Source organism: Strix uralensis, chromosome Z, assembly GCF_047716275.1.
Source record: "Strix uralensis isolate ZFMK-TIS-50842 chromosome Z, bStrUra1, whole genome shotgun sequence".
Taxonomy (NCBI): Eukaryota; Metazoa; Chordata; class Aves; order Strigiformes; family Strigidae; genus Strix; species Strix uralensis.
The window spans coordinates 60,666,568-60,738,656 of record NC_134012.1 but is presented as its reverse complement, the minus strand read 5'-3'; positions in this window follow the sequence as shown (position 1 = coordinate 60,738,656).

Sequence of the window (72,089 nt, the reverse complement as noted above, 5' to 3'; positions counted from 1 at the left end):
ATTGGACCATAAAACTTTTCATATAAATCAATATAAGCATCTCTTAAATAGAACTTTCTGTAGCTTTTAAATGAAAGCAAAAATTATCAGGAATGTATTCTTATATTACTACATCATTAAAAAAACACAAAATAATAAGATTAAGGAAGAGTTGTTATAGATGGAGAGAAGATTATGATATTTGCTTATGTGGATATATATACATTGAAAATATGTTCATAGTGTCATTGACTGCAACTTTAAATATCTGTATTATTATATAACTCAAGCACAGGAGGAAAAATTGCTGTAACCTGCTGACAGCACGGTGAACAAACAAAAATCCTATGATTCCCTCTCTCTCTTTTCTTCTCCAGATTGTTCTGCCATTTTAACCTGAAAAATTTTGAGTACCTGGAAAATGCCTCTCCAAAAGCTGTATTGCGACAAGATGTGATGAGACCTTATCTAGTACATGATGAGTTTTTAATCAAGCATTGTCTGCAAAAATTCATGTTTTGAATTTATTTTCTACCAGTGATCCAAAATAACTTGAATCTGATGTCCTTCAAAGCTACTACACTTGCCATTTCATTCAAATAATTTACTTCTGAAAAAGTTTAGAATTTCAAAATGTCCTTTTTGTGTTCACTTTTACAGTAATATTGTCCAAACTGTTTCCAGTGCCTCACATATAAATAAAACATCTAAAGCTGTATTCTAGAGTATTATCAGATCATTGCAGTGAGTTCAGTTGGCCAAATTTAAAGCATTAGGAACCCCTCAGCTAGACACTACTGCTTCTTTATCTGAATTTTAATAACTGTGTTATTATTGAAGGAATGCAACCCAGTAAGACCAAAAAAGTGAGTATGAAGCAACACAATGTGCACACTATGGGTTTTTTTCTGCTAGTTTATTCTTGTCTAGTATTGAGCACTGGTTACCCGTTAGCAGTTGGAGCATATTAAATGTATAACTGAATACATCTTGCTGGTTTTTTCATCCTAAATGAGCATACTTCATGATTTCCAAGAACACTTTGCAACATGAATCAAAACATACTAAAGAGAGGCCATAAGGACATTCTTCCCTCCTCCACCTGCTTCCCCTCTCCTTCTCTTCCTCTTATGAGCTGCTGTAAGAAGCAGGATAAAAATATTTCTATGCTGAGAGCAGGTATCATTTCCAGATCTATTAATCTACCGTATTTATTGACACTGCATCCTTTCTACTGTACACTGCCTACCATGGAAACCAGCTCTGCTTCACTTTCCCTTAATGTTATTGCTGACACAGTGCTGTGCCAGAAAGACAGACATGACTGCTATTAAACTAGTGTCTGATGAGATAGCTTTGTGGCACGTAAAGCCAGAGCGGCAGTAAAACCTAGGCAATGGTTTTACTTTTTTATCAGCTAGAGGAATATATATAACTCAGAGTTGAAGCAATTCTGTCCCAAGCTGTTTCCAAAAGTAAACTGTGTTAACAGCTGAAGACTCTGTGACTGAAATGCAGAATATTTCTGTTATTTAATATGATGGATTGGGCTGCAAGTTTTAACCTTTCCTAGGTGATAACTACAAATGCAGCAATTCAGATAAAAGACAGGAGGTCAGTGACTTCCTAAATGGCTACTGAGTTTTGACTGTATATGTTAGCCCACCTGCCTTGCCCTAAAAAGAAAATGACTTGGGGTACTACAGTTTGGGAATTTCAGTAATAATCAGCATCAGAGGAAATTATAAATACTCAAAGCCATTAACAAAATGTCTTACATTTACTTTTTGGGTTCTCTATGGTTCTGTATAGTGTAATCAGACCTTTAAAGAGAACATTTTTTCCCACTGCAAAAGTCTTTTTTTATAGTGTAATAACATTTGTAGGGGTCCATTTGGGAAAACTTAGTTATCTTGGGAGATGATTCACAATTTATTTCACCTTGCCTGGTGGCTTTCCTCTTAATAAGTTTTCAGCCATCAGGTTTTAAAAGTTAATAAAAATAGAGGAAAACTTTATCCTTTTTATGACAAATAAAGTTTATGGCCACCTGGCAGTCAAGCATAGAATAAGGAAGTGGTGGAGACAAAGGCAAGGATAGACACAGTTCTATCCATGATTCCAAAATTTACTGCCATCTGCCTTTCTTACTTTTAGGAAAAGCTCAGAAAATTGTAATGCTTCTTCAAGGTCATAATATTTTCAAATTGTTAATAGTCTAGTTTAAACATTGATTGCTGATGAGATCTTCTTGAACTGCCATTTTGGGAGCTGTAGTTTGACACATAGGAAATTCTTTGAGAAACAAAATGAGGGGGGAGATTTTAAAAAGTTTGATAACTTGTTAATTAAACAATTCAAGGTTTTTAAGAACACTATAAGTAACTCAAGAGTTGAATTCTTAAACTAGAAGTTTTTAAACCCTGTACCTTCTTGGATTTGCACTCATTTTCCTTAGTTTTTCTTGACCAGCTCTCATATGCATAACTGTTAACTACAGGCATTTACATAGGTAATACTACACTATCTCACTTTTTGCTTATGAAATATGCCAGATTTCAGTTTTTCAGTGGTTCTTCCTTGCTCCAAAAGTTCTGCTATAAGGTTATTCAAGTGGTCTCTTGACTTTTAGTATAAAAGTTGAGCAGGCAGGGCGAGCAGACAGGGCACAGTCCATCTCAGGGGTCTAGATCTTTCTGAGCTAGTTGTCATCTTATCGTTCTCCACAAGTAGACTGAACCATGGTCTCCACTTGCATCAAAACCACCACCAGAAAGAACATGGTGACCCAGACAGAGCTGCCAAGCAGACATGCAGCGGTCCAGGTCCCAGACTGCAGGGAGTGCCTGAGCCTGTCAATCCTGCCGGAGGGCAGCAGTGACAGCACTCGTGTGTGCTGTGATCAGCTGGATGAGCTGCTCAGCCTGCTGGCAGAACTCATAGAAGACGTCACAAGATTAAGAAGTATTAGGGAGTGTGAAAGGGAGGATGATTCGTGGAGTAGCACCTTGGCACCCGTGAAGCAACAGGAGCAAAGGGAGGCTCCAAACAAGGCAGGCAATCCCTCATCCTCTTGCTACCAGACAGGAATGAACCTAAGAGATGGGGGAGGCTGGAAACAGGTCCCTGCTCAAGGAGACAGGAAAATCCTCTCCCGAACTCCCTCACCCTCCATGGTGTCCCTTCACAAGAGATTCAGGGCCCTGGAATTTTTGAATGAAGAAGAGAAGGAGGAAGAAAATGAGACAAACAAGGAGGAAGACCAAGGTCCACCAAGGCTGGGTCATTCTGGACCAAGTACTAAAACCAGTTCTAAAAAGAAGAGTCACTGTAGTGGGTGACTCCATTCTGAGGGGTGTCAAAGGCCCAATACGCAGACCAGACCCGCTTCATAGGGAAGTCTGCTGCCTCCCTGGGGCCCGCGTCAAGGACCTCATGGCAAAACTCCCCACTCTAGTGAGACCCAAGGACTACTGCCCTCTGTTGGTTTTTCAGATAGGTAGCGACGACATTACCAGGAGAAAGCCTAAAGCAATGAAGAGATATTTCAGGTCCTTGAGGAAACTGATTAAGGGGTCAGGGGCACAAATTGTGTTCTCCTCCATCCCTTCAGTTGCGGGGATGGATGAAGAAGAATACAGGAGAACTCAGCAGATGAACTTATGGCTCCAAGACTGGTGCTACCGTCAGGACTTTCGATTTTTCAATCATGGGTTGGTATACAGGACACCAGATCTTTTGGCATTAGATGGGATGCACTTGTCTCAGAGGGGGAAAAGGATATTAAGGCAGGAGTTAGCTGGGCTCATTGACAGAGTTTTAAACTAGATTTGAAGCGGGAAGGGGGCAAAACATCAGCCCATCTGAAGTGCATGTATATCAATGCACACAGCATGGGTAACAAAGAGGAGGAGCTTGAAGCCATGATGAAACAGGAAAATTATGATGTAGTGGTGTAAGGAACTGTGTTGGACAGCATCTCTCTCAACATTGCTGTTGCACCACCACCACTTCCTGGCCTCAGCACCCTGTTGCCATGGAGGAGTACGTTCTGAAGGAGACGAAGGGTCCCCGACAAAACTATGACATCCGCCCAAAGCTAAATCAGGGTGAGGAAGACGTGCGGATAGGATAGAGTTAACTTTCAGCCAGGATAGAGTTAACTTTCCTTGGGCTAAGAGAGAGCACGGCTAGAGGGCTGGTCCCGATCAATCACTGGAGTATTTCATATCATGTGACGTCATGTTTGGTGTGTATAGGTGAATACGGGCTCTCTCTGGCACATGCGGTTTTCATTTTTTCCGGGTCAGCATGATGGGACTTTCCTGGTATGGTCGAGTTGCTGCTGTGGGGGGCGGTCACTGCGCTCAGTAAGCCATTTTTACCCATTTTTTTTTTGTTTTTGACTCACTATTGTTACTGTTGTTCTCTTGTTATATTTAGTAAATTCTTTATTCAACCTGTGAATTTTCTTGATTTTGTCCCTCCCCTATTTCACCGGGGACGGGGGAGGTGAACAGCTGGCTATGTGGAGTCTGGCTGCCGGCTGAGTTCAAACCTCAACAGTTTTTGGCATCTAACGTGGGGCACTGAGGTTTTTTGAGATAACAGCAAAACAAGTAAAATGTTGATTGCTTGGTTCCTTAAGATCTTCTCACCTCATTTGCAATAGTGTTTCCCATGCTGTTGTTCACCTTCCATGAGAATTGGGTTAAGATTTTGTTTCTACTGTACTATGTTATGCTCATCTATGATAGCGTGCAGTCATTGGCCCTGGGGCTTTTTACAATTGTGTTTGAGAAATTCAGGGAGTTCAAATATCTTTGGAATGTTGACATTAACATGGTTTCCATGCTGCTAGGAGCTAGTGTGTTCCTGCATGTGGTTCAGGTTTTGTTCAGGGTTAAGCAACTATTTAAGAGTATCACCTGGAAACCTACCCCAAGGTTGGAGAATTATGAGTGTCTGGGGGTGTGGAGTAGCATGGGCAAGTACCTAGAACAGTGGGCACCTCCACTGTGTTGGAACTTCAGTCCTTCACAGATGCAGAATCCTGAACAGCTATTAAAATATTAAAAAGTGTGTTGTCACCCGGGTAATTCCAGATAGGCACAGCTCACTGCAACATGCTGGGGCATAGCCCATGCTTACCAAGTGCTATTAAACTCTGTTCAGCACCCTCAAGAGGAAGAGAAGGGCTCTGGATCTGGTAACAAAATAACAGAAACTACAGCCACTACAAGCCCGAGGACAGGTGCTGCAGCTGAAACAGAGAATCAACGCATGACAGCGTCAGTTGCTCCTGTTCATGAGAAGAAATACATACGAATATCTCCTCACAGTCTACAGGGTGACGATGAACCAGGCCCATCACAACAGCAGGAGGAGGAGACAGAGCCAGTGATAGTCCACCAATCCTTATCCCTGAGTGACTTGAAAAGATTTCAGATGCCATCCAGGTGAACAACTCGTTACCTGGTTGCTCCGGTGCTGGGATAGTGGGGTCAGTGGCATGGAAATAGAGAGCAGGGAAGCCAGGCAGCTGGGATCCCTGTCTAGGGAAGGGGGCGTTGACAAAGCCACTGGAAAGAAGACACAAAATCTCAATCTCTGGAGGCAACTTCTGTATCCCTTCAAGGAAGATATTGCATGTCAAGCAAGTAAATGGACCACTACAGAAAGAGGCATTCAATACTTGAGGGAGTTAGCCGTGCGGGAGACAGTTTACGATGACCCAGATAATACACGGCTACCCACAGATCCAGATGAGGTCCAATGAACCCGGCCCATGTGGAGGAAGTTTGTACGGAGCACACCATCATCATATGTCAATGCATTAGCAGTAATGGACTGGAGAGACAAAGAGGGACCAACAGTGAATGAAGTAGCTCACTGACTACGACAATATGAAGAAAGTCTTTCTTCCTCCCTTGTTGTGGATGTGAACAAATTATCTCAAGATTTCTAGCAATTTAAAGAGGACATATCCTACTCCCCACCTGCACAGACTAGAATCTCAGCTATTAGGAGCAATCGTTTCTCTACTCGAGAGAACCGGTACACACCATGGGGGAAGTTGTGGCACTGCCTGTATGACTGTGGAGAAGACATGAAGAAATGGGATGGAAAACCTACCTACCTCCTAGAAGAGCAGGTACGTGGGTTGGAAGGAAGAACAAGTACAAAACAGGGTCCTTTCAGGAGAAATGCTGTTCTGGTTTGAAGAAATCAAGTGCCCAAACAGAGCAGAAAGGTTGACTTTGCTCACAATCCTATGAGAAGAACTTCTGACTTGTATTCACAAGAAGTGAGTGATCAAGATGAGCCTGAAACCCATGCACACCACATTAACCCATTTGTCGTTAGCGGATATTATGACCAACATTAGAGGGGCCCTACCTCCAGCCAGGCAGAGGACAGTGACAACCGAGTTTACTGGACCGTGTGGAGTTGATGGCCTGGCACATCCGACCCCCAGCAGTATAAGGCTTTAGTGGACACTGGTGCTCAATGCACCCTAATGTTGATGAATTTTTAAGGAGCAGAAACCATCGTACAGAAACCAACTGTATTGGAGGCCATGGTGAGCCTAAGTGGAAAAGAGTGGGAAAAACACCCCATTGTGACTGGCCCAGATGCTCCATGTATTCTTGGCATAGATTATCTTGGGAGAGGGTATTTTAAGGACCCAAAAGGGCATTGGTGGGCTTTTTGTTTAGCTGCCTTGGAAACAGAAAGAATTAACAGCTGTCTGTGTTACCTAGTCCTTCAGAGGGTTCTTCTGTTGTGAGATTGCTGAGGGTTGAAGAACAACGGGTGTCAATTGCCACTACATCTGTGCACCGACGGCAATATCGCACCAATCGAGACTCTGTAATCCCTATCCATAAACTGATTTGTCAACTAGAGAGCCAAGGACTAATCAGCAAGACACACTCCCCCTTTAACAGCCCCATATGGCCAGTGCAGAACTCTAATGGAGAGTGGAGATTGACAGTAGACTATCGTGGCCTGAATGAAGTCATGCCACTGCTAAGTGCTGCCGTGCCAGACATGTTAGGACTTCATTGTGAACTAGAGTTGAACACAGCCAAGTAGTACACCAAGATTGATATTGCCAACGCATTTTTCTCCATCCTTCTCTCTGGCAGCAGAATGCAGACCACAGTTTGTTTTTACCTGGAGGGGTGTCCAATACACCTGGAATCAACTGCCCCAGGGGTGGAAACACAGCCCCACCATTTGCCATGGACTGATCCAGGCTGCACTGGAACAGGGTGAAGCCCCAGAACATTTACAGTACATTGATGACATCATTATATGGGGTAATAGAGCTGAAGAAGTTTTTGAGAAAGGGAAGAAAATAATCCAAATCCTTCTGAGAGCTCGTTTTGCCACAAAGTGTGATAAAGTCAAGGGACCTGCACAAGAGATTCAGTTTTAGGAGTAAAATGGCAAGATGGACGTCGTCAGATTCTGATGGAAGTTCCACCAACTAACAGAAAGGAAACACACACTTTCTTAGGTGTTGTGGGTTTCTGGAGACTGCACATTCCAGTCAGATTGTAAGCCCTCTCTATCAATCAGGTGACCAGGAAAAAGAATGATTTTATATGGCGCCCTGAGTAACGACAAGCTTTTGAACAAATTAAACAAGAAATTGTTCATGCAGTAGCCCTCGGGTCAGTTCGGACAGGGCAAGATGTTAAAAATGTGCTCTACACTGCAGCCGGGAAGAATGGCCCTACCTGGAGTCTCTGGCAGAGAGCACCAGGGGAGACTCGGGGTTGACCCCTGGGGTTTTGGAGTCGGGGATACAGAGGATCCGAGGACAGCTATACTCCAACCGGAAAGGAGATACTGGCAGCATATGAAGGGTTTGAGCTGCTTCAGAGGTGATCGGGACTGAAGCACAGCTCCTCCTGGCTCCCCGACTGCCAGTGCTGGGCTGGGTGTTCAAAGGGAGTGTCCCCTCTACACACCATGCAACTGATGTCACATGGAGTAAACGGGTTGCATTAATCACACAACAAGTTCAAATTGGGAGCCCCAGCCGTCCAGGAATACTGGAAGTGATTACAAATTGGCCAGAAGGCAAAGATTTTGGAATGGTGGCAGAGGAAGAGGTAGTGCTTGCTGAAGAGGCCCCACCATATAATAAAGTACTGAATAATGAGAAGCGATATGCCCTGTTTACCGACGGGTCCTGTCACATTGTGGAGAAACATCTAAGGTGGAAAGCAGCGCTGAAGGAGAAAGTGAATCGAGTGAGTTCACAGAGGTGAAAGCCATCCAGCTGGCCTTGGATATCGCTGAGCGAGAAAAGTGGCCAGTGCTCTACCTCTATACTGACTCATGGATGGTGGCAAATGCGCTGTGGGGGTGGTTACAGCAGTGGAAATGGAGCAACTGGCAGCGCAGAGGCAAACCCATCTGGGCTGCTGAATTATGGCAAGATATTGCTGCTTGGGTAGAGAATCTAGTTGTGAAAGTACGCCATGTAGACGCTCGTGTACCCAAGAGCCGGGCCACTGAAGAACATCAGAACAACCAACAGGCGGATCAGGCTGCTAAGATTAAGGTGTCTCAAGTAGATCTGGACTGGCAACATAAAGGTGAACAGTTTATGGCTTGTGGGCCCATGACTCCTCAGGCCATCAGGGAAGAGATGCAACATACAGATGGGCTTATAACCAAGGGGTAGACTTAACCATGGATGCTATTGCACAGGTAATCCATGAATGTGAGACATGTGTTACAATCAAGCAAGCCAAACAGTTAAAATCTATTTGGTATGAAGGACGATGGTCAAAATATAAATATGGGGAGGCCTGGCAGATTGATTATATCATGCTCCCACAAACTCGGCATGGCAAACACTATGTGCTTACAATGGTGGAAGCAGCCACTGGTTGGTTGGAAATTTGTGCTGTGTCCCATGTCACTGCTCGGAACACCATTTTAGGTCTTGAGGAGAAAGTCTTATGGCAGCATGGCATGCCAGAAGGAATTGAGTCAGATAATGGGACACATTTCCAAAACAACCTCATAGATGCCTGAGCCAAAGAACATGGCATTGAGTGGATATATCACATTCCCTACCATGCACCAGCCTCTGAGAAAATTGAGCGATACAATGGCTTACTAAAACTACACTGAGAGCAACGGGTGGTGGAACTTTCAAACACTGGGACATGCATTTAGCAAAAGCCACCTGGTTAGTCAATACCAGGGGATCTGCCAAGCAAGCTGGCCCTGCTCAATCAAACCTCCTATATACTGTGATTGGGGATAAAGCCCCCATATTGCTCATTAAAAATATGCTGGGGAAGACCGTCTGGGTTACTCCTGCATTGGGTAAAGGTAAACCCATGACTGGGATTACTTTTGCCCAAGGACCTGGGTGTGCTTGTTGGGTAATGCAGAAGGATGGAGAGGTCCGATGTGTGCCTCAGGGAGATTTGATTTTAGGTGAGAATAGCCAATGTACTGAACTGTTAAATAACCCTGTTATTGCAATCGGTGCCTCGCGACATTCCCCTGCCACATCCAAAGCCTCCTGCTCCACCGACTGAGCCAACTGCACCTCATTCCTCCAGCCTTAAAGGCTGTCATGACAGATGGAACCCAAAGTTATGGACTAAATGAACTCAGCAGACATTTTGGAAGGATGGCCCATAGACTGAGGGAATGATATCTGTGAGACACGAGGAAGGGGTGGTGATTCCTTAGAATGTATTTGGAACCTGAGCATGATGTAAATGGTATGGAATAAGGGTGGAGACTGTTCTGGTTTCAGCCAAGATAGAGTTAACTTTCCTTGGGCTGAGAGGGAGCACAGCTAGAGAACCAAGTCCTGATCAATCATTGGAGTATCCCATATCATGTGACATCATTTTCGGTGTATATAGGCGGACGTGGGCTCTCTCTGGTGCGTGTGGTTTTCAGTTTTTCTGGGTTTGTGTGACGGGACTTTCCTGGTGTGGTCAAGTCACTGCTGTGGGGGACAGTCGTCATGCTCAGTAAGGCACTGCTGCATTTACCTTTTTTTTTTTTTTTTTTTGACTCACTATTGTTACTGTTGTTGTCTTGTTATATTTAGTAAATTCTTTCTTTTTATTCAAGCTATGAATTTTCTTCTTTTTGTCCGTCCCCTATTTCACTAGGGAGCGGGGGAGGGGGTAGGTGAACGGCTGGCCACATGACGACTGGCAGCCGGCTGAGTTCAAACCGCAACACCATCCCTGGAGGCAAAAGATGTGTAGATATGGCACTTATTGTTTAAGGGCTAGACTTGGCAGTGTGTGCAGGTTTTGCTGGAGTTAGAGTTACTTTTCTTCATACTAGCTAGTATGGGGCTATGGTTAGGATTTCTGCTGGACACAGTGTTGATAATACAGGGATGTTTTTGTTGTTGTTGAATAGTGCTTACACAGATTCAAGGCCTTTTCTGCTCCCCGTACTTCCCTGACAGTGACTAGGCTGGGGATGCAGAAGAAGTTGGGAGGTGACACAGCCAGGGCAGCTGACCTCAGTTAACCAAAGGGATATTCCATACCACATGACATCATGCTCAGCATATAAAACTGGGGGATGTTGGCAGGGAGGCCACTGCTTTGGTACTAGCTGGGCATATATCTGTTGGTGGTGAGCAATTTTTTAAATTTATGACACTTATCTTTTTTGGGTTTCATTTCACTCTGTTATTTTCCTTTCCATTACATTTTAATTTTTTAATTATTATTATCATTATTATTGTTGTTGTTGTTATTATTATTATTATTATTATTATTGTTGTTGTTGTTGTTGTTATATTTGAATTATTAAACTGTTCTTATATCAATCTACAAATTTTCTCACTTTTACACTTCTCTTTCCCTCATCCTGTTGGTGGGGGGAGTGAGCGAGAACCTGTGTGGTGCTTAGTTGCCAGCTGGGGTTAATCCATGACACACTGTAAGGTTTGAAGTTGGACTCTATGATTTTAAAGGTCTTTTCCAACTTAAACTTAAAACTTCTGGAGTGTCTTTGTGTTAGAATCAGGGGGAAGGCCAACAGGCAGATATTGCTGTGGGAGTCTACTATGAGACACCCAACCAGGCCAGAGAGGTGGATGAAATATTGTATAGACACTTAGGATAAATCTCACAATCACTTGCCCTTGTTCTTGTGGGAGACTTTAACTTCCCAGACATCTGCTGGAAATACAACACAGCAGAGCGGGACCAGTCCCAGAGATTCCTGGAATGTATGGAGGATATCTTCCCGACACAGCTGGTAAGGAACAGACCAGAGAAGGTACCCTACTGGATCTACTCTTTGTGAACAGAGAAGGACTGGTGGATGATGTGGAAATTGGAGGCTGACTAGGGCACAGCGATCATGAAATAATAGAGTTCTGTATTCTTAGAGGGGCCAGGAGAAGGAGAAGCAGAACTGCCATCCTGGACTTCCAAAGGGCTGACTTTGCCTTGTTTAGTCATCTGCTTGACAGGAATCCTTGGGAGACAGTCCTGAAGGGTATAGGGGTCCAGGAAGGCTGGACAATCTTCAAGAAGGAAGTCTTAATGGCACAGGAGCAGGCGGTCCCCAGGTGCTGTAAGGTAAGCCGGCAACAGAGAAGACCACCATGGTTGAACAAGGAAATATGGCTGCAACTCAGGGAGAAAAAGAGAGTTTATGACCTTTGGAAGAAGGAGCTAGTGACTCACAATGATTACAAAGACACTGTGAGGCTATGCAGGGTGGAAATCAGGAGGTCTAAAACCCAGCTGGAAATTACCCTGGCTTCAGCAATCAAGGATAACAAGAAATGTTTCTATTAGTAAGTCAGCAGCAAAAGAAAGACCAGGGAGAGCCTCCATCCCCTGCTAGATGCAGGAGAAAACATGGTAACAAGTGATGAGGAAAAGGCTGAGGTGCTTAATGACTTCTTTGCCTCAGTCTACTTGGGGAATCCAGCCTCCTCAACCAGACGACAGAGACTGGGAGAATCAACCCCCCACATTCCAGGAGGAGATAGTCAGTGACCTACTGCATGACATAAACACACACAAGTCCATGGGACCAGATGGGATACACCCGAGGGTGCTGAAGGAGCTGGCTGGGGTGTTCGCCAAACCACTTTCCATCATTTACCAGCAGTCCTGGCTGACCGGGGAGGTCCCAACAGATTGGTAATCAGTAAATGTGTCGCCCATACATAAGCAGGGTCAGAAAGATGATCCGGGAATTTACAGGCCTGACTTCAGTGCCCGGGAAACTGATGGAGCAGCTCATCCTGAGTACCATCATACAACACATGCAGGACAACCAGACGATCAGGCCCAGTCAGCATGGGTTTATGAAAGGCAGGTCCTGCTTGACAAACCAAATCTTCTTCTATGACAGGGTGACCTGCTTATTGAATGAGGGAAAGGCTGTGGATGTTGTGTACCTTGACTTTAAGAAGGCCTTTGACACCTGTGAGAGACTGAAATGTCATATGACTGTCTCAAAGCTTGCTTATGTCTGTGCAAACCTCCAAGAGAAGCTGCTGCGGCCTGTGAATTGGTCTGGGGGATGTCGCCCAGAGAAACGGGAGTGTATTGAAGGATGCACCCCCCCACTTCTTTGTGGTTGCATTGTTGGACTCTTTAGACAAGCCTCAAAGGGGCAGAGGTGTGCTGAGTTTGCCCCATCCTGTAGCTGTTTGTGGCTCTATTGTGTAGGCCAGACCCCATGCATGCATTGATAATGAACTGACAGGAGGCAAACGTTCCTGCCCTGAAGCCAGATGCAACAAAACCTGTGGGACCAGAGAAAAAAAAAAATAAAGGGGAGCAGATATGCTAATCAGCAGATATGATGAACTTAAAAAGGCAGCAGAAAATTTTGCTCAGTGTGCATCCACCATCGAAGTCAGATCCATGTGCACCCACCACCGAAGAACTGAAGACTGAGGACCAATGGGACGCCGCTGGATCCATGGTGGTGACTATTCTTGCAGCCCTATCCCGCATCCTTGCTTTATTTCTGTCTTTTCCTTCCATTCTGTCCTATTGCTACCCCTCTTCACTTCTTTAATAATAAAAACCTGGTTTGGGTATACGGCATTTGACCTCGTTTGTGTCTTAGTCTCGCTCTTGGGATCATATAGAAACCTCCCCCGACATTGGATCAGGACAACACCGCTTCCCACAGCATTCTCCTGGCAAAACTGGCTGCTTGTGGCTTGGATGGGCACACGCTTTGCTGGGTAAAAATCTGGCTGGATGGCCGGGCCCAAAGAGTTGTGGTGAACGGAGTTAAATCCAGTTGGCAGCCGGTCATGAGTGGTGTCCCCCAGGGCTCGGTTTTGGGGCCACTCCTGTTTAATATCTTTATTGATGATCTGGACAAGGGGATCGAGTGCACCCTCAGTAAATTTGCAGATGACACCAAGTTGGGTGGGAGTGTTGATCGGTTTGAGGGTAGGGAGGCTCTGCAGAGAGATCTGGACAGGCTGGAGCGATGGGCTAAGGCCAACTGGATGAGTTTCAATAAGACCAAATGCCGGGTTATTCACTTCAGCCACAACAACCCCCAGCAGCACTACAGGCTTGGGGAGGAGTGGCTGGAGAGCTGCCAGTCAGAGAGGGACCTGGGGGTGTTGATTGACAGCCGGCTGAACATGAGCCAGCAGTGTGCCCAGGTGGCCAAGAAGGCCAATGGCATCCTGGCCTATATCAGAAATAGTGTGGCCAGCAGGGACAGGGAAGTGATCTTACCCCTGTACTTGGCACTGGTGAGGCCGCACCTCCATTACTGTGTTCAGTTTTGGGCCCCTCACTACAAAAATACATTGAATTACTCGAGCGTGTCCAAAGAAGGGCAATGAAGCTGGTGAGGAATCTGGAGCACATGTCTTATGAATAGTGGCTGAGGGAAGTGGGGTTGTTTAGACTGGAGAAGAGGAGGCTGAGGGGAGACCTCATCGCCCTCTACAACTACCTGAAATGAGGTTGCAGAGATGTGGGAATGAGTCTCTTTCAGCAAGTAACAAGCAACAGGACAAGAGGGAATGGCCTCAAGTTGTGCCAGGGAAGGTTTAGACTAGATATTAGGCAGTATTTCTTTACAGAACAGGTTGTTCGGTGTTGGAATGGGCTGCCCGGGGCAGTGGTGGAGTCCCCATCCCTGGAGGTGTTTAAGAGTCAGGCTGGCATAGTGCTTAGGGATATGGTGTAGTTGAGAACGGTCAGTGTTAGAATAGATGATCTTCAAGGTGTTTTCCAACCTAGATGATTCTGTGATTCTGTGATTTTGTAAATGATTCTATGATTCCATGGTTCTCTGATTCTGAGAAAACTGGGACGTAAACTTTTCAGCTGTTGATTTGACTGTTTTCATGCTTCAGGAGAAAGTACTGCTGTTCTTTTAGCATGTTCTTGCACAAATTTTCAGAAGATATGAAGATCTTAGTTTTTAACACTAAACGTTGGTCTTTGCTTAGAATGACAAGTATATTGTAATGTTATTCCCCTTCCCCATCCCCGATATATTTATGACAATCCCATAGCATTTTAAGCCTTCGTCTTTTATTAGTTGGAATGATGGAAGTGTCAGCATAAGTGAATAGGGAGAAGAAGAGATAGAGAGAAGAGGATAACACCATCAGTTCCATATGCAGGAGAATGAAGGAGTGGCTGCTAAGTGACCGCTTCAGAGCTGTGAAGATTAGCTGGAGACATAAAGGCAAATGGGCATCTCTAATTAGCTGATTGGAACAGGAATCCTCTTTGGACCCATAATATCAAGGTGGCTGTGAGAATATCAGAGAATAGGCAGTCAGGTATTGCATCCTGTTTACTGTAAGGACACATGCTTAGCTTGTGTGAAATCACACTCCATCAAGTAGATCAGTGGTTTTTTATCTGATTTAACTGAAGTCCTGTTAAAAGCCCATTGAGTACATTACTGAAACTACAGCATTTATCTGTTTGAGGAAGAATACAGAGAGTCTTCACGAGCACTGGAAAACCACAGACAGAAATTTCATAAACTTTCTATGCCAAAATCAGAACACTAAAGAATGTAACTTTTCATATTTTTTACTGTTATGTGAGATGCTCTATTTTAACTTATAGCTTTATTAATATATATGCTCATTTTTATTGACACATGCATTTTTGTTACTGAAGATGGGATTCCCATTTTGAAATAACCATGTAATAAGATAGTTAATATAGTATTCATTTATATTTTCTTTGTTTAATCCCTTGCATTTTCTTATATAATGCAGCCAACATAATGAAGTGCTTTTTTTTTTTTTTTTTTTCTTTTTTTTTCTGGGCTACTGTAATTCACATTAATTGATTGTGGGCTTTCTTCCTTCATAGTCATACTGTATCTGTTTATTTTCAAAAAGTGTTCATTCAAACAATTTGCAACATTACCACATGGATATTTATGACAAACGTGACATTTAACAACCTCTTCCAGAAACAGCTAAATTGTAATCATCAGACCTTTTGCCAAATTATTTACGTTACTCTATGGTTACAGATTCAGTATATTTCTTTTGGCCAGATTAATTAGAGATTGATTTTTTCACATCTAAGTTATTACATGTAAAATTCTGGAAGGAGGAGCTTAAAAAAAAACCAAAACCACAAACAAAAACCAAAAAAACCCAGTTACCTTGCATTGTGAAATTAATTTTGAATAATATTCTTTTTGTGTTCACATTTATCATAGCTACCCTGAATCCGTGGGAGCTTCACAGGGATGCACCCAAATCAGGCCATCCTAAAATGCTTAGGGGCTTTGGACACTTCCTACACAGACTGATTTAAACATGTGCAGCCTGCAAAATGAACCTTGGACTTCATAAGCATCCAAAGCCACTGCATTCTGAGCAAGTGAAGCTAGTCTCATATGCTGCACTACAAGTATAGGACTTGGATTTTACTTTCTTGATCCCTGAGGCAACACTCACAAGTTGTATAATGTCACTAAATAAGAATAATAATTTAGTGTGTATAAAACCAAAGTGTATGAGATAGAGCTTTATGGATACAAAAGAGCTGGTTTCTGATGGAGTGAAAATAGAAGATATTGTAACTTGTTCAATTTGAATTTTCACATTTTAGAATTACTGCACTGTCATGTGATAATCCTTTTGATAGATTTTCTGCACAAGTTTCAAGGGCTTTTTCTTTCATACAGAAGTCCAGATCTGGCCTTGAGTGTCTCATGCAAGGTCATGTGCAATTCCTCTTACTCTTGAGGAATTATGACTCTTCAAAATATTTGTATTAATGCCATGGAGAGAAAGCAAACAGATTCACACAAAAGAGAAATCCCATTGCATATAAAAAATATCTTACAGACTGCTGTAACTCATTGTCTGGTGTGTAACCTGAATGTATTCCAGTAGACAGAGAATAAGGAGGTTTCAATACCCAAGTAGAAAATTATTCATGATTGTAAAATATGATGTTTTACAAAGTCATAGCTGACTTCTAGACTTCATAATTGTGTTTCATACTTTTACATTGATTCTGCAATCATCTTCCCAGTTTAAAGACACTGAAAATTGTAATTGTACTGATATAAAAATTAATACATTGTGTTGGATATTTAGGAATATTTACTAAGAATATTGTGTAGAGAATATTTGATAGGGAAAGTGTTAGGGTCTGTATTATTTAGAATCCGTAGCTCCACAATCAGGAAAAAATGCAAATGATTTGACTCTTTGACCTTCACGAATTAGACTTTCATTGGAAATTACCACCATAATGTTTAGCAAATTCAAGACAAAGAATAATAGAATTTAAGAATACAGCATTAATGAATTTTAAAATCTCAAGAGGATAAGCACTTAAAGAAAAATACACAAGGGTTTTAAGGGTTTATTTTCTTATTTTTCACTCTGGAAAAGCTGAGTTGAAAGAACGTAAAATGCCTTGGGTGATTTTGATAGAAATTCTATAACACATGGCAAATGTACTGAGGAGAAGTGGTAAATATTTAAGAAATACTTGAACAGGCTACAATTGAAATCTATTCCTGTTTAAATTTAAACAGCAAAAAGGTCAGAAAAGGCCAACATGATTAAGTGAGGTGCTATAAAGAGCAGTTCAAGCAAGAAGTAAAGAGTTTTAAAAATATATACACATGGCATAGTAAAGAATGGGATCTACAAAAAAATGTGCAGAAGTAAGTTAAACCGATAACTGCAGGAACAAAATGAAATACTGAAAGATGAATTACACATAATGATGAAATGAACAAAGGGTCCTTCAAATACAGTGGCAATAGAGAGTTGAGGAAAAAGAAAATTGGCCCACTAAGAAAATTACAGGATAATTTTAAGATAGGAAATGTAAGATTAATCATTAATCTTATTTTTAGCTTGGTTTTCTGAGGAATATATTTCACATGACTATTCTGTCTGTCGGTGCTCTTCAGTAACTTTTGGAGAATTAACTGTTTCAGCCATATTTGACATTGGAAGGGAGGTCTTTTGAAACACCTGCATTTATTTAGCAACTGTTGCTGCTGAAAATAAAAGGTTATGATGTGCACTAACAGACAGGTGCCTAGTTTAACCATCTGCTTGGTGAGCCTACGTGTACTACCTGGTTACTCTGCAGTCAGATTCAGCCTTTCATGTGCTGTTTCTTGACAGCCAAGAGACAGATGAAAGAGCTGATAGCATTTTGGAGAACAGCTGGGGTACAGGCAGGAGCTGGGAGTACTGCAGCAGAAGAGGAAGCAGGTCATGGTGAGTGAGTTTATGGAACATATGTATGGGATGCAGGAGCAGATGGTGGGAGATGGTGGCATCAGAGAGTTCAGCCTGATTCCTCATCAGAGGTTAGAGTTAGGAGATAGAGGACTATCCTGTGTTGAGGGAAAGGAAGAATTAACTCAAAGTCTCCTTCCTTTACTGCCTATATATTCTGAAAACTGAGTATAACATCTGAGATGCTGGATCACGTTGTTTTCAATTCGTGATCACTGTGCATGGATGAGAGCAAGAGTTGACTCTGTGCTCTCTACTCAGGCAAAAGGTAAAGTTAATCATAGACTCACAGAGAGGTTTTCTGGACAGTAAAACCAGAGTATTTTTTAATTGTCTTTGGTGTCACATATTCTTCAGAAAAAATATAAAGCAAAAAATATCCATCACAAGGTGTGATTGTAACTCCAGACCATGTGCTTCTGACCAGGACAGATCAACAGCGAGCTGTACAGATTTATCTAAGCTGCAGGGAGTTGTACTCAGATGCATTTTGGTGTTTGTCCAATTCACTCTTATTTTTCCGCACTGCTTAAAATCTACTTAATTCTTGACACTTTTATTTCTAGCTGAATAACTCAGGAAGAAAACTGAGAACAGGACTTGAAAGGCCATAATAGAAAAAACAAACAAACAAACAAACAAAAAACAAACACAACAAAACTGTTCTAGAACTGCTTTAATGCATTGTTTCTGTTTCTTCTCTGATATGAAAGCTTGATTAATTGAAACTTTGCATTTCATTTCCATGCTTCACATAAGGTAACAGAGGATCAAATCTCTCAGACATTTGCATTAATTTCATTAATAGGATATAAGTGCGAACAGGATTAAATCTTCATCTAGCATCCAGTATTTCTCTGCTGCCATTTTGTCATACTAATTCCTTGTACTTTATTGGAAACTGGTTATTTCAGGTCATCAAATCTATCTTCTCTTATTCAAGGTAACAACATCCTATAATCACTTCCAAAACCACATTGGATTCATTACATTTATTAAAAGTCTTTGCCAGGAACCATGCTTCTGATGACTGGACACCTTCTAATATCCAGCTTAAACTTACTGAGAGATAGCTTATATCTGTTTGGTCTTGCACCAACATTGTCTTTTATGTATTTCTTCCTTCTTTCATGTAGCTTCACCCATTAGGTCCAACAGTCAATCCCTTGTGTGGTTTTTTTTGTATTATATAAGTGCCTTTGCAGTGCCTTACACATATCAGGAGGCTTCATCTTCATATGTTTCTGTTTCAATTCATAGTTTAACAAGAAGAATAATTTTGTACAATCATAGAATCATAGACTAACCCAGTTTGGAAAGGATCTCAAAAGATCATCTGATCCAACATGTTGTGGGAAAGAGAGGTTAGAAGAGATTATCTAGCACCATGTCCAATTGCATCTTGAGAATTTCCAGCAATGGGACTCTACCACATCCCTAGGGAGAGAGTTCCAGTGATTGATTGTTCATATTGTAAAAAATGTCTTTATTGTGTCAAGATGAAATCTTTTCTTTCATCATTGCTTAGGAATGCTCCTTTTTTTTTCTACTGGAAATATCTTTTTTGTACTGTCATGGAAACATCATATCTTAATTATCTTGTGATTAGAATTTTTTAGTTCCAATCCTATCCAGTTGAGGAGCTGTCACTTTTTAGATAAAATTCTTGTTAGTACTTTCTAGACAAATTGCTTTAAATTTGTGGCACTATATGCCATCCCAGAGCTATAATCTCTTGATTGTCAAAGTTATTCACCTTTTCTCTCATACCATCTGTATTAACAGATACCTCTCAATTTTGTTCCATGACAAACTGAATTACCTTGTGGCTTTACTTTGTCCAGATCCATTAATTAAAATATTGCACAGGATCACCTTTTAGACTGGTCCTCACAAAACTCCTCTACTGATGTCCACTGAGGTCTTCCAAAGGTCTCTAAACAGCAATTCAAGTAACCATTTACTCATAACAACTTACATTTTATCTTCAATATTATCTTCACTTTACAGATGTCAGAAAGAAACTGAAAACATTTAAGTGACAGCTTTGAGGCCAGACATAATCTGAAGTAGAACTGACATCAAATTCTGGCTGATTTGTACCAAATTTAGACAGACACAGTTCATATAATATTTTATCTTTAGGGAAATAAGTGTATCTTAGAGGATAGATTTATTTTGTATATATTTAACATTTTTAATTGAAGAAGGTTTTCAGAGGACATTTCCTTCAGCAGTAAGACATGCTTAAGCTTTCCAATCTCTACACTTAAGAGAGTTTCACCCTGATTTTTGTTTAAGTCAAATCAGGAATTTTTACACTCAAAAATTCAGTATTGTTCACAGAACAATGGTGTTTAATATGATGGTGTTCACATTTCTTTCTGAGGAACTTTGTCTAAAAAATGGTTTGTTTTTTCTGAATTTAAGTTTCAATAACACAACATAATGTATACTTAATGAAAATCCCAAATTATCAAAATTACTATTTGTAAGATTAAGCTCTGTAAACTGTGATAAATATATTCACAGGACTGCATGTTATTCTTTTCAAGGTATTCCAACTGTAAGTAAAATGGTTTATTTGCAAAACAACAGCTAAATTCATGTTTAGTTTAATAATCCAATCTAAAAAAATCATTCACAGGTCTGCAAGGTAAATTTTTCCACAGCCTTAAAAAACTAACTGTTATTAATTGGTATTAATTGTTGAATTTGTTGAATTGCATTTCAACATTTATGATACAATGGCAGACTGTGCATGAACAAGTTGAGTACATATCAGATCAGTTTTATTTTATTTATTTATTTTACTGAGCTCTGTTCTGTACAACTCTCTAGGGAAAAATCCATATAAAACGTTGAGCTATGCAAAACATGATTTGGTATGTCTGCCTTGTTTAATTTTCCAGCAAAATGTATGAAAAGTTGCAACTCTAATATTTTCTTGGGTTGCTAAAAGAGAAACTCAACAAATCCTGCTTCTTACATAACCAGTTCACAGTTGGTTTGTTAGTTTGGTTGTATCTCTTTAGGAATGTGTAGAACTTTGTTTGCATAGTTTGTGTCTCCTATGTTTTAAATTTCTTTTAATAGTTCTCTGTTTTGGAGGAGTTTAAGATAAAGCTTTTTAACCGCCATCAGCTTCTTTCAGTCAACTCTTCTCTTACATGTGGCAAATTCTATCCCTGTTGCCTTAAACAACAACTTCAAAAATTTGCATTCAGTTTGGTCCCAGTCTTCAGTTTCCTATAAGCAGACAAATTAGAGCTCCATGTCCTCTTTTTCTTTATTTTTTGAGGTGTACCATTTAGACCTTCATAAGAGAAGGAAAAATTTAGGCAGTACCTAGTCAGAAGATAATTTGAGATTTGTACTAATAAGCTTGTAATTTCACTCAATCCACCACCCAGAACAAAGTCCTGTGCAAATAAGAATCATGCTTACACTTGCTTGTCCAGGAATGATAAATATGTAGTTTAAATCACAGAAGAAATCCGAGTGCCCAGTTGTCATGGTTTGAGCCCAGAGAGAAAATGAGCACCACTTCATTGCTCAGGAATGGGAATGAGAAAATAAAGTAAAAGTCTTAGAAATTGAGATGAGGACAGAGAGGGATGACTCACCCATTATGGTCATGGACAAAAGACAGACTCTTTAGTGGAAGAAAAGGAACATCACTTTATTTCAAACACTAACAACAACAACACTTAACAGATAGAGTGGGACAGTGAGAAGCTTACCACATCTTAAAAACACGTTCCCCACCCCTCCCTTCTTCCCAGTCTCAGTTTTGTGCCCAATCTCTCTACCACCTCCCCCAGGCAGTTCAGGGGGCAGGGAAATGGGGGTTGCAGTAAATCCTGTCACTTCTTTCTCCTTGGGGTGAGGGAGGGGATGGGGAGACACTCCTCAGATTCTTCCCCTGCTCCAGTGTGATGTTCCTCTCACAGAAGACAGTTCAGCATGAGTCCTTCCCACAGGCTGAGACTCTTCCCAAGATCCTCTGGCATGGGTAACCCCCACGTGTTGCAGTCCTCCTGCACTGAACTACAACAACAGGGGCTTCTTCTTCCCACAGAGTCCTGGCCTTTGGGTGCAGCTGCCTGCACCAGTGTGGTGTCTTCCACAGGTGGGTGTCAGGGGGTGCAGCCTGTCATCTCATCATGGGATACAGGGGTGCTCTTTGCACCGGTGCACCTCCCCCCCTCTTTCTCTTCTTCCCTTCCAGTGACCTCAGTGTTCACACAGATAGTCTCCTCACAACTCCTCCTCACAACTCCCAACTCCTCCTTGCAGATTCCCCTTCTTAAATATGTTATCACAGAGGCACAAGCACCGTCACTAATTGGCTTGGCCTTGGCCAGAGGCGGGTCCAACTTGGAGCTGGGGGAGTTTCAAGAAGATTCTCACAGGGGGCCACTGCTCTAGCCCCCTTCCTTGTTACCAAAAACCCTGCCAGACAAACTCAGCATACCAGTTGTCTTTAACTTCATGTTGACCAGTTGTGGTAGATTCTCACTTGTGCATATAGTCTATGAAAGTCTTTTTCACTGGCAATGCTTAGCTCCTATAACACTTTACGTTGAACATGGAACTTGCCATAGCTTTAACACAGCATATTAAATGACACTTATGAAAGTGACTTTGTTCATCTAGGCTGGAGAAGTGTTTTAACACTTTCCCTTAAACACATTGTTAATATACAATTTTTATATTAGACTCATTCTAATAGTCTAATGAAATATTTTAATGAAATGACCTCTATGTTCTGGACTGTAAGAACCAAAAAATCCTCTTAGGAAAAAGAACCCAGCATAGTAAAAATCAACTGTTTCCTTTACATTTCCATAGTCCTTGTTAATTTTCAAATTTATTATACAGTTTTCCATTTCTTTCAACATAGGAGATAGTTGTATGAATTTTCTCAGTTTTTCATAATTTTCTCGTTCTGCTTAGATGTACCAGATCTAATTCATCCAGACTAATGCATTTTAAATTCAATTGGATTTGACTCAAAAGAGCATATGAATGGCCCAAATAAGTCACACCAAAGGTTATCTAATCTTTATGCATTTCAGATATATAAAGTTATATCTCATTTCAGGAAAGCTGTTAAGGAGTCAATGCCCAAGGAAGAGCAGTGAAAGAGTGTAGGATATTTCACCCAAGTACTCTCCTAGTCTCATGTAAATGAAGTATGTTTTAATGTGACTATTTAAATGCCAGTAATATTAGATTTGATTTACCTGTATATAAATAAGAGCTTCAGGATGACTGATTATTGTAATTTTTCTAATGTAAGATGTTTTGAGCCATAATCATTCAACTTTCTGTGATGCGTGGCTCCTGTTTGCCTGTTTTAACATCTTCTCAATAATAGCTCTTAAAATCTGAAAACATCCTTGGAGTATAATATTCAAGCTTCTATTTGAAAAAAACCAACAATTTTTATATTTTTATAGTTGACAAAATTGAAAATTTCTTTTGACAAAATTAAAAAGCAATGTGATATAAGAATACATAGATTTGTCAGATCTTTAATGATGAAGTTAACTAACCAATTTGTTGATTTTATATATGATATGCCTTAGTTTAGCTTTAGATGCATTTGTTCCAGAAGCCTGGAATGCGTTTTCCCAGTCAGTAGGCTGCATACCATCTCAAAAGCAGAAATACGACACTTCCTTTTCAATACTTTGTATTCAGACTTATTGAGATAGATTTTACTATATTAAATTTCATTTCAATCTATGGTGGCAATCACCCAAGGTCTGAACCACAAATAATAGTTTATACTATGTGATATTTGTTTTTATCTTGAATGATTTTAAAGAGCTGAAGGAACACTATGGGATCTGGACTACCTATTAAAATACAAAACAAAAAAAACCCCACCAAACCTGTCACCCCTGCCAAGAAACCAAATTAAAAAAATCCCTTAGCAATGCCTGTTCTGTGCTAAAGTGTGCCACAGTGTGTTAAACATGCAAGCAAATTCAGAAGTCCTTATATACCTCCAAAAGTGATTCATGGTTATTTCCTGAACCAGAGTTCTGCAGAGTCATTAAAAAAAACCTCAAACTGTTTGTGTAGCTTAGTTGTCTTTTGCTTATAAATTCCAGAACTTTGTTGATGCCTCTCAAAGCCTAAAGCTGTCCAGGTGAAACAGGAGTGTGGACACAGTAAAAATGTAGCTGTGAGACAAATTTGCCATGTATTATGGGTGCTAAGGTATAAGGCAGACAGAAAAAAAGCTTGGTTTTGATGTTGTACTGTGCTCTTAAGAAAAAACAAACAAATTCTTTAATTGGAGTAAAAATTACAAAACCAAAGAAGCATTATCTTCCCAAGAAATTCATGATACTAATATTGAAAATTGTGCATATAAACAGAATTTAATTTTAAACACAAAGAATTTTAAAAGTTACTGAACCAGTGTTTTTCAAACCCGATATTTTATTAAATAACTATGGGACTTTATTATGAAAAGTATTTCATAGTACTATAATTTATACTCTCTAGTTAGAAAAAATATTTTTATATCAGGTAAATGTTAAATTTTGAGATTTAGATCTCAGGCTTTCACTCTATTTCTTAGCCAATAATGATTTGCCAAATCACTAGTTACTCTGCATAGTTTTTTATTGTAAAGGAGTATTTAATCTATTCCTCCCACCCTCCCCATTTTTTCCTCCAATGTATCACATCTACAGCATCTGCCATTATGTCCTATGGTAAGAGAGCAAGCACCATGGTGGTTTATCTTAGAAGAGAAGCTTTAAACAGTAAAGCTCAATCATAGACACAAACTTGTATTTAGAATGTTTAGAGACATTAATGGACTACAAAATGCAAACATTGTTATAATTATTTTGAATTTCAAGTATTTCTAGATATCTGGATTGAGTAGTTAACTGAAAAGTGAAAAAAATCTTAAAGGAGATCCAATTTTCTTTTTTTTTTCTGTTGAATTTCTCTATTAAAAACCTGCCCATCTCCAGAGGTGGTACTGGTAGTTCTGGAGATGTGACAAGACTGAAGTGTATGCTATAGTCACTACATTACTTATTGGCATATAGCATGTTTTTTCACAATTAATTAGAAACTCTATGATACAGAGAAATAAGGAAATACCTACATGTCAGGTGTTATGACAAGCCCTTGCATTATGGTTTCATAAGATCTCATAGCTGAGAGACAGTTCAGTTGATTCTAAAAGCTAGACCATTCTATATGTCAACATGTGGTATCAACAACCATACCGTATTTCATTTCAAGGACAGAGCCCCAGATTTCATCTCTCTTAAGCTCTATGTATAACATTGTCTTGGGGAGGATAGACAATCATTTTCCTATCTTGAAGCTAAGTCCTCAGTCCAGTCATATTCTGGCCAGCTTATATTTCATTTAGTTTCTTTTAAGGTGTCTTTGAACACATGAAAACAGACATTGCAAGTTAAAACTAAAGATGAACTGAATGACTGTCGTGTCAGCAGTGTCCAGGTTTCTTGTTCTGCAAGTTCTGAGATATCACAGTAATCTGTGTTTTAAAAGGCAATTGGAAAGATAGGTATTTCTCTTCCCCATATTTTGATGAGAATCCAATGGACATTCTAAGTTCTGTATTTACAAAGTTACATATTATTTAAATCAAGTATTGGAAATGAATAATCATTTTAGGAGGCAAATTAAAAGTATTCTTTTTTCAAAAAGGCAAGAGCAATTCAAGGCAGCTTTATCAGAATGTTCTGTTCCATGTTTTTCCAAACAAACATGACTCCAAACCACATGTTTCTACAAAACAGCTTTATTTTCCCAGAGGTGGCAGAGGGGAAGTGTATTCCTGAACTAGCTTGGTTTAAGACCACAAATCAACTAAATCTCTACTACATGCAAAAATAGAATTGGGAAGAATCAATTGAGGCCTTGTGCCCAGTCCTCCATGACTCCAGCCAGCCTTATGAAGGCCTTTCAGTCTAGCAGAGCTAAGAAAATATCTACTGCAAGTAGTACTCATGTACGTGCATGTACACACACGAACCACCTCACCCACTATATTGACATAGTGCAAAAGACCAAAACACAGAGAATGAGAGAATGGGAGATTAAGAATACTGTTTTGCTCCTTCACTTGCAAAAAAAGTTGGGTACTGATGATTGCCTTGACATGTGAGATAGATAGACATGTATATGTGTATATATATATATATACACATCACACTGAGGACAGCCATAAAAATATGCTTTTAGGCTAAAAAAAGCTGATTTCATTGTGTCTTGGATTATACATTTCATTCAATTGGATAGCCCAAAATAGAGCAATAGCTAGAGAAAATGAAAAACAAAAAACAGTCCATGTGGGGAATCTGATGCACAGTTGCTTTATGTCTGTAGCATGAAGGTCAGTCAGCACCATAGAAAAAAACCTTAAGGTATCATTAATTTAGCAGTACAGAAAAGAAAGTTTATTTATTTATTAAATTAACACACATTTAAATTGAATCTCTGAAGATTTGTTGACCTTTCTTGAAGACTAGAAATTACAAACCTAGACATTTTTGTAAGGCAGGGGAGCACTACTTTATAAAAAATAATTTAACAATAAATAATATTAACTGAGAGATCCAAATGGCATAGGTTTCTGATGTGCAGTTTTCACACACACAGTTTAAACCATAGTAACAGTTGCCATGTTTTTCTCAGAATGAAGTTAAATGCATTATTTTTCTGATTTTCATTATTTTCACAATGAAGTCTCTATATATTTGTTTTTTTCTTAGCTAAAAAGGTAAATATTACACTCCTTTAATCCTAATTTGTTGGGATTGGGTTAAACTGGAAAACTGGGGAGGAAGGGTGAAGGTGTAAACTGGAAGTCGACCAAATGTATACAGGCTACAACATCTTTACAGGCTGGGTATAGACCTGAAGAATGTTTCTGTCTGCAAAATTATATTTAAAAGAGAATTCCACCAATTTTAAAAAATTTTTCTTAATGCATATTGCTTTAGTGATGATAAAAACACTTTAATGGTATATCTGATTTTGTCTTGAGCTGAATATGATATGTAGAACATAAAACTTTTAACAGCTGCTTGTCTTAAAGATCTTTACAAACAATATATTCCTATCTTCACTTTTAATTCTAGGCAACACTGTCTATAAACACTTTGATGAATAGACCAGTTTTCTTCATCTTTTAGTTTCTGATATTATTCTTCCAATTCTATCTAATGTACATGAGAAAAAAGAAATGAGGGAGAGTGGACAGATGCCCGTGGACTGATGACAATAACAGCAAGCATAGTATCCTTCAGAATGAAGAAAACCCTACCCCACATAAGCTATTCAAGGGTCTCTGTTTGACTCTAGATGATGCTTTGAATTAAGCAAGATGATGCTCTGAACTAAGCAAGAACTTCTCAAGAAAAAGTCAACATTAGACAATGGGAAACTGCATTTAAGACATGTTCACCACAGTGGAACAAGAAGAGACACTTAAGGACAGTGAAGTGGAAAATAAAAGGCTGATAAGTGTGGTGGACCAGACTATATGATAAGAAAATGATAGGCTGTGTAAGAAAAAAGCTTAAACAAAAGCTCTGAAAAGAATAAAACCAAAATGTGGAATTCACTTTCCTACTGAAACTTTCCTCAGTTAAAAAAATAAGAAAAAGAAAAAAGATCGTGAGGGTATTTTTAGGGTTTTAATTTCTAAGCTATATTCTGCTGAATTTCAACCTAAATTCTACTCTAGCAGTAGGATTTGTTTATCACATATATTATATAACTGAGGGGGGGACGGGGGACGGACGGGGACGGGGCGGACGGACCTAAACCCAGACCCTTAGTGGCTAGAGAAGTGGTGGCATTGAAAATGAGCTGTTTCATTGGAAGTTGAACCTGATACAATGGTTGGTGAAATATACCACTATGCTGGGACTATAAGTTATTTTTTAATTCAGAGGAGTGATAGCTACTCCACAGAAAGGACCTAATAATCCTTAACCTTTAGCTCTCTTCCTGTGTCTCTCTTCTTCCATTACTGGGAAAATAGATGACAATGATAACTGCATTGTTTTCTCATGTGCTATGTTGTGCCCAGATGCTTGATTATTTTTACTTTTGGCCTAATGCCCACTAAAAATTAAGATAAAATTGAGTTCAAACTTGTGTTTCAGAGGTCAAATACCAGACCTTTCCCTACTAACTACTCAGTCCATTTTTTTTCTGTCACAGGAGTAATACCACCTCACTACTTGGTTACAGAATTTTTAGATAATCTTCATAGGAAGTGCAACTGTACAAAAAGGTCATGGTCTTTCAGCCTGCAGAGTGACACAGCAGTTTTGGGGACTATTACTAAGGAGTATCATACACTGACATTTCTAGTTTTTATATTAGCTAACAAATATTAGGACAGCACTAAGTATTAAAATGAAGAAAAATACAAAATTGGTAGCATTTTCTGGAAAAAAACCTGTTGTACAGATAACCATGTTATTAGGCTTACATGGATCAGTGTAAAACTTTGGTTTACATGACCAAACCTAGGAAGAGAGTCCATAAGAGAAAATTCATAAATCATCTTTTTTCAGCACTAGTATAAGAACTCAGAAGAAAACTTATTATATGTATTTATAACATTTCCATCAGTAAAGTACTTGGTCATATTTTCCACATTTTACATTTAAGCAGCATAATTTCCGAAGAGTGAAGATTAAATACCACATAACATCTTAACTTCAAAAGAACAAAGGTGAGAAGGAAAGTCTTAATGCTAGGATATTGAAGCTGGAAATTATTGAGGAAAATGGTGTACAAAGATGTTATAAAATTATTACAGTGCTTAGACTTGGATTTTGAATTATTTTGATTTGAAACAAATTAATCCTAAAATGCTGAAGTAGTTTATCTCAGCTCACTTCAGACACTTAACTTTACACATTAAAAAGAGAAAGACTCAGAAAGGTGACATGATTTGTGTTGTAGGTAGTTAAAAGCTTTTTTTTCTGTATAGTTTGTACTATTGCAACATGTGGATCAGGAGTACTGTGATTTCCTTGATGAACTCTGATTATAAAACTGAAAGGTATGCTGTGGAAGGAAACAGAGAATAATTAGGAAAAAGTCTTCATAAATACTTTTATAAAGATTCAATCTTCTTCTGATAATGTAAAACTGAATTACAAAAAGAAGGTACACTTAAAGAATTATCTGCTATGAATCATTGAAATCTCTAATACTGAAGTAGCTGTATATTTACATTTATTCCTGGAAAGTCCCATTTGAAGGTAAAACCAGAATGCATGTGATACAGCCAGAAACAGATAAAAACTTTAGGAAAAATGACAGTGAAAGAATCACTGAAAGAGTTTAGAGAAAACTCTCACATCCTAGAGTTATATTTCATTAAGTGAAGGACTGAACAATCAGTGTCAGAAATGGAAGCAGCTAGTGGAATCATCACTAATTCCTGAATCTTCCTGAAATTTGCCCTTCAGCAACACCTCTGTCTTACCCAGAACGGACCTGAAAGATCAGCTTTCAAACAGATCTCTGTCTTTCCCAGACAATCAGAAAGCAAGTACAAACTTTTATGTAGAAGCAGTGAAAAACAAAAAAAAAAGCTGTTTATTAACAGCACACAGGTGACACAGTAGTTTATACACATTCATACAGATGTACAACTAGGAGAATAGTAGGAATGTTTCCTGTGAAAAGGCACAGGTAGATTATAGGTGAAGAAGCCACTCCCGACAGGCAGCCTTCCAACTAAAAAGAGCACAACAACTTACAAGCATATTTAGCAGCCTCTGCAAGGTCTGGCAGCTTGTAAAAATTCTGCCCCATGCTGACAGAGAAAAACAAACTTGAACTTTTTGTCCATTGAAGCATCCAGATTCGTACCATGATAAAAGATACTACCGTGATAAAAGACAGGTTTTAAACTGTTGACATTAGTTAGGCCCCACAGTCAAGTCATCTTCCAGAAAAGAATCCAGAAGGTTGCGTAAGAGCTATTATCTGTCAAGAAATTAATTTCTTTACAGAACACGAGAATTCACTTTTGATTCCCAGAAAATTTGTCCTTTTTATGTAACTATAACACCCTTACTAATAATGGGACTTTGCATTCCAAAATGCTGTTTTGACTTTTGTAAGGGACTTGATTTAACTGATAGGTTAAGTAAGGATTATTATAAACCATGGCATAAATTAAATCTCTGTGGTGTAAATTAAAATCTCCCTGTGCAGGGAAAATTTAGATCCACAATTATATGCATCCTAGAACTAGTAGAGTTGTTAAGGATGGGTAACTGTTCATCAAAAGTTTTAATGTATGTATGGTTTCACAAAGGCAAATTCAAATAGATCCTTCAGCACGAATTATTCTTGTTCTTCCTAAGTAGATTCCAATTTACTAACATAGATCTAATCTCACTGGACTTCAAAAATAAATAAAATAATATCTTTTTTCATTGTAATACCAGAAGGTCCAATTAATTAATACCCACATGAGAGAACATTAAAAAAAAAAAAAAAAAGAAAAAATGAATTCATGCATACGGCTTCCAGTGGATGAAATTAGATTAATATTTTGCATTATTTAAAAAGGTGACATTTTTGTACATTGCTCTATAAAATGATCTAATATAATTTTCTGACTTGCTGACAAAAATTGTTACTGAAACTAGTTTCATGAAATGGCATGCATTTAGCTACTTTCCACTTTTCAGCTAAAAACAATCACACTGATGAAATATTCACTTTAGTAGTTCTCTGAGCAGTTTCAAATTCTTTTTCTTAGCTAATAATGAGGCAAAATTCATGCAAGATTAGTAACTGCCAAAACCTAGAACTGAGAAGCTTATAATGACAATGCATCTTAACAGAAAAAAAACCCCAACACTCTTTCTCAAGAATATTTTCATGCAAAGCTGGCAGTATCATAAATGCTTTTGTTGTATTTTAAAACATTTAATTGACAAAAGCAAAAGTAATCCCAAGTCAAGCAACTTTCCTGAAGGAGATACTGTTAAGAAAGAAATCTGGAGAGACAAGTGGCATGTGATACACAGTGTGATTGGCATCTCGCTATAGCTCAGTGGTTGCAGCAGGGGAAGCTGGATCAGACTACAAGTGGGGTTTGCTTCCTATAGGTCTACTAAGGAAACAGAATAAAAATATATACATATTTATCCCTCTCTGCCACATCATGGTGCGTGGGGGGAAAAGGGGAGAAATATTTCTCTCTGACTTGTGGATTCTGGATTCTTCTGTATACACTTGCCCTACATCACAGGAGGATCTTACTATGATAGAAACCCTGTTTTCCCTTCTTACGTATGTGATATTTGTTGTGCTGTCTTCTGGGACACGATGGCTCTAACCAATAACCAAGGTGGAACTCAGAAAGGATTATTCTCTTCCTATGAGACTTATCAGGCAGGGACCCAAAAGTCATTTTCAGTTCCAGAGAGCATTATGGAGGCACATGAGCTAAAAGGAGTGGAAACAGATTTAGGAGATAATGAAGAAATTGTGTTATCCAGTGAGGTACAAAAGATTCAGCTTATGGAGTCAGAACTTTTGTAGAATTTTTTGAATAAGACAAAGACATCACTAAAGTCTTTCAACTTAAGATCCTTCCTTGTACTTTTGTCGGTCCTTTGGGGGAAAAGCCAAAGAGCTTAAATGAAGGCAGCCATAGAAGCAAGCTTCAGAGTACATCTACAAGAAATGGCATCTCAGCTCACTGGTGCTGTTGCCAAATGAACACCAAATGGCTAGGTTTGTAACCTGTCACTTCCCTCCTCCATAGAGTTTACCTCCCCCATAAAGTTTCATCCATGGCTTAGCTCTGATACAGAGCATCTGCATAACCTTGGCTAAGACCGCTAAATATGTTGCTAAATTGTACAGAAGAGCTTGTCCCAATCCACTGTTGGGGGAGGTTTCAATATGATCCCAAGAGCGAGATTAAGACACAAACGAGGTCAAATGCCGTATACCCAAACCAGGTTTTTATTATTAAAGAAGTGAAGAGGGGTAGCGATAGGACAGAATGGAAGGAAAAGACAGAAACAAAGCAAGGATACAGGATAGGGCTGCAAGAATAGTCACCACCATGGATCCAGCAGCATCCCGTTGGTCCTCAGTCTTCAGTTCTTCGGTGGTGGGTGCACATGGATCTGGCTTTGATGGTGGATGCACACTGAGCAAAATTTTCTGCTGCCTTTTTAAGTTCATCGTATCTGCTGATTAGCATATCTTCTGCTCAACTTTAGCTTTTTTTCTCTGGTCCCACAGGTTTTGTTGCATCTGGCTTCAGGGCAGGAACGTTTGCCTCTTGTCAGTTCATTATCAATGCATGCATGGGGTCTGGCCTACACAATAGAGCCACAAATGGCTACAGGATGGGGCAAACTCAGCACACCTCTGCCCCTTTGAGGCTTGTCTAAAGAGTCCAACAATGCAACCACAAAGAAGTGGGGGGGTGCATCCTTCAATACACTCCCGCTTCTCTGGGCAACATCCCCCAGACCAATTCACAGGCCGCAGCAGCTTCTCTTGGGGGTTTGCACAGACTCAAGCAAGCTTTGAGACGGTCATATGACATTTCAGTCTGTTACATCACCTCGTGGCTCACAGATTGCTTTAGGGCCCATGGAGGCTTTAGGAAAAAGGAGCTGTTTAGAAAAGGCCAGAAAAGAGCATTTTATAATTCATCCAATGAAATAGTAATCAATTGTATAAAATATGAATTCATCCAATGAAGTATTAATCAATTATATAAAATAGGAAACAATATATAGCAAGAAGAAGAAACATTAACATGACAAAATCATATAGCAAAAGAAAACAGGGAAAAAATCTGTCCATACAATTCCCACAATTGAAGGTTTTGGCTGGTACACCGCATGGATATATTTAACATTGTCCAGTGATGAGGTGGCTATAAATTGCATGTTCCTCACAACGCGTTGAATTAATTGAATAAAGCAGAGAATAATACATGGCAAAACCAGTAATAAGGCCAAACCATGCAACAAATAGAAAAATATTAATACTAACAAGGGTTAACCATATTCTAACAAAACACATAACAAAGGTAACAATAATAGTATCAATTAACGATATTCTAACATAACATGTTTAACCAAAATGTGTCCCAGGCTGGGTCTAAGGACATGCTCCCAGCCCTTGGGGATTGGGGGGAGAAGATGGTTGTCCATGAAAACAAGTACAACCATGAAAGGGGTTACATGGACAGTTACAAGACCAACACGTTCATATCACAAGGGAAAGCATAACAAGAGCTACCAGAGTAACCGCCACAGAATTAAGTTAATAGGGTATACATTTCTGGTTGTTGTTGTCAGTTGTGGAGCTGAAGATGGTGGTCTGGCTCACTGGAGCTGGGGTCTGCCTATGCAGCAGAAAAATCTATTTCCATGCCCCCAGCCCAGAGTGCACGTGTAGTTTAGACCTGGGTACTTTCATTTTGCCTTCATGGGTAGCTCACTGCTATGCTTATTCCCAATAAGGTAGTGGGCTGTTATACCACCCTGTGACTGGAGTGGTGGCCATTGTAAGTGAGAAAGAACACATACATTTATACAACCTGTATGATAGATGGTGCCTTTTTACGTATGGCACGAATCTGTTTATTGCCATCGGGTGAAACGGTAGAGGCAAATTGCATATAAAAAGACATATAAAACAAGATACGCTTAACCCTCAAAGCACCTGGAAGCCATGAGAAGTGATCAAATTCCCAACCTTTCCAGGTCTGAACAGGGACATGACTTAGTTTCCTAATCCCAGAAGTTATTTTTTTGACCACCTGACCATTGTCATCAATTTTTAAACAACAGTTTGAATCATTTAATTTACCACAAACACCCCCTTCTTCAGCTAACAGGTAATCGAGAACCATATGATGTTGGAATATTTCAGTTCACATTTGTGTGGCCTGGTCTGCTAATAGATCCAGGGCACGAGCAGTCTCATTGGTGATAATTTCTAAAACAACTTCTATTTGAATAATGTGATTCAAATTATAAATAGCTTCTTGAGCACTGCTAATCACTTCTTTGGGGTTCCAGGTGGCCCACTGAAACACCTGCACTACATGGTTTTTAGCTGTACTATTGGCATGTAGACATTTTCCAAACAGCATGTCAAAGAACCGATCTTGCATTACCGCTTTACAACCTTCCCCTGTAGGGGAAGGACATTTTACCCAACTATTGTGAGTTTTACATGTGTTCAGTTCCATCTCCCTTGGTATTTAGAACAATCATAGGGTCTGCAATAGGGGTCATAACAATCAAAGCATGGGGATAAAGCCCATTCACAAATACTCTCCCCAACTCATACTCCTTTCTCTTTTGTCCAGTTAAGACAATAAATACCTTTTCCAGGAAAATGGAGTTGCCAGGGATCAGCATCCTCAGTCCAGAATACCATCCCATTATGGACTGTACTCAAATTGCTAAGCCACCATTCTCGGTTAGCACTTAGAGAGCTGAAGCCTCCCCAGGAACTGAGGGAGAGGAGAACGATCACCCAAAGCAGTTTCTGCGATGATAGACAATACATCCTAAAAATATTACTAAGACAATGAACATCAGTATCATAAAAGAATTTAAATTTACATAAGGATCCCCTGTCATGGTTCAGGATATTGTTCTCCATGGGGCTTTACCTGCAAGAAAAAAGAAAAGCATTCTCGGTTTGTTTTGAGAACTGGAAGTGGGTTATAATTGGAAAGATGAAATAATCCACCTTGTCTCAACTTTGCGCACCTTTCACAGAATCACAGAATCACAGAATCATCTAGGTTGGAAGGGACCTTGAAGATCATCTAGTCGAACCGTTAACCTAGCGCTGACAGATCCCAATTACACCATATCCCTAAGTGCTATGTCGACCCTACTCTTAAACAACTCTAGGGATGGGGACTCCACCACCTCCCTGGGCAGCCCATTCCAACGCCTAACAACCCGTTCTGGAAAGAAAGGCTTCCTAATATCCAGTCTAAACTTTCCCTGGTGCAACTTGAGGCCATTACCTCTTACCCTATCACTTATTACTTGTTTAAAGACACTCATCCCCATCTCTCTGCAACCTCCTTTCAGGTACTTGTAGAGGGCGATGAGGTCTCCCCTCAGCCTCCTCTTCTCCAGACTAAACAACCCCACTTCCCTCAGCCACTATTCATAAGACATGTGCTCCAGATTCTTCACCAGCTTCATTGCCCTTCTCTGGACACGCTCAAGTAATTCAATGTCTTTTTGTAGTGAGGGGCACAAAACTGAACACAGTAATGGAGGTGCGGCCTCACCAGTGCCAAGTACAGGGGTAAGATCACTTCCCTGTCCCTGCTGGCCACACTATTTCTGATATAGGCCAGGATGCCATTGGCCTTCTTGGCCACCTGGGCACACTGCTGGCTCATGTTCAGCCGGCTGTCAATCAACACCCCCAGGTCCCTCTCTGACTGGCAGCTCTCCAGCCACTCTTCCCCAAGCCTGCAGTGCTGCTGGGGGTTGTTGTGGCTGAAGTGCAGCTCCCAACATTTGGCCTTATTGAAACTCCTCCAGTTGGCCTTAGCCCATCGCTCCAGCCTGTCCAGGTCTCTCTGCAGAGCCTCCCTACCCTCGAGCAGATCAACACTCCCACCCGACTTGGTGTCATCTGCAAACTTACTGAGGGTGCACTCGATCCCCTCATCTAGATCATCAATAAAGATGTTAAACAGGAGTGGCCCCAAAACCGAGCCCTGGGGGACACCACTCATGACCAGCTGCCAACTGGATTTAACTCCGTACACCGCAATTCTTTGGGTCCGGCCATCCAGCCAGATTTTTACCCAGCAAAGCATGTGCCCATCCAAGCCGCTAACAGTTTCGCCAGGAGAATGCTGTGGGAAACGGTGTCAAAGGCCTTACTGAAGTCAAACTAAACAACATCCACAGCCTTTCCCTCATCCAATAAGCAGGTCACCCTGTCGTAAAAGGAGACCAGGTTTGTCAAGCAGGACCTGCCTTTCATAAACCCGTGCTGACTTGGCCTGATCATCTGATTGTCCCGCATGTGTTGTGTGGTGGTACTCAGGATGAGCTGCTCCATCAGCTTCCCGGGCACTGAAGTCAAGCTGACAGCCCTGCAATTTCCCAGATCATCCTTCCAACCCTTCGTAAATATGGGCGTCACATTGGCCAGTTTCCAATCTGTCGGGACCTCCCCGGTCAGCCAGGACTGCTGATAAATGATGGAAAGCGGCTTGGCGAGCACCCCAGCCAGCTCCTTCAGCACCCTCGGGTGTATCCCATCCGGTCCCATAGACTTGTGTATGTCTATGTAATGCAGTAGGTCACTGACTGTCTCCTGGAATGCGGGGAGGTCGTTCTTCCAGTCTCTGTCTTCTGGCTGAGGAGGCGGAATTCCCTCAATACAACTAGTCTTGTTATTAAAGCCTGAGGCAAAGAAGGCATTAAGGACTTCAGCCTTCTCCTGATCACTTGTTACGATGTTTCCTCTCTCTGGTCTTTCTTTTGCTAATGACATCCTTATAGAAACATTTCTTGTTATCCTTGATTGCTGAAGCCAGGGTAATTTCCAGCTGGGCTTTAGGCCTTCTGACTTCTGCCCTGCATAGCCTCACAGCCTCTTTCTAATCACCGTGAGTGGCTAGCCCCTTCTTCCAAAGGCTGTAAACTTTCCTTTTCTCCCTGAGTTCCAGCCAAATCTCCCTGTTCAGCCAGGTGATCTTCCCTGTCGCTGGCTTCTCTTACAGCACCTGGGCACTGCCTGTTCCTGAGTCATTAAGACTTGCTTCTTAAAGAGTGCCCAGCCTTCCTGGACCCCTATACCCTTCAGGACCGTCTCCCAAGGGTTCCTGTCAAGCAGGTGCTCAAACAAGGCAAAGTCAGCCCTTTGGAAGTCCAGGATGGCAATTTTGCTGCCCCCTCTCCTGGCCTTTCTAAGAAGAGTGAACTCTATTATTTCATGAGAGCTGTGCCCTAGTCGGCCTCCAACTGCCACATCATCCACCAGTCCTTCTCTGTTCACAAGGAGAAGATCCAGTAGGGCACCTTCTCTGGTTGATTCTCTCACCAGTTGCATCAGGAAGTTGTCTCCCACACATTCCAGGAATCTCTGGAACTGGTCCCGCTCTGCTGTGTTGTATTTCCAGCAGATGTCTGGGAAATTGAATTCTCCCACAAGAACAAGGGCAAGCGATCATGAGATTTCTCCTAGATGCCTACAGAATATTTCATCCACCTCTCTTTCCATGGGCATCTTTAGATCTAATAGCTGAAATCTGAGCTGCAGTATCTACTAAAAATGTAATCGGGACTTGTTTTGGTCCCACGACCCCTGTGATCAATAAATCACCCAGCTGTTTTTGGTGAGCTATCTAATGTAAATCCAGCCTTTGCCCCCCCCGCTCACCATTGGAGGGCGAAGGACCTTCTCACCGAGTCTTGGGAAGCATTTGTCCCTGATGATTCAATCCACAAGGGTGCGCTGGAAGTAAACTCATCTGCAGACAAGCTCCCTTCTGCACACTCTCCAGCAATTGATCAATAGACCCTGTAATTGTAAGGGGATCCCCCCTTTCCAAGGGTTTCAGCCCTCCGGCCCAATACGCAGCCCTCTGAGTCAATGACCACGGGGCCCAGCAATTACCGGTGGTTATAAACACACCCAGACCCCAATATCCTTCTGCTTCCATATCTGGCAACATAATTCCATCCCCCCCTGACAAAGACACTCTCCACACATACTCTGTCTCCAATTCCTTTGCAGTCCTTGCAAAATCTTTTCTCAACTTTGATAATTCAGTTGCTGTAAATGGGACTTCTTTGGTCCTGAGGACGGTCATTATCATCCTCACACATATACTCTGTTTTAACCAGCAGGTACACATGGGCGGGGCTTCCTACAGTTTCCTTTGCCTTCTTCAAATCTCCTTGGGGATAGATTTGCTGTATCGCCCTCTCTGAAGGCTTCATCTCTACCTCCGCCTGTGTATCTACCTCCCTCAAAAGTTGATTCCTCAGTTCCTCCTTTAATATCACATTTTGGTTCCTTTCCTCCTCCAGCAACTGTTTATTTTCTTTCAACTGTTCCTGCAGGGTCTTTATTATCATTTGCAAGGAGTCAATTACAGTGTCAGCCTGACAAAGCCTCCGCTTTCTATCTTCCACCGCCGCTGCCAGACTCGCTCCCAATACTGGACAAATTATAGTTTTTCCTTTCCCCGATACAACCTTAGTTACCTTCTGCAACACCCTTATACTATCCACTACACTCTGCAGTTGAATCCACTGTGTTTTCACCCAATCTTGTCCCTGGAGTGAGGGGTGAGATTGGTGCACCTCCATAAAGTCATATAATTTATCTATCCCTTCCATTGGTGAGGGGACATAATCACAAGCATTGGCTGCCTTCTGGGTGGCCATTCTTTTTTCCTTTTCTTTTTCCTAACAGAAAGGGGTCATCGTCCTGAGAAGGCCACACATTAATATCCAAGGTACGCCTTTTCTCTCTCAGGAGGTCACACATTAATCTAACACAGAAAAATAGCACAAAAAACCCCCCAAAAACCACAAAGGGGGTCATTGTCCTGAGAGGGCCACACATTAATATCCAGATTTCCCCTTTTCTCTCAGGAGGTCATACCTTAATTAACACACACGCACAAAAAAGTTACTATCCACACTTCTATTCACTCTTAGGAGGTCACACCTTCATTAGATGCTTTCTGTTCCCCAAGAACGCTGTTCATGTATAAAGCAGCGAAGCAGTCCTCTCAGGGAGGCAGCACGTAAGTTCTAAGCACAACACGAACACGCCCCCTTATGTTCCTGAGAGGTCCCACTTAACACAGTCAGGCAATAAGGCACTCTCGCCTCTAGGGATCCTGTCCGTGATGCCAATTTAATGTCCCCATCCAATGTCAGGGGAGATTTCGATATGACCCCAAGAGCAAGAGTAAGACACAAACGAGGTCAAATGCTGTATACCCAAACCAGGTTTTTATTATTAAAGAAGTGAAGAGGGGTAGCGATAGGACAGAATGGAAGGAAAAGACAGAAACAAAGCAAGGATATGGGATAGGGCTGCAAGAATAGTCACCACCATGGATCCAGCAGCATCCCGTTGGTCCTCAGTCTTCAGTTCTTCGGTGGTGGGTGCACATGGATCTGACTTCGATGGTGGATGCACACTGAGCAAAATTTTCTGCTGCCTTTTTAAGTTCATCGTATCTGCTGATTAGCATATCTTCTGCTCAACTTTAGCTTTTTTTCTCTGGTCCCACAGGTTTTGTTGCATCTGGCTTCAGGGCAGGAACATTTGCCTCTTGTTAGTTCATTATCAATGCATGCATGGGGTCTGGCCTACACAATAGAGCCACAAATGGCTACAGGATGGGGCAAACTCAGCACACCTCTGCCCCTTTGAGGCTTGTCTAAAGAGTCCAACAATGCAACCACAAAGAAGTGGGGGGGTGCATCCTTCAATACACTCCCGCTTCTCTGGGCGACATCCCCCAGACCAATTCACAGGCCGCAGCAGCTTCTCTTGGAGGTTTGCACAGACACAAGCAAGCTTTGAGGCAGACATAGGACATTTCAGTCTCTCACAGAGCTGTGAGATAATTCATAGATCTGTGCAAAGTAAGAAAGGCAGACGTTCAGGCAGAGGTAAGATTGCTGAAACAGGGATAGACAGCAACTCAAGGATTGAAGAAGAATAACATTCACATGGTAAGTTAGAAAATACCAGGGCAAAACCCAAGGTGTCAACAGATGGCAACCAGGAACATCAAGCGTGTGTTCAGGAGCAGTGGAAATTGCCCCTTCCCCTTGCTGACTTGTGTGGAGCAGTTTGCTAACAACTGGCTACGTGAGAAAGGGCACAGCACCGAGGAACTGCTGACAACGGCGACGTGATGGGAAAATACCGAAAAGTATCAAAGAAGAACAAAGAACAGAAGCAAGACTATGTAGAAGGCCTTGCAGAAATCATAAGGGGTGGGATTGGTATTTAACCTTAGCAACCAAGGTATCTAACCTTAGCAACCTATAAGGAGCTCGCTTTTTGCAATATGTATGAACTAATTATTGTAGATATAAAAGAAGTGTGAGTACTAATAAAGTTGAGCCTTTGTGCATTAAATGATGGCTGGGCTCCCTCTGCGTTCTTTCAACAAATGGTGACCCCGACGTGATACGTGCCAAAGGACGTATAAGGCACCACGAAGGATAAAGACCAGAGAAAGTGGTTCAGGTCCTTAAGCAGCGAGGACGGCGAAAGGCGACTGAAATAAGAGAAAAGGCCCGCGCCCTGGGTGTCATAAGAGGTGAACCCTGCTGATACGTGTTGCCGAGACCTGGAAAGGCTGCAACGGAAAAATTCAGGTATGGACAGGCAAGCAGCATATGATTTATTTGCATCCTGGCTGACACAACGCCGGGTTGAGGGAATAGATGTAAAAAAGGATCTTCAGGGGCTTTTAGCTTATGGGGTAGAGCAAGGTTGTTTTATTAATCCACATGTAGTTCATGAGTTATCGGAATGGCGAAAATTTGGAGATAAATTATGGGAATTAACATTGAACGATGATAAGACAGCAAAAAAGTTGGGAAAGTTATGGAGGGTGGTTCATAATGAATTGCTAAGGTATCAGGCCGAAAAAAGAGCTGCACAGAGCGCAGTTGCGGCAAAAGAGAAAAACACCAGATATGGGGAGGAGGAAACTAGGTGGCCATTACCGCCTACGTTTCGTGAGCTTGTTTTACCACCTTTACGTTCCGAAGAGACGGGACAGGAAAGCTCAGAACGAGTTCTCCCTACCGCTCCCCCCGCCCCCGCCCTGAGTAGCCCTGATGCGTCCAGCCACACTGTGACGCCGGAAAGCGAGAATTCTACTCCTGGCTCAGAAGATGGGCTGGGGATAGAGATCGCTAAAGAAAGGTGTCGGGCTTGGAATGCATTGGCACGAGAGGGGTTAGAAAAAGGGGATGAGGCGATGACTCAGATGGCGACAGCAATGGCTTTTCCAGTTCAGTTTCAGCCGAACCCAGCTGGTGGAATAAATGCTACTGTTACGGCATTAGATTGGAAGCTTTTGTCACAATTGCGCTCTACAGTGAGTTCTTATGGTGTTACTGGTGAATCGGTTCGTCAAATGTTAGATTATCTCTGGAGCACTCAACTTCTTTTGCCTGCAGATTGTCGGGGTATAGCAAAGTTAATTTTCTCTCCTAGTCAGTGGTTGTTGTTTAATGCGCATTGGCAAGCGAGAGTATTAGAATCGGTAGCGGTACAGCGGCAAGCAGGAGATCCATTACAAGGGATTACAATGGATGAATTAATGGGGTTAGGACCTTATGCTAGAGTAGAAGCTCAAGCATTGCTCGGTCCGGATAAGGTGAGAGAGGCAATGAGGTTAGTGAGAGAAGCCATAGAGCAAGTGAAAGAGCCAGGCGGAGTTCCAATGTATATGGGGATTAAGCAAGGGAGAGAAGAGACTTTGGGCAGTTTTGTAGATAAGTTAGTAAATGCAATTGAAAGAGCAAGAGTACCTATCTACATGCAGGGTGCTCTCTTAAAACAATGTATTTCACAAAATGGCAATCCTGCTACAAAAATTTTACTGAATACATTAAGGGCAAATTGGACTGTAGAGGAGGCACTTGAAAAGGCGTCATCGATACCCACTGGACCTCAGGCTTTTCTTGTAGAGGCAATAAAGAAATTAGGGGAAGGAATGAAAGAACAGGCTCAGGCTACTCAAAGTCAGGTTATGGCAGCCCTTGCGCCTCTCCAGACCTCGCCAGCAGTTAGAGTGCAAACACCTCAAAAGGGGCAGCTGCGGTGTTACCGATGCGGAGCTCCAGGGCATGTACGAAAGAGTTGTACATCCAGAAATGTATGGTGTCAAACTTGCCGATCCAACTCCCATAATGAGGGGGTTTGCCACAGACGGTCGGGAAACTCCACACGGAGCGCGTTCGCCGGCCGCCGCGCGACGACGAAAGTTGCAGCCGCAGCGCAGTCCTTCAACCCGCCACCCGGGGAAGTCTCAGGTTGGACCTGGCAGCAGCAGTAGATGTTACCCTGTTAACAAATAATCCTCAAACAATATCTACGAACGTACGAGGACCTATCATCATTAATGGGAGAGCCATGGGAGCTTTATTATTAGGAAGATCATCAGCATCACAATGTGGACTATTTGTTTTACCGGGAGTTATCGATGCAGATTATGAAGGTGAAATCTATATTATGGCATATACACTGAATCCACCAGTAAAGATTGCACAGGGACAACGGATTGCACAGCTGGTGCCCCTGCCACAAGTGACTCAAACAATACGACCAATAACTGAGGAGAGTCGCGGAAACAAAGGCTTCGGATCCACAGGAAGCCTGACCCTGCTAACACTGAATCTGAGTACGAGACCCAGAAAGACTGTTCATCTGTCATTTCAAGGCACCGCATGGGTTCCAGCGAGATGGGCGAAACCTGCCGCACCTCCCAATGACACCAGAGGAGAGACAAGCTCATCGACAGCGACTGAAGATTCAGCCGGTTCTAGCGCGGATTGAGAGTCTACTCGGACATTCACTTTACTGGGCAACGCTGTCAGACGTTTGGAGAATTATTGAATGGTTAAATGTTAGGGTGACAAGTGTTAGTCATGTTTGCTTAGGACAGATGCAGAGACGATATCTAACAATAGGGAAAAAGGTAAAACAATGAAACAAAGAGGTATAATTTGTCTTTACCTCCTCACACTAAGTGGAGCAATAGATGCATTGATGAGGTTTAGTCAACCAAGGGAAAATGTGTGGGTAACGTTGGCCAACTTGACAGGACAGTCATCACTCTGTTTGGCTTTAGGAAGTATCAGCCATCCATTCCGTACTTGTTTGGTTGGACTTCCAGTGTGGAAACCTGGAGAGTTTTGTAGTTATGTTGTGAATCAGACACTATGCAGTGCGGCTTATACAGAGGATGATGGGAAACATCAGTGTGAGCTTATATTATCACTAAATACAACATTAGAATCCCCACCTGAGGAATTGGAGCTTTTTGGAAGTGCAAATGCTAGCATAACAACTAAAAGAACTGGAAAATGGGTCAGCTTTCTGCCAAGGCAGGAACACCTTAATACACACAGGAAGATGTGGGCTTCATTAGATTCAGCATTAGACCCTGGTAGTGTGTATGAGCAACTATATTCAAGCTGTAATGGTAGCAACATAACAACAGCAAGAGAGCTACCAACAGGAATCTTTTTAATATGTGGTGACAGAGCCTGGAATGGTATACCGATACACCCACAGGGAGGTCCCTGTTACCTGAGACGACTAAGTTTATTTCATCCGAATATGTCTGCCTTGATGAAATTTACTAACAGAACCAGGACGCAGCGGTCCATACATGAACTAGATTGTAGTGGGATAGGAGAGCCACGATTCTGGGCAGAATTTACACAGGTGTTAGTTGCAACTATTTTGCCAGGAGGAGCGGCTAATAAAGCCATGAACTTAGCAAAACAGATAGGATGTTGGGCAAAAGATGAGCTTAATCGCACTTCTGAGATTTTAGATCGGCTTACAGCAGATGTAGAAAGTGTTAACCATGCAGTATTACAAAATAGAGCAGCTATTGATTTTTTGCTTTTAGCACAAGGCCATGGATGTGAGGAATTTGAAGGAATGTGTTGCATGAACCTGACAGACAATTATTCTTCAGTCCATGCAAAGATTAGGAAATTGCAAGAAGGCCTGCACAGCTTGAAACAAGTAGATGGATTAGGGATTGAAAGCTGGTTAAAAGAATGGGGACTTTCAGGATGGTTAATATCTCTGATCAAGTCTATAGGGGTAGTGATCTTGGTAATTGTGGTTGTACTTTTGATGTTGCCGTGTATTGTCAGTCTTCTGCAAAGGGCCCTGCAGAAGACTGCCTCTGCAATATTTTTAGTACAAGTGCAAAAAGAAAACGGGGGAGATGTGGAGCAGTTTGCTAACAACTGGCTACGTGAGAAAGGGCACAGCACCGAGGAACTGCTGACAACGGCGACGTGATGGGAAAATACCGAAAAGTATCAAAGAAGAACAAAGAACAGAAGCAAGACTATGTAGAAGGCCTTGCAGAAATCATAAGGGGTGGGATTGGTATTTAACCTTAGCAACCAAGGTATCTAACCTTAGCAACCTATAAGGAGCTCGCTTTTTGCAATATGTATGAACTAATTATTGTAGATATAAAAGAAGTGTGAGTACTAATAAAGTTGAGCCTTTGTGCATTAAATGATGGCTGGGCTCCCTCTGCGTTCTTTCAACAGACTTGCGGAAAACAGACTCTACAACTCGAATAGAGTTATAAAGCAGGTATGTTTACTCCGATGCCGGGGTGCAAGGGGATTTCTCCACAAGGCTTGCACACCCACCGCACATTTTACCAAAAACTTATAGAGTGTGATTATACATATTCATTGGATTACATAACACAAACATACATATGATGTGCGGAGTGATACAGAGAAATGATTACTTGTTTTAAGACTTATTTACTTATTTATTTACTTCTAGCACATTATAGTATTACTTATAGTATTTTTTTAATATTGCAAAGAATCCTGCTTGCCCAGACTGTTCTGTGGAATTTTACCAAGGACTACTGTGTCCATCAAAACAAAGCAGTTTACTGAGAAAATCTACCAAGAACTGCAGTGTTCAGCAAAATATCATGGTTTTGACCTCGAGGAACAGGTGTGCTTTAACTAGTTGGGCCTCAGTAATGAGTAAAGATAGCCATATATGGATGGTAGAAGTTTCATTGGTTCCCTTAAATAAGATAGGATGAGTAAACCGGCTGAAAAACCTTTTTGTTGTTCAAGAAATTGGCTAAGAGAATCTACGCATGCTCTGGGGAAAAAAACAAGGTGAGAAAGACTACGAGCCTTCCTCCCAAAGACCCCGGAAGACACCCCCCAGCGGGCAATGCACAGGTGCATAGATAACATAAACTGTTGACATCAGCCTTTCAAACTAACCCAGCCTTACTCATGCATATGTATGTTTGTGTTATGTAATCCAATGAATATGTATATCCACACTCTATAAATTTTTGGTAAAATATGCGGTGGGTGTGCAAGCTTTGTGGAGAAATCCCCTTGCACCTCGGCGCCGGAGTAAACATACCTGCTTTATAACTCTATTCCAGTTGTAGAGTCTGTTTTCCACAAATCGGGAGTAACGACTTTACAACCAGTAAGGTTATAAAGAAGTTATGTTTATTCAGCGTTGGGTGCACGGGGGACAAAGTGTCCACAAACGTGCACACTTTGGAGCGAAAAGCAGCTCCTTTCTATAGCGTAAAGCATTTACATATTCATTATAATCCCGAGAATAGGGAGAGATATTACAATTAATTTTGAGAAATCATTATCATAAATCCTGACCCAAGTCCCTTCCCGTTGCCCCTGCACAGTGGCTTCTGGAGGTCTTAGGTGGGGGTCTTCAGGATGAAGATTGAAGATGACTCCTCTTCCTCTTGTGACTTTTCACCCAATTAGGTCTTTTCAGCATGTCAATTTAGCATTCTTTGAATCCCCGTTCCTTATCTTGGGACTCAGTAGCTGCAGCTCCTCCCTTATCTCAAGAGTCCATCCTGCTGAGAGCCCACCCTGCTGAGAGCCCTGCACCTATTTTGTTAAAGTTCCTCAATTCACATATGCATGAGTAAGGCTGGGTTAGTTCTAGAGGCTGGTGTCAGCAGTTTATATTCTCTTTGCACCTGTGCATTGTCTCCTGGTGGGCATCTTCAGGGGTCTTTGGGAGGAAGGCTCGTAGTCTTTCTCACCTTGCACTTTTCCCCGGAGCATGCGCAGACTGTCTTGGCCAATTTCTTGAATAACAAGAGTGTTTTCAGCTGGTTTACTCATTCTATCTTATCTAAGAGAACCAATGGAACTTCTACCATCCGTATATGGTTATCTTTACTAATTACCAAGACCCAACTAGTTAGAGCACATCTGTTTCCCAAGGACAAAACCATAATATTTTGCTGAACACTGCAGTTCTTGGTAGATTTTCACAGTAAACTGCTTTGTTTTGATGAACACAGTAGTCCTTGGTAAAATTCCACAGAACAGTCTGGGCAAGCAGGAGTATTAGTAATATTGAAAAATACTATAAGTTGCTATAAGTAAGTAAATAAGTCTGAAAACAAGTAATCATTTCTCTGTATCATTGCAGCTAAAAGCTGCCTGGCCAGCAGAAGCTCAGTGGGGTAGTGGGCACGCTAACACTTAGCTCAGTAGCTTGTTTCTCTTTACTAGCTTTTGTGCATGACATATTAATTCTTTTATACTTTTAAGACTGTAAAGTTTATTTCTTCATGTCAAAAACTGCCCTAACAAAGTAATATGGAGAGGGACAGGTATGTGGATGACATGTCTACCATTTGGTAAATTATAAGAAATGCAGTCAGATCCGTAAGTCTATCTCTCTGCCTGTGCTTCATTCATCCACATGTTCTAACTACTTCTGGAATCAAGCTCTAAACTGGGCTCCAAGTTCCAGAATACTTCTGAATTTTTTATCCTATATGGCAGTAGCTTTAAAAATACAGTTAATATTTTCACTGGCTAGTAAAAATGCCATCAATGTGTAAAAGAGACAGATGCTGTTCCCTCCACATCTCCAGAGTCTTACATTCCAGTTTTCAAACACCTTCAGTAAGATAAGCAAGTAAGATAATTCATAATATCCACAGCTACAAGCTGACAAAAACTTTGAATTTTTTATACCAATTTTTTATGCATTCTATGAACCTGATAAAATGGTTAATGAAATTAGTAAAACCACATTTAGATTTTCTGCTTAATTATGACGATTAATTTCCATATTTTTTGTTTGCAAATATTTGTATGTGGTCACATTATCAGGAAAAAATTAGAATATATTTTATTAAAAGAAACCCTTAAAACTACATACACTAGATACAATCAGCTATGAAGCTCCAGTATTTATTTTTCCAAATACTTGCAGGAGTCTAAGATTATAGTGAAACACTTTACTCAAATTTACTTGGATGATAACAGTTAGTAAATCTGAGTATAGTAAAATAATTTTACCATTTCAATACTAGGGAAAGGTAGCTTAAAATAAAACACAGTGCCCAGTTACATTTTTATCCATAAACATAGTTTTCAACAAGAGGAAATATATTTCTAAGCAAAAAATATAAAATGAAACTACAGAATAATTATGTTTTCTGAGGAATATATTCTGTTATATATTACACTTAAAGCAGGGAGAAACCATAACTCTGGCAATAGCATTATATGCCTATCTAGTTTTGGTGTATAGTTAGAGGTCATGATGCCTTTTATATCAAAGAACAAAGAGGGATTCCTTCAGAGCAGGAGTCTAAATTGAGAGCTTCTGATTTTTCACTGGAGCAGCTTGTCTCTTCATTGAATGCAGGGGGTAACCTAGGGAATATAAGCTACTATAAGGTTATTGATAATATGATTTATGAACCAAAGGTTATATGGTGTGAATATCCCTCACTGCTTCGGTTATTTGTATTTAGATAAGCTAAAATTGTCATTAAATTACTAGGCCAGGAACTCCATGGAATCAAGCCAAAATCCAGGAATAAATAAATGTATCTGGGCAGAATTCAGGAATAACTTGGTGTGCCAGGTGCGTCCGCCCAATGAAAACAGAGCTTCTTGGCTGCTGAGGTGTGGCAGCTCCTGGATCACTTTGTTCTCAGGGCTTCAAGCTAGTTGGGGCCTTTGGCCAATGGGAGCCGCTATTGACTACAGGTCAGATTTGGCCTGGGTATAAATGGAGTTCCCTGGGGAGCTATTTGGAGCTTGTCCCCTGGAGCAGCACACTGTGGTCATGGACTCTCCCCTTGGGTCAGGACGCTGGCCTGATCGGGTCCTCGAGGTTGAGAGCCCTCACTTGTCAGGTGAGTGATAAAGCGTTTTGGGTCGCCGTTAAACCCTAAAAAGTTGTTCTGTTCTCCTCTCACAGACATTCGAACCTGTAATTTACGGAGAGATAGTTAACTGTATTAATAATTAATTTTTTTTATTTTTGGTGGTTGTTTATTTGAGAGCCTCCGTAACAATTGACGTAGTTGGCAGGGTGTCGATAGAGGTGTTATTACAGAAGTATAGTCGTGCCCCTTCTCCCCCAGATGTACAATGGGCAAAGGAGAGGTGGTTTGATCCAGTGGAAGTTGTGAGAAAGTTGGAACAAAGCCAGGGAAGTTGGTGGATAAACGGAAGTGAAGGGAAAATGTGCACCATATTAGGTGCCTGCTTGATTCAGGCACAGGATTACTTTGTGGTAGTGGAGAGAGATGCCTTAGAGGAGCAGTTGGAAATCGATCATTTAAAGACAGAATTATTACAAGAAAGAGAGAGAAGGTGGTTATTAGAAAAAAAATTGAAATTATGCTGGCACGAGCAAAAAAGCCCCCTAGTGTTGCTCAGATTCAAAAGTTAATTACCAGTGTAGATCTTGAGGAGTGGGATGGAGATATTTGGGGAGAGTCTGATGAAAGTGGCTCAGAGGAAATAAAGGAATTGGAGGAAAGACATGTGCAACCTCTCATTAAAACAGAAAGGCATACAGGTCCACAAGGTGGGAACCCCTGAACCACCATCTGTACAACCCCCTGGACGGGACTCGAACTTAGTGAATTTCAGGTTAAATATTTGCGTAAACTGGGGTGAAACTGAAACCGAGTATTTTCTTTAACCGGGGAGCGGGGGGGATCGAATTCTGTTGAGTGATGACGAGGCGGAAGGTTTCTGGGGTCCCGGAGTGTTTTTAAGTGATGGACCAGCGGGTAACCAGTCGATAACATCTCGAGTGGCTTACTGGGCTGGGGGTGTGGACCCTAAGGAGAGGGGGGAACCTGTTACCATTAAGGTGAAGGAACTGTCAGAGCTGGCAGAAGGAGTACAAAAGGTGACTGGCATTCAGGCGATGTATGAGGGGGGGGGGTACGGAATACCGCTTACCGCACCGGTGGATCCCAGCCACCTTAAACCTCTCATTAGAGGTGTCCCGGATGCCTTAAAGATACATGTCCAGTCCCTCAGAGAAAGGGTGTAAAGAGCTATTAAATGTAACCAGCGAAACCCCCCCAACCTTCATGTACACTTGTTAACGTGGGCAGAAGTGTTACATGATCTGGTTACTTATGGGCAAGAAACGGGCTGGACCTGGGTGGGGGCAAAGAGGGAAGCCGGAGGGTTCGGCAAGTCAGTCGGAAACTCTCCCCCGAGCAGCCTCCTCGTAGAGAGTTTAAACCACCCTGGGGTAAGTCAGGTCGATTTTATGATACAGGAAGGAATCATCTTTGGCAGAAGGCGTTGGCACTGGTGGTACCCCAGGCAATATTACATGGGCAATCTACTGGTAACATCTTGAAGCTGGTGCAATTACTGGAGGGGAGAACTCGAGAACAAAGGAAAAATATTAGGGTTTGATGTTTTGGCAGGTAAACAGTGGTGTTTACCACACGGCAGTGTGGAGTTTTGGAGTTACGGGAATGGAAGTTACCTGTGTCTCTCAATATCCACTGCCAACTGCTGCCAAACAGGGTATTTTTGAGGTGATTCATGCTACTGAAAAAATTATAAATCCTACACATTCCCCTTAGAATTCTCCGTTGTGGCCAGTAGCAAACCAAACAAAAGGTGGCAATTAACAGTCGATTATGGGCGGCTGAATGCCCATCCAGGCCTTTTGTCAGCTGCAGGGCCTGGCTGGGCTGGGCAGGCCTGCAGGAGCCGCCAGCCAGATCTGGGACCGGTTCTTTGTGGTTTCTCTGTCAGAAGCAGAGATGGCTTTGCTCCCACGTGGGACGGCGGGCACTTTACATTTGCATGTCCTGTCCGAGGATATGGTCACTCGCTGACAATTGCTTGCTATGGACTGGCTCAAAACCTCACTAAAACCAAGCCTGGAGAAGGGGTTAAGATCTCTGGAACACCCCCCCCCCACCCCCTTCCTGTGGGAGTCCAGCAGTTGCGAGGAAGCCCTATGTGCATTTAGATCATTATTGCCACACACTGCAGATAGAGAAGGAAATACCCAAATCCATTTAATCAGGTAACAGGAGCCACTTTACTGCCGGGGTGGTCCGGGAGTGGGCACACAAGGCATCAAGTGGGTGTTTCTTACACCATATTACCCTCAAGCTAGTGGCATGGTTGAACGATTTAATGGCTTGATCAAGAAACATGCCAATGTTTCACGACCGAACTGGGATATAAGGTTGGCACAAGCGGTTTTTATTATTAATAACCACTAGGGACATTATGTAAACCCAAAAATACGAGCATTTTGTCCTACGGGATTATCAGGTGATGATGCTCCTATATTTGACAATCATAAGGGCCAGTTGCCCCTGAAAATATATGCAGGCCAACCGGTCATGGTGAAGTTGCCCTCAGTTGGCATTGTGCTTATGACCCTGGTAAAATCTAGGGGGCTTGCACACCCCATACTATCCTCAGGCTAATGGGCATAGTTGACATGCTTGGGAAGCCTTAGGGAAAGGTGGAAAAACTCACCATATTAGTGCCCAATAGGTAATTACTAATCCTTAACTTGATGCCTGGGTTCTGATCTGAGGCCTAGTTCTGTTTTTTTGTTAGGATCTTGGAGGAACAGATGACTTCGACATCCTGCTTGGCCATGGGGATCCATATGGACAATCAAGACTTGGATGACAACTTGGTGGCGAATGAATCTTGTGAAATTGGCAGCGTTCAGAAGAATGTGATTGAACTTGGTGCTATTGTGTTAATGCCACTTTAGGTCAAAAAATGAAGAAAGTGGCAAGACACTTGAGGCAATAGTTGCTATATTAAGCATTAATTGATTACTTGGATATGTTTGAATCTTCCTTGTTAGAATGGTTAATCAGCTTCCTTTGAGTGTAATACATTGTATGGTTGGAGGGTTGGGTTTTTTTAAGATTTGATTGTATAATCATCTAGGGATGACAATTCACAATGACTATGGAGACTCACCAGGACCACACTCCCTTTTAACCTTGGAGGCAAGAGGTGACTGGACCACCACTTCAAGGAAACCAGCCGAATCATGACTGTAGTCACGGGGTGGATTGTGGCAGGTGCATCTGCCCAGTGAAAGCAGAGCTTCTTGGCTGCTGAGGTGTGGCAGCTCCTGGATTCCTTTGTTCTCAGGGCTTCAAGCTAGTTGGGGCCTTTGGCCAATGGGAGCCGCTATTGACTACAGGTCAGATTTGGCCTGGGTATAAATGGAGTTCCCTGAGGGAGCCATTTGGAGCTTGTCCCCTGGAGCAGCACACTGTGGTCATGGACTCTCCCCTTGGGTCAGGACGCTGCCCAAGGAAACTCCTTGAGGGGCCCTGGGTCGGGACGCTGGCCTGAGCAGGTCCTCGAGGTTGAGAGCCCTCACTTGTCAGGTGAGTGATAAAGCGTTTTGGGTTGCCATTAAACCCTAGGTAGTGGGGCTTTGTTCTGCATTTTGGGTTGCCGTTAAACCCTAAAAAGTTGTTCTGTTCTCCTCTCACAGACATTCGAACCTGTAATTTACGGAGAGCTAGTTAACTGTTTAATAATTAATTTTTTTATTTTTGGTGGTTTGTTGTTTGAGAGCCTCTGTAACACTTGGTAATACTAACAAAGGAATCTAAAATATAATGTTAACAGTATTTTTACAGTGCTGTCTTGCAAAAAAATGATGTATTTGAAGTAATTAGAGACTAACAAATTGTAAATATAATTTTTTACATATGACAAATTATTCTTACAATTTCTGACAAATGTCTGATTATTATAGGTATATTTTGGAGGAATCAGAATCTTCTAGTGGCTTTCTTAAGAATATCATTCACATCTTTAACATCTATTTGTTATTTAGAAGCATTATTTAATTCCTCTGTGGACATATTTAGAAGGGGCTTCTATGGTCAGCAATGGTTCATCACCTGTGCTATAGGGTATTCAAGTAGAAGGATATTTAAGCTGACAATTCCAATGGGGATTAAAAAGAATAAGCAATTCAATTTTTTTTCTCAACACTTCTGTATTCATCTTAAATTGTACTTACTGGCCTGTATTCCATCAAGTGAATGAAAACAATTAAACAAATCAAGCATAAAATAAAGAACATTCTAAAAATGCAAGCTGTTGTAATCCTGAAATTTACAGGGAATATCAAAAGTACCTAAAATCTCCAAGCTATCTCAGACCACTCCTTCACAAAAATTCAGAAAAAGAAGTTACAAGCAAGGGGCAGAAAGGTTCACACCGAAGAATTTTACAGAAGATGCTTGACCATGGAATTCATTGTGTAAATTAATCTGTTGAAACTCTTCCATTTCCAGTATGCTACTGCAGTAATGTCAACAGGGTAGTCTCTTATAGCCAGACTCTAAACCACAGAGAACTGTGGGTCAAGAGATTAATTCCATGTGGCCTTGACAGAGAAAATGCCTGGGATGTGGACTCCTTTGTAACACGGTGATGTCAGAAGCAGGTAGCAGGTGGCCGTGAGCTCTCAGGGCTTCAGCTGTTCTTTCTCTATACCACCTGCATGAAAAGCCTGCTACAGCAAGGTCAGCATTTTCAAAGGCAATAGTGACCTTTCCAATGGTACCAGAAAGAAGCTTTTTTTGTCTATAGAGTTGCAATCACAATGTCCTATCTGTTGCTTTGGTTGTTGGTAACCTGTATCAATAAATGATAAACCCTTCAGTGATTCAGTAGATGAATCCTAGGTGATACTGGACACTTCATCCAAATGTCACCAATAGTCCTACTTTTAATTTTTCTACACCCTAATCAGCTAATTATGGGCAGGAGGCTGATTTTTAAAAACAAAAATTTTTATTCCATTAATACCATCCACTCTGAGATAAAATTAATCATGATAGCTGGTAATGAAGTAAAACATTAAATAAAAGAAGAAAGAAGCAATATTATCTAGTAATAGATCACTTGACAGTGAACTTAAACAACTGGATTGACTGACACAAAGATTTGGGAAACCAACCACTACAAACAACTTACTTGCTAAACAGGGAGTAGAAAAATTAGCCTCTACCCCAGCCATTGTTATTGACTCGCATTTTTAGAATGGCTTTCTTGGTTTATAAATCACAATTTATCCTAATGTCCTCGGCATGGTTTAACACAAGCCATCAACTAAGCATACACAGCCACTTGCTTACTCCCCTGTCTCAGGATGAGTGAGGGAATTGGAAGAGTAAAAGTGAGAAAACTCTTGGGTTGAGATAAAGACAGTTTAACAGGTAAAGTACAAGCAAAGAAAACCAAGGAATTCATTCACCACTTCCCATTGGCAGGCAGGTGGTCAGCCATCTCCAGGAAAGCAGAGTTCCATCCCTTACTTGGGAGGACAAATGCTATCAGTCTGAATGTCCTTCCCTTCCTCCTTCTTTCACCAGCTTTATATGCTAGGCATGATGTCATATGGTATGGAATACCCCTTTGGTCAGTTGGGGTCAGCTGTCCTGGCTGTGTCCGCTCCCAACTTCTTGTGCACCTACAGTCTACTTGCTGGTAGGGTGGTATGAGAAGCAGAAAAGGCCTTCACTCTATGTGAGCACTGCTCAGCAATAATGAAAACATCCCTGTATTATTAACACTGTTTCCAGCACAAGTCCAAACCATAGCCCCATACTAGCTACTATGAAGAAAATTAACTCTATCCCAGCCAAAACCAGAACAGTCCTTTTTGTCAGGTAGTGCTGTATCACTGTGTGTTAATGACTTAATTGGGTTTTGTAAAGACAAATAATTTAGGAATAAAACTGTGTCATAAATAGTCTGGAAATCATGGGTCATTTTAGCTTCCTTTTTTAGAAATCTTACATGGGAACAACCTACAACTCTAACATGCAATGTCTCCAAAAGACCTACATTAGGAATGTACCAGATAGATTAGTAGCCCTGGATGAGACTAAATGGTATGCAGAACAAGGATCTATTTATCTTCCAAAGGATACAAACACATTATTTGACTTTTTTTCATCTATACTTTGGATTGCATCATTGCAATGTTCTATGATATCTGAAAATGAATGATCTGCTATGATGCTGAAATCAGGGTGAAGTTAATCTATGGGCAGTCTGAAGAATCATTTCATCAACAGAGTGCTTGGCCTTTCATGTTTGTACTTAAAGAAGATTTACAGAGGTTATTGGTCATTTTAATGACATTTTGCTGTGATATTTCCCCAGATAAAAGAGAGAAATATTTGCAAGATGAAGGAAGGGAGACAAGAAAATATCCATTCATTCATGTTGCAGATGCTTAGCACAGACGTGATTATATGCAGAGATGGTATTGTTACGGAGGCTCTCAAATAAACACACAGCAATCAAAAATTAAAAATTTATTATCAACACAGTTAACTAGCCCTCTGCAATCATTCAATGGCAGATTTGAATATCCATGAGAGAACAAAACACCACTTCATAGGGTTTAATGACAACCCAAAATGGTTTCTCACTCACCTAACAAATGAGGACTCTGAACCTTAAGGAACTTCTCAGGGCAAGCGTCCTAGCCCAAGTAACCTCTAGAAGTTTCCTTGGGTGGTGTCCCAACCCAAGGGGAGAGTCTTTAATTGCAATGTACTGCTTCAGGGGAAACTAGCTCAAAATGGCTCCCTCAAGGGATTCCATTCACACCCAGCTGAATCTGATCTGTGTTTAATAGTGTCTCCCACTGGCCAAAGGCCCCAACAAGAGCCCTGAGAACAAAAGCAATCAATACCTGCTACACTTCAGCAGCCAAGAAGTCCCATTCTCATCGGTCGGGTGCACCTGTCACAGGTACATCTATTTAATAAAGATGAAAATATGTAAACACTCTGGGTAAAGAAATTGTAAGATTTTTGAAATTGTCTATTTTACATGTTTTACTGGGATATGAGAATTATTGTAGAAAAAAATCTCTATATAATGATGCAACACTTTTGCCTCTTCTTTCCTTTCTACAATACTGGTTTATTAAAAAGAACCATCAAGTAGGTCTGAAAAGAACACTTCTTTCTGATAGGGAATCCGATTTAACATGAGATCAGTAATTGGATTATTTATAAAATATAGCATAATGTACTACTGTATTTGAGATTAAAGAAATTAATTCATTTCTCATGTAAAGAGCAGCATGTGTATTTGTTCTTAAAGGTGTACTGTTCCATGTGTGAGTGATAATAAATGAAATATAATGGATAAAGCTAGGAAAGACTGACATCTTAAAACTTGTTTACTTAATTTTCTCATTTAGTAGCAGCATGCAGGTTTTTGTGTTATGTATTACAATATGAAATAATTCCTGCCTTAAATAAGAATTTTTTATGTAAAATGCAATCATGTGATGTAGTCTACAATTACCTGTTTGATCCTCCTGGATGTTGAACTCTGTGTGTGCAATGGTGTATGCATTTGGAATACCAGAGTTTATCCTGTCAGGAAAGTTTATCAATTTACCATGTTGCCAGGGAATGGAAATATATTGCCCTTTTCTCCTTTCTTTTTTCTTTTTCAATAATGAGTCAAGTTTTTTACACATCAACTGCCAACTGAGACCAATTTAACACTGCTCTTTGTGACTCTTCTATGTCTCAGCTGGTAGGATTGTTGCCTACGTAGCCCAAACATCCTGAGTCTGTCTCAGTTGTGGGAACACTGCACAAGCTCACAGTGTGGTCTGTGTAAAGGTTTCTAGTGGGTAATCAAATCAGTTGATCATGTGGCTGGTAAAATGGAATTGTTATCAGTTTAGATTCTGACACCCTGCATAAAGATTGAAGAGCTGAGAGAAACAAATTACCATGTCTTGTCTCTGTACAACCAAATGAAATAAGAATTCTGCTTTCTTCCCTCAGGAGTAACTTCAGCCTGAAAAACACAAGCTTATTGACATTGCATGTTTGAAAATAAAAAAAGCCAGATAATACTTCAGCCAACTGGTCTGGCTAGAGATTTCTAAATTAATGTTTCAAACTCAGACCTGAAATTTTCATTTCTTATGTTTTTTTATCTCTTTCTCTCCAATGGATTTTGTTTTCTTAGATGTGCTTGCTCTTTACAGGGATGACCCAACTTTGCAAGATGCAAAAACATTATTTTTGATACACTTATTTGCTTATGAAAGGCAACTTTCCTGACACATATTTTCATTATAGTAATTACTTGCTGCATTTTAGACTTACAAAGTGTTAATGGGAGAACAGAGAAGCATCATATTCTGCTGTCTGTCCTGTCTGCTACATTTAGTGCCCACCTTCTTCATATGTAAAGTTTTCTCTTACTCTAGATCACTGCACAAAATTCCTGTTCCAACTGCAATGAAAGAGAAGCAGTTAAAGCTTATTTACAGTGTTTCAGTCCCTTAGTTCTCATTTTCTGAACTTCAAAGAAGGGAAGGGGAGGGGAGGAGACATAGGAAGGAACCTGAAACAATCATCAAGTCCACTGGACCACTTCAGGGCTGGACAAATGTTAAATCATGTTATTAAGGGCATTGTTTAATTGCTTCTGAAACACTAACAGGCTTGGACCATCGACCACCTCTCTGGAATACCTGTTCCAGTGCTTAACCACTCTCTTGATAAAGGAATGTTTCCTAATGTCAAGTCTGAACCTCCCCTGACATAGCTTTGAGCCTGTACTGGGTCTGGCTGAGCCAGAATTGGTTTTCCCCTATAGCAGCCCTCACGGTGCCGTGTTTTATGTTGGGAGCTGGCAGGGTGTTGATAGCACACTGGTGTTGTGGCTACTGCTGAGTAGTGCTTACACAGCACCAAGGCTCTTTCTGACATTTCCCCCCCTCAGTGGGATGGGGTGGGCAAGATCTTGGGAGGGGACACAACCAGGACAGCTGACCCGAACTGACCAAAGGGATATTCCAGACCATATGACGTCTGCTCAGGATAAAGCTGGGAAAAAGGAGGAAGGGGGTGGGGTCACCCTTGGTCCTCCAAGGTAACCACTACACGTATTGGAGCCGTGCTTCCTGAGAAGGCCCAACATCGCCTGTTAATGGGAAGTAGAGAACAAATCTGTTTTCTTTTTTGCTTCCACTCATGGACCTTTGCTTCGCTTTGCTTATATTAAAACTGCTTTTGTTTTACCCACAAGGGTTGGTTGTTTTTTTTTTTTTTCCTATCTTATTTTCTTTCCCCTCTTTGCCCTGTTGAGAAAAAAGGGGGAAGTGGGGGAAGTGATAGAGCGACTTGGTGGGTACCTGACATTTAGCCAAGGTCAAACCACAACAGTCTTTTTTGGCACCCAACGTGGTGCACAACAACTGCAGTTTTATATTAAGTGTGCTATAGCAATAGCAGTTATTAAGCAACAAGCTTTTGTGCTGGTCATGGGTTTGTTGATTGCGCTGCTTATTTTTGTTTTGCTAAGCTCGGGAACATTCTGGAAGAAATTGGGAACATCATGGGTGGTTTTATTCTGCAAGCTCCCGAAGTACTTATTAATCCTTATGTTAGCTCTTTGATACTGTTCATTAATGCTATTCGCCTATTGTGGGTTGTGTGGAGCTCAGTATGTTTTTGGTGTAAGAGAAGGCAAATTTTGGTTGAGCCAATACCAAAATGTGCCCTGAGGCGGCCTGTCCCTGGGTGGCAGGGGGAGTGGAAGGATTTGGGCAGATTCCTAGGATGGTTATCACTTCCCATAGCCTAGGATGTTACCCCTGAACAGGCAAGCAACCCCCAAAATTGACACAACACCTGATAGAAGGGTACCTTGCCTATCCCAGTGAAAATCAGCAACTCCTAGCGCTGTACTGGGGCCTGGCCTATCCTTATCAAGCTGCAGTTCAGTATTCTCAAAGGACTGTGGTTGAGATGGGAATTCAACCAACAACAACAACAACAAAGATTGCCCCAGTAGTAAAAAGAAACAGTGGACAAGGAGAACAACAGGTCCATACCCTCGATTAATAAGGGATGAGAAAGAAGAGGAAAACCTTGACCAAGAAGCTGGTCCTTCAGCAAAGGGATTGGAAGAGGGAATAACAGAACTAAAACAGGAGGCGGAAACTACCCGGTCCCTGACATCATCAGAACTGCGAGATCTGAGGAAAAACTAGAGCCGCCAGCCGGGTGAGCGGATTGTTGCCTGGCTGCTTCGATGCTGGGATAATGGGACTGATGCTCAACAACTGGAAGGTAAGGAAGCCTAACAGCTGGGTTCCCTTGCTAGAAATTGAGGAATTGAAAGGGGAATTGGAAAATAGACAGTAATTTGCAGTCTGTGGAGACGGCTCCTTCCAAGACTTAGAGCAAGATATCCTTTCAAGGAAAATCTTATGGACAACTCCCAGGGAATTGGACTACTGCAGATGAAGGTGTCCAGTACCTCAGAGAATTAACAGTGCTGGAAGTCATCTATGGTGATCCAGATAATGATGAAGCCCCTAAAAATCCAGAGGATGTCCTGTGCACACAGGCCATGTGGAGGAAGGTGATTAAGGGTGCGCCATCCTCATATTCTACCAGCTTGTCTGCGATGTACTACCCAGAAACGGATGTGGGAGAAGGACTAAGATGTACACCAACTGTGGAAGCAGTCTCTTCCTGGCTTCAGAACTTTGAAGAGAGTCTTGGTATCTCCTAATGTCAGGAGCACCCCAAGAAATCAGTTCTCTTCCTCCCCAGTCAGCGGGAAAGGGAACCCCAGGAGCATGACATGTGGCGAACTTTGGTTCTTCCTACGTGACCAGGGGGAGGACATGAGGAAGTGGGATGGTCAACCCACCTTTAAGTTGGAAGCTCGTGTACATGAATCGCGAGGAAAGACACCTGCCAAGAAGAAGACATCCAAGAAGGTTGTTAATGTAGCTGGTGTAAAACCACAAGAAAGTAATCAGCGATCTCCCAGATACAGGAAGACTGAGATCACCTCCCTTGACCCTGATGAAGGAATCTCCGGCCTGGCACAGCTAGGGTCAGACAGTGAATACTCCAACCAAGAACGGGAATAGAGGGCCCCTGCCTCCCGCCAGGAGGAGGAAAGGGATGATCGGGTGTATTGGACAGTGTGGATTCGATGGCCTGGCACATCAAATCCACAGAAGTATTAGGTTTTAATCAACACCGGGGCACAGTGTACATTAATGCCATCAAGTTATAGAGGGGCAGAACCTATCTGGATCTCAGGAGTGACAGGTGGATGTCAAGAACTGAAGGTCGAGGTTAGCTTGACTGGGGACAAGTGGGAAAAACATCCCATTGTAACTGGCCCAGAAGCCCCTTGTATCTTGGGCATTGACTACCTCAAGAGGGGTACTTCAAAGACCCAAAAGGATACCGATGGGCTTTTGGTGTGGCCAGTGTGAACACAGAGAAGGTCAAACAGTTGTCTAATCTGCCTGGCCTCTCGGAAGATCCTTTTGTTGTAGGACTGTTGCGAGTTGAAGAACAACAGGTGCCAATTGCTATAAGGACCGTGCACCGACGGCAGTATCGCACAAACCGAGACTCTCTGGCTCCCATGCAAGAACTGATCCATCAACTGGAGACCCAAGGTGTCATCAGTAAGACACATTCGCCTTTTAATAGCCCAATATGGCTGGTACGAAAGTCTGATGGAGGGTGGAGGTTAACAGTAGACTATTGTGGCCTGAACAAAGTGACGCCACCACTGAGTGCTGCTGTACCAGATACGTTAGGGCTCCAATATGAACTGGAGTCAAAGGCAGCCAAGTGGTACGCCACAATCGACATTGCCAATACATTCTTTTCAATTCCTTTGGCAGAAGAGTGCAGGCCACAGTTTGTTTTCACGTGTAGGGATGTCCAGTACACCTGGAATCGACATCCCCAGGGGTGGAAGCACAGCCCCACTATTTGTCATGGTCTAATTCAGAGAATCACAGAATCACAGAATCATCTAGGTTGGAAAGGACGTTGAAGATCATCTAGTCCAACTGTTAACATAGCACTGACAGTTTCCAACTACACCATTTCCCTAAGCGCTATGTCGACTCTGCTCTTAAACACCTCCAGGGATGGGGACGTCATGTAGATGCTCATGTGCCCAAAAGCTGTGCCGCCAAAGAACATCAAAACAATGAACAAGTAGACAAGGCTGCTAAAATTGAAGTAGCTCGGCTGGACCTGGACTGGGAGCACAAGGGTGAGCTATTTGTAGCTCGATGGGCCCATGAAACATCTGGGCATCTTGGGAGAGATGCAACGTACAGATGGGCTCGTGATCGAGGGGTGGACCTCACCATGGAGGCCATCACACAGGTCACTCATGAATGTGAAACATGTGCTGCAATCAAGCGAGCCACACGAGTAAAGTCTCCCTGGAACAGAGGGCGATGGCTGAGTTTTCGATATGGTGAGGCCTGGCAAATTGACTATATTGGACCATTGCCACTAACACCCCAAGGCAAGCGCTATGTACTCACCATGGTGGAAGCAACTACTGGTTGGCTCGAAACGTACCCTGTAAATCATGCCACTGCCCGAAATACCATCTTAGGTCTTGAAAGGCAAATTTTATGGAGACATGGTACTCCTGAAAGAATCAAATCAGACAATGGGACCCATTTTCAAAATAATCTTATAAACTCCTAGGCAAAGAAACATGGCATTGAGTGGGTGTGTCACATCCCTTATTACCCACAAGCACCTGGAAAGATTGAAAGATACAATGGACTGTTGAAGACTATGTTGAGAGCATTGGACAATGGGGGATGGAAGCACTGGGATATAAATTTATCAGAAGCCACTTGGCTAATTAACACCAGAGGATCTGTTAAATGTCCTGGTCCTGACCAAACAAAACCCGTTCATACTGTGGGAGGAGATAAGGTCCCTGTAGTACACACAGGGAAATGGCTGGGGAAGGCAGTGTGGATTGCTCCTCCATTGGGAAAAGGTGATACAGAGAAATGATTGTTTTAAGACTTATTTACTTATTTACTTATAGAAGACTGCTTAGCAACTTATTTCCTTACTTATAGCAAGTTATAGTATTACTTATAGTATTTTTCAATATTGCTAAAAATCCTGCTTGCCCAGAATGTTCTGTGGAATTTTACCAAGGACTACTGTGTCCATCAAAACAAAGCAGTTTACTGAGAAAATCTACCAAGAACTGCAGTGTTCAGCAAAATATCATGGTTTTGTCCTGGAGGAACAGGTGTGCTCTGACTAGTTGGGCCTCAGTAATGAGTAAAGATAGCCATATACGGATTGTAGAAGTTTCATTGGTTCCATTAAATAAGATAGGGTGAGTAAACCAGCTGAAAAATATTTTTGTTGTTCAAGCAATTGGCTAAGAGAATCTGCGCATGCTCCGAAAGAAAAACAAGGTGAGAAAGACTACGAGCCTTCCTCCTGAAGACGCCCCCCAGGAGGCAATGTGCAGGTGCAAAGATAACATAAACTGCTGACTCCAGCCTTTCGAGCTAACCCAGCCTTACTCATGCATATGTATGTTTGTGTTATGTAATCTGATAAATATGTATATCCACACTCTGTAAGTTTTTGGTAAAAGGTGCTGTTGGGGTGCAAGCTTTGTGGAGAAATCGCCTTGCACCCCAGCTGGAGTAAAACATACCTGCTTTATAACTCTATTTCAAGTTGTAGAGTCTTTTTTTCCGCGAATCAGTTGGCACCCCAGATGGGACTCTCTCTGTCCAGCTGCAGGACCGGCTGAGAGGGGGATGTTCTAGGCGCACCCTGAGGCTTCTTTCTTGGAGAGCCTCCCTCGCTCTCCTGATCTTCGCAGGGACAGATAAGGACCATCTATTGGCGGTGAATCAGGTATTTTGGAGAAAGGGGAGACCTGTAAGTCATGGGGAGATGTCCTACACAAGGTAAAGAGCCTGTGTGCTCGCCCCTGGGGTTGGGGTGCGAGTCCCCAAGTGGTAGTGGGCCCGTGGGTGGCAGGGTGGTTTCGACACTCTGACCACATTGGGATCCTGGGTCGACCTGGGTACTCCTAGTATGGTGATACAGGAGTGGTGTGAGTTGTGTGAGTGGAGTGGCATTGACGTGTTACCATCGAATATAAAATCTGGTACCGTTAATAATAACTCAGTAGCTATCGATTAATTGCAGACGTACGGTAAATGATAAATGGCAGACGGCTTATGGTTTATGGTCCATGGAAATCACTCTGGCAATTATTATAATTGGGGTTTTGATGTTTGTAGTGTTTCTCATTTTATGTTGTGTGAGTGACAAGTGTGAGGGGCCCCTTTGTGTCGTGTGACTGTCTGTGTGTGTGGTGCGGCCCAGCCGCGGAGTGAGTGCGGAGTTCTCTGACCCACAGTTCTGTTATCCCACGAGGGAAGCGGCTGCAGAGGAACGAAGCGCAGGGCAGACTCTGTACCAGTGGGGGGGTAGTGCAGGACGAGTGAACATTCCTTAGTACAGAGCGCCCTAGTGCCCACCCGCTGGGTCACTGGTGCTGCCTGTTTGTTCGGGCTCAGTGTTTTAAGTGTCATAGGTGAAATATCTCCTCTAGCGGGAGGCAGTAATTCTGTGTTAATTGTTGTCTTGAATTTAGGTGCATACTCTGTGGGGAGAGTGCACCCTTGTACCATCTGCCTGAGGGGGATATTGTCAGCTTAATCGGGTAGTGTTTAAGGTAAGGTAGACAAGATGGGGAGCGGCCAGAGTGGAGGAATTGTCAAAAAGAGCCCCCTGGGCTGCATTGTAACACACTGGAAAAAGATAGGGGGACCTCCAGGCTCAAGTGTGAATAAAAAGACACTAATAACATATTGCAATCAGTGGTGGCCCCTATATAAATTGGATGAAGGGGAAAAATGGCCCCTCCATGGGACCTTGAATTATAATACCTTACTGCAATTGATGCTGTTTTTAAGGAGGGAAGGGAAGTGGGATGAAGTCTCCTATGCAGACATGTTTTTCTCCCTCCGAGACCATCCTGAATATCAAATAGACTGTGGTCTGACACCCCCGTGAGATCCACTAGTACTGGCACTGGAAAAAGAGAATAAGAAGGAAGGGAAAGGAAAGTTGAAAAGATGCTGTTCATCATGCAGTATAGGACAGAGATGCACAAAACTGGGGAAAGAGAAAAGGGCTGCCGAGGTAAAGGATTTGCCTGAGTTCTATAAATCGCTGGTAAGAGGCCGGCAGGAGGAAAGTGAGATGTCAGAGGAGCCAGAGACAGAGCTGAGCTCCCTGCCTCACAGCCCCATATCCTTTCATACTCGGGGAAGGGAGAAACAAGTGGTATTACAGGCTCCTTTGAGGCAAGCCGTAGGGCCGGATGGGACACCTGTCAGAATAAAAGTCCCGTTTACTTCCTTTAATCTTGAGACCTGGGGAAGCATAACGAAGGGGCATCGAGACGACCCTGTTAGGGTGGCCAGATATTTTCAGTTTTTAATAAAACAACATGATCCAGATTGGGGTGATATACAATTATTATTGGATCACACAACAGAAACTGAAAAACAGCTAATATTAAAAACAGCCCTGGATCTGGCTGCTGATCACCTTAAGGGTACAGACGAAGATATAAGAGAGCACTTTCTGTTACAGGACCCACACTGGGACCCCAATAGAGCAGCCCATATGAGATTACTAAATGCATATAGGGAGTGAATCGCAAGGGGCAGGGACTGCAAGGAAGGAGGCCATCCATCAGACCCCTCTGCCACAGACAGCTAAAGAGCTCCACACATTCCTAGGTATGACCGGATGGTGTTGCCTGTGGATATATAACTACAGACTTATGGTAAAACCCCTTTATGAACTATTAAAGTCAAATCCAAAACCCCTCACTTGGAATGGAGAGGCGGACAGAGCATTCCATCAGCTGAAAAGAAAGCTGATGGACCCCGCTGCTTTGGGTTTACCAGACATCACTAAGCCTTTCTGGTTATTCTCCCATGAGAAACAGGGAATAGCCCTAGGGGTCCTGGCCCAAAATTTGGGATGAGATAGGAGGGCAGTGGCATACTTCTCTAAACAACTCGATGAAGTGAGTAAAGCATGGCCTAGCTGCCTGAGGGCAGTAGCAGCAGTAGTTTTAAATATCCAGGAAGCACGAAAATTCACATTGGGTCAGAAAATCACAGTACTAGTATCCCACACAGTGTCTGCAGTACTCAACATGAAGGGAGGACACTGGCTTTCACCCCAAAGGTACCTGAAATACCAAGCCCTCCTAGTGGAACAGGATGATATAGAAATAGAGGTTACTAATATTGTCAACCCAGCTTCTTTTCTCCGTGGAAACACAGGAGAACCAGTGACACGCGACTGCCTGGAAATGATTGAAGCAGTTTATTCCAGCCAGCCAGACCTCAAGGAGGAACCATTAGAGGGTGCTGATGAATCCTGGTATACAGATGGGAGCAGTTTTGTTCGGCAAGGTATTCGCAAGGCAGGATACGTGGTAACCCCTGAAGATCAGGTAATAGAATCTAAAGGTCTTCCTCCAAATACCTCAGCACAAAAGGCAGAAATAATAGCTCTAACACAAGCACCGGAAATGACCAAAGGCATGAAAATTAATATATGGACAGACTCTAAATATGCTTTCAGAGTGGTCCATGTTCATGAGGCAGTGTGGAAAGAGAGAGGACTCTTGTCTGCACAGGGCAAACATATAAAGCATGCCAGAGAAATCCTCAAACTCCTGGAAGCAGTGCAACTACCTGAAAAGGTGGCTATAATGCATTGTAAGGATCACCAAAGAGGAAATTCCACCCATGAACTTGGCAATGCTATGGCAGATCATGAGGCCAAAAGAGTGGCTGAGAAAGGTGAAATAGAAGTGCAGTCTTTGGTCCCGGACGGTAAAATACAAATTGATGGTGACCCTCAATATTCTAGAGAGGATCAAAAACTTATTGAAGATCTAAAGGGAAGCAGAGAAGAAGGCAAGAGGGCAAAGATTCCTGAAGGTAAAATAATAGTACCATCTGCGCTATTATGGGCTATAGTAATGGGAGAGCATAGAAAATCCCACTGGGGGGCAGAGGCCTTATATAAATATCTGAATCAGTGAATAGTTGCTCGAAACCTGTATACCACCATCAAACAGGTGACCCGACAATGTGAGATCTGTTTACAAAACAATCCTAAAACAGGACCAAAAGCCCAACCTGGGTGGATAGGGAAGGGAAATTACCCGGGGCAACAATGGCAAATTGATTTTTCTGAACTCCCAAGAAAAGGGGGTTTTGGTACTTTTTAGTCTTGACAGATACCTTTTCCGGGTGGCCAGAAGCATTCCCTTGCCGAACTAATAAGGCCAGAGAAGTAACAAAGGTATTGTTACAAGAAATAATACCAAGGTTTGGGGTTCCAACAACAATATCCTCAGATTGGGGATCACATTTTGTGGCAAAAATTGTCCAACAGGTTAGTAAACTTTTAGGAATAGACTGGCAGTTACATACCCCGTATAATCCACAAGCCAGTGGTCAAGTAGAAAAAATGAATCATTTGATCAAGCAACAAATAGTAAAATTAGGCCAGGAAGCTGGGTTGTCCTGGCCCCAAGCATTGCCCTTAGGCCTTCTAAGAATTAGAACCAAACCCAGAACTAAGGAGGGATTAAGCCCTTTTGAAATAGTGTATGGGAGACCATATATGATACAAGCAGGAACATCAACCCAGGTTGGAGATGAAATACTAATAGATTATGTTATAAGTTTACAAAAGCAACTATGAGAAATAGATAAATTAGTCCTGGGGACCAGAGCCCAAGGTCTGGACGGGCCTGTACATGACATTAAACTGGATGATTATGTATATATTAGATCTTTTTCAGATTCAACTCTGGAACCAAAATGGGAAGGTCTGTGTCAGGTATTATTAACTTCCCATACAGCAATCAAGATTAAGGAACAGATATTGTGGATACACCACACCATGGTGAAGAAAGCCCCTAAGCCAAAATGGGAATTGACACCTGTGGGACCACTAAAGCTTCGCATCCAAAACCAGTGATATGGGTATGGGGGCTTATAATTTTGCTGAACTGTAATTTAACAAGTGCTTGGAAATGGCCTTGGACAGATGCTTATTTTGGACATACAGGCATTATGGGAAAAAACTTACTGGGGATGAATTTAGCAATCATTGTAATATACGACAACATGACATTTCAACCAGACAAATGGGAAAAGACAAATTCAATCCATACCTGGACAGTTAAAAGAGGAAAAGAAGTACAGATCGGTTGTAGAATCTTCAATGCAAGTGATGTGAAAGATCCACCTCCCTTGACTCAAATTATTACCAAGAAAATTTCCAATCGCAGAATGGGATCCAGAATAGGCCAAACCCATTGTGTGGCTGAGGTTTGTTGGTATGTGTTCACTGCAACCCAACCAGTATCTATTATTTGTTTAGGAGGAACCAAACTGGGGGACCGAGCAGTATCTTTCAAATTCAGATTAAATATAACGCAGAAGGAAACCACAACCACTTCTGTTTATATTATTCCAACTCAGATTACTAATTCAAACCACAAAGAACTTAAACGATTGAGAGCACCATATGTGTATCCAATAGGCCCATATGTAATTAAGAATGTTGGTCAACAACACTTAATATCTAATCCAACATGCTCTCTTAAACGAGTTGAGTTACTGATGCAAAGCAATATTTCAGAGATCCAGTCATCCTGTTCATCTTTCTTAAAGACCTCTTACGAAGGATGGACAACCTGGATGCAAAGACGAACACTTCATACAGGGCGAACAAAAAGAGACCTAACTGGTGCTCTAGGGACAGGATTGGGAGTTTTAAATAGTATTGATTCGGAAATAATAATGAACAAACTCACTACAGTAACCAGTGACCTGAACAAAATAAAATATCCTCTACAATCCTCCCTCCTATCTTTGGGCAACAATTAGTGGCTTATGGCAAGTGCATTTCCACAATGGGAGAACCTAAATGAAAAAGATAATAAGATAATTGTAGATGCATTAGACACAATTCAAACTAACATTTCTACAGCCCTTAGTTGTGTCCAAGCTCAATTATGGATACAATCAACCACAGCCTCAATCATCAGAGAAGGTGAGGACGGAATCCTGCCAAGAGAATTCTGAAAGGTAATATGGGATAATGCAACAGAATTTGAAAGACATTTTCAGTCATGGTGGCACTTAGTTAATTTTACATTCAACCCCCTTAAGAACACAGCCACAGCTTTTGTATTAACGATATATCGAGCTCGGGTATATAAAATATATCTGATTGTTGCATTAGGATTGAATCATCATGGAACTGTGATTTAGAGCACAGGGTATGGGCTATAAAAAATAATAAGAAATGGCAAACTATTGATGTTGAGGCCTATATTGTGCGAGACCAGCAAGGATTCATTTGTGAAGATAACACCATCAGAGCTCATGACATTTGTCTGGACACTGAACAAAACATCTGCGAATTCGAAATTCACCCTAATGAAACTCCAGAGACTATTATAATTTACATGGGTGTGGGATGTGTTTGTTTAAGAACCCTGTGTGACTTTGTACAAGTAGATGACCTTATAATAGATACAAGTAATCATTCGAACATCTGTATCTGCAATTTTGTTAGTCTTACAGGATGTGATTTCAATTATACCACTCCTGTCACAACTTATCAATTGTTACGATCTAATTATAAATTAGTTCAAAATTGGCAGCCCACGCCTATTGGAATGGATCTGACCTTAGTAAGAAAACTTTTGCATCATGAAAATTTAAAGAAATTGATGAAACAGGATCAAGAAAGTAGACAAAAGACTTTAATTACTGTCCAGCATGATACAGAGAAAATACACCAAATCATGAAATGAGTGAAATCAGACGGAGAACACTATTGGTGGGATGTATTTACAGGCTATTCCCCATCAGCTACCAAAATCTTAAATATAGTGACTCATCCAATATTGCTATTACTAATAATTACGACAATATTAACAACAGTAAACCTTTTCTTTTGGTGTAAATTGAAGAACCTAACAAAACAAATATGGACCTTACAGACAGTAATAAAATATAATGAAACTCTTGTAACTGCAAAAGAATTTGCTTAGGGAAAAGAAAAGGGGGGGAATTGATACAGAGAAATGATTACTTGTTTTAAGACTTATTTACTTATTTACTTACAGAAAACTGCTTAGCAACTTATTTCCTTACTTATAGCAAGTTATAGTATTACTTATAGTATTTTTCAATATTGCAAAGAATCCTGCTTGCCCAGAATGTTCTGTGGAATTTTACCAAGGACTACTGTGTCCATCAAAACAAAGCAGTTTACTGAGAAAATCTACCAAGAACTGCAGTGTTCAGCAAAATATCATGGTTTTGTCCTTGAGGAACAGGTGTGCTCTAACTAGTTGGGCCTCAGTAATGAATAAAGATAGCCATATACGGATTGTAGAAGTTTCATTGGTTCCATTAAATAAGGTAGGATGAGTAAACCAGCTGAAAAATATTTTTGTTGTTCAAGCAATTGGCTAAGAGAATCTGCGCATGCTCCGAAAGAAAAACAAGGTGAGAAAGACAACGAGCCTTCCTCCTGAAGACGCCCCCCAGGAGGCAATGTGCAGGTGCAAAGATAACATAAACTGCTGACTCCAGCCTTTCGAGCTAACCCAGCCTTACTCATGCATATGTATGTTTGTGTTATGTAATCTGATAAATATGTATATCCACACTCTGTAAGTTTTTGGTAAAAGGTGCTGTTGGGGTGCAAGCTTTGTGGAGAAATCGCCTTGCACCCCAGCTGGAGTAAAACATACCTGCTTTATAACTCTATTTTGAGTTGTAGAGTCTCTTTGTTTCGCGAATAAAAGGCAAGCCCAATCGTGGGATTGTTTTTGCTCAGGGACCTGGATGTACTTGGTGGGTAATGCAGGAGATTGGGTCTATTCAGTGTGTGCCTCAAGGACATTTAATCTTGGGGGGAAAATAATCTGTGGGGTGAATTGTATGTTCCAGGAAGTGATGGAGGAAGTAGAAATTACAAAGAGTGAACCAGATACATTCAATGATGATCCAAACCTAGCCTGTGCTGGAGTCCAACAGTCAAACATACTGCTCCTCTCCTGAACATCCATCTTGACAGATGGGAGCCAAGTCACTGAACATCTGGAGGAGTGAAGAAAGCTTACGGAATGGATAAATGAGTATTATGTGGGACCTGGTGTCCTGGTTCAGCTAGGATAGAGTTAAGTTTCCCCAGCAGTGGAGGGGGAAGCTCTAACCGGGTTATTCATATACCATGCTGACCTCATGTCCTTGTACCAAAACAGGTGGCAGCGCTGGACAGTCGGTTATCGCGTGTGTTATGCGATTCCTCTGCTCTCACTGCTGTATTGGTAGATGTTTTGCTCTGTTCATTGTTATTACTGTCATTGTTATTGTTATTGTTGTTTGCTGTGTTGCTGTTGCACTGTTGTATTAAACCTCTCCTTATCTCAGCCCTGGGCCTTTGTATTTCACTTCCTTTGTGGGGGAGGGGCAGCGGCCGCGTGTCTCAGATCCCAGCAGGGACTAAATGACCACAACTTTTGGCCCCCAACGTGGGGCCGCGAGAGGGCTGAAATAAGGACAAAAGGAGAAGGTGTGTTAGGTGTAATCTTTTCTGTTCTTATTTGTTTTGCTTGATAAGAAATGTTTGCAATGCTGGCCAATTTGCTTGCATGGATTAATCCTTATATCCACTGTGTGTTCCGAGTGCTGATGTTTGTTGTCGGTGGAAAATGTGTCAAGGGTCTTGTTTTGCTATACTGGCTGCAGACTGCTTATAATGTGCTTGTACAACTGCTTGTGGGGGTGAACTGGTACCTGTTTGCTGCCTGGGCTTTTATTAGGGGTCTCACCCCCTCTCAGTTTTTGAGAGTTTTAGCAATCCCTGGAGCATCCTGGCCACTGTGTTCGCAGCACAGTGCTTTCCGAATGTCTGTCAGATCTTGTTTTGGGCCATGCGGTACTTCTCCAACAATAGCACCCCATTGTGACTGGCCCAGATGCCCCGTGCATCCTAGGTATAGATTACCTCAGGAGAGGGTACTTTAAAGACCCAAAAGGGTACCGGTGGGCCTTTGGTATAGCTGCCCTGGAGGAGGTTGAGCAATTGTTCACCTTACCTGGCCTCTCAGAGGACCCCTTGGTGGTGGGGTTGCTTAAGGTTGAAGAGCAGAGAGTGCCAATTGCTACCAAGACGGTGCACCAGCGGCAGTACTGCACTAACCGAGATTCCCTGGTCCCCATCCACCAGCTGATCCATCGACTAGAAAGCCAGAAGGTGATCAGCAAGACTCATGCACCTTTCAACAGCCCTATATGGCCAGTGAGAAAGCCTAATGGCAAATGGTCACTAACTGTGGACTACTGTGGCCTGAATGAAGTTACGCCAGCGATGAGTGCTGCAGTGCCGGACATGCTAGAGCTCCAGTATGAGCTAGAGTCGAAGGTAGCCAAGTGGTACGCCATGATTGACATCGCTAAGGCGTGTTTCTCCATTCCAATAGCACCAGAGTGCAGGCCACAGTTTGCGTTCACTTGGAGGGGTATCCAGTACACCTGGAATCGATTGCCCCAGGGGTGGAAACACAGCTCCACCATTTGCCATAGACTGGTCCATATTGCACTGGAGAAAGGTGGGGCTCCGGAACACCTGCAGTTCATTGATGATATCATTGTATGGGGGGACACAGCTGAGGAAGTCTTTGAGAAAGGAAAGAAGGTAATTGAAATCCTCCTGAAGGCTGTTTTTGCCATCAAGTGACAGAAAGTTAAGGGGCCTGGAAGGGAGATTCAGTTCCTAGGAATAAAATGGCAAGATGGGCGTCGCCACATCCCAATGGAGGTGATAAACAAGATAACAGCCATGGCCCCACCAACCACTTAAAAGGAGACTCAGTCTTTCCTGGGCACTGTGGGGTTCTGGAGGATGCACATCCCAAACTACAGCCTGATTGTGAGCCCTCTCTACGACGTAACCCGCAAGAAGAACGATTTTAAATGGGGCCCAGAGCAACAACAAGCCTTTGAACAAATTAAGCAGGTGATTACCCAGGCAGTGGCCCTCGGGCCAGTCCGGACAGGGCAGGAGATTAAGAACGTGCTCTACACCACAGCTGGGGAGAATGGCCCTTCCTGGAGCCTTTGGCAGAAAGCACATGGGGAATCCCGAGGCTGACCTCTAGGCTTTTGGAGCCGGGGATACAAAGGTTCTGAAGCTAAATATACACTGACTGAGAAGGAGATACAGGCAGCGTACGAATGAATTCGAGCTGCCTCAGAAGTGGTCGGCATTGAGACACAGCTCCTCCTGGCACCCCAATTGCCGGTGCTGGGATGGATGTTCAAAGGAAAGGCTCCCTCCACACATCATGCAACAGATGCCACGTGGAGTAAATGGGTTGCGTTGATAACACAACGGGCTCAAATAGGGAACCTCGACCGCCCAGGATTGGTGGAAGTGATCATAAACTGGCCAGAAAACAAAGATTCTGGGATGTCACCAGAACAGGACGTGAAACGTGCTGAGGAGGCCCCACCATATAATGAGCTGCCAGAGGAGGAGAAGCAATATGCCCTATTCACTGATGGGTCTTGCCACATTGTGGGAAAACATCGACGATGGAAGGCTGCGGTGTGGTATCCCACACGACGAACCACTGAAGCTGTTGAGGGACAAGGTGAATCGAACTAGTTCGCAGAGGTGAAAGCCACCCAATTGGCCTTGGAGATTGCTGAGCGAGAAAAGTGGCCGAGGCTCTATATCTACACTGACTCGTGGGTGATGGGAAGTGCCCTGTGGATGTGGTTGCAGAAATGGAAACAGAACAACTGGTAACGCAAGGGCAGACCTGTCTGGGCCGCTGAAGTATGGCAGGACATTGCAGCCCGGGTGGAGAACCTCATTGTGAAGGTGTGCCATGTGGACGCCCATATACCCAAGAGTCGAGCCACTGATGAACATCAACATAACCAGCAGGCGGACCAGGCTGCTAAGATCGAGGTGGCTCAGGTGGACTTGGACTGGCAGCGTAAAGGTGAACTGTTCATAGCCCAGTGGGCCCATGAGACCTCGGGCCACCAGGCAGAGATGCAACATACAGGTGGGCTCGAGATCAAGGGGTGGACCTCACCATTGACACCATCGCAGAGATCATCCACAGATGTGAGATGTGTGCTGCAATCAAACAAACCAAACGGGTGAAGCCCCAGCCGAACGGAGAACAATTGA